The 65,638-nt window shown below is 54.2% G+C and overlaps 7 protein-coding genes across 9 annotated transcripts in view; 4 read left to right on the plus strand and 3 right to left on the minus strand.

Annotated features, from left to right (window-relative positions):
* Window positions 1-4,087: 4,087 nt before the first annotated feature.
* On the plus strand, window positions 4,088-11,677 carry ATP6AP1 (ATPase H+ transporting accessory protein 1). Its single transcript, XM_019719153.3, has 10 exons — window positions 4,088-4,313; window positions 4,561-4,687; window positions 7,029-7,103; window positions 7,367-7,560; window positions 8,056-8,096; window positions 8,916-9,001; window positions 9,411-9,646; window positions 10,235-10,282; window positions 10,364-10,595; window positions 10,820-11,677. Exons 1-10 carry the CDS (start codon window positions 4,159-4,161, stop codon window positions 11,027-11,029), a joined length of 1,404 nt encoding a protein of 467 aa, XP_019574712.3. The 5' UTR covers window positions 4,088-4,158; the 3' UTR covers window positions 11,030-11,677.
* Window positions 11,678-12,055: 378 nt separating this feature from the next.
* Window positions 12,056-18,204, plus strand: GDI1 (GDP dissociation inhibitor 1). The gene is made up of 11 exons (XM_019719155.3): window positions 12,056-12,416; window positions 13,575-13,682; window positions 13,830-13,929; window positions 14,078-14,212; window positions 14,686-14,884; window positions 15,153-15,284; window positions 15,782-15,881; window positions 16,332-16,503; window positions 16,799-16,943; window positions 17,058-17,112; window positions 17,202-18,204. The coding sequence occupies exons 1-11, from the start codon at window positions 12,372-12,374 to the stop codon at window positions 17,352-17,354; spliced, it is 1,344 nt and encodes a 447-aa protein (XP_019574714.1). The 5' UTR covers window positions 12,056-12,371; the 3' UTR covers window positions 17,355-18,204.
* Window positions 18,205-18,860: 656 nt separating this feature from the next.
* Window positions 18,861-24,809, plus strand: FAM50A (family with sequence similarity 50 member A). Its single transcript, XM_088794862.1, has 13 exons — window positions 18,861-19,115; window positions 20,322-20,406; window positions 20,508-20,607; window positions 20,874-21,019; window positions 22,488-22,564; window positions 22,687-22,753; window positions 22,890-22,951; window positions 23,221-23,297; window positions 23,708-23,762; window positions 23,998-24,046; window positions 24,146-24,216; window positions 24,339-24,449; window positions 24,621-24,809. The coding sequence occupies exons 1-13, from the start codon at window positions 19,005-19,007 to the stop codon at window positions 24,627-24,629; spliced, it is 1,020 nt and encodes a 339-aa protein (XP_088650988.1). The 5' UTR covers window positions 18,861-19,004; the 3' UTR covers window positions 24,630-24,809.
* An 8,993-nt stretch (window positions 24,810-33,802) lies between these two features.
* PLXNA3 (plexin A3) lies at window positions 33,803-49,451 on the plus strand. Its single transcript, XM_019719164.3, has 33 exons — window positions 33,803-34,144; window positions 36,023-36,646; window positions 37,008-37,547; window positions 38,019-38,201; window positions 39,292-39,420; window positions 39,491-39,591; window positions 39,937-40,060; window positions 40,145-40,301; window positions 40,380-40,479; window positions 40,651-40,765; window positions 40,932-41,132; window positions 41,221-41,317; window positions 41,459-41,649; window positions 41,728-41,873; window positions 41,941-42,061; window positions 42,168-42,304; window positions 42,419-42,589; window positions 42,856-42,949; window positions 43,033-43,272; window positions 43,347-43,490; window positions 43,569-43,803; window positions 43,895-44,037; window positions 44,119-44,375; window positions 44,472-44,538; window positions 44,636-44,782; window positions 44,868-45,027; window positions 45,157-45,260; window positions 45,459-45,555; window positions 45,842-46,032; window positions 46,186-46,355; window positions 46,818-47,030; window positions 47,238-47,388; window positions 48,409-49,451. Exons 1-33 carry the CDS (start codon window positions 33,896-33,898, stop codon window positions 48,502-48,504), a joined length of 5,895 nt encoding a protein of 1,964 aa, XP_019574723.3. The 5' UTR covers window positions 33,803-33,895; the 3' UTR covers window positions 48,505-49,451.
* Window positions 49,452-51,509: 2,058 nt separating this feature from the next.
* LAGE3 (L antigen family member 3) lies at window positions 51,510-55,048 on the minus strand. Its single transcript, XM_019719152.3, has 3 exons — window positions 54,717-55,048; window positions 54,267-54,395; window positions 51,510-54,033 (listed from the first exon to the last, which is right to left on the minus strand). The coding sequence occupies exons 1-3, from the start codon at window positions 54,905-54,907 to the stop codon at window positions 53,919-53,921; spliced, it is 435 nt and encodes a 144-aa protein (XP_019574711.1). The 5' UTR covers window positions 54,908-55,048; the 3' UTR covers window positions 51,510-53,918.
* Window positions 55,049-62,030: 6,982 nt separating this feature from the next.
* UBL4A (ubiquitin like 4A) lies at window positions 62,031-64,874 on the minus strand. 2 transcript variants are annotated; one of them, XR_016019978.1, is made up of 5 exons: window positions 64,717-64,872; window positions 64,429-64,534; window positions 64,006-64,223; window positions 63,267-63,892; window positions 62,031-62,221 (listed from the first exon to the last, which is right to left on the minus strand). XR_016019978.1 is itself a non-coding variant. In XM_019719171.3 (4 exons), exons 1-4 carry the CDS (start codon window positions 64,762-64,764, stop codon window positions 63,782-63,784), a joined length of 483 nt encoding a protein of 160 aa, XP_019574730.1. In that variant the 5' UTR covers window positions 64,765-64,874; the 3' UTR covers window positions 62,031-63,781. The 2 variants fall into 2 exon arrangements, 1 of the variants encoding a protein (XP_019574730.1); XM_019719171.3 differs by having other exon boundaries at window positions 62,031-63,892; window positions 64,717-64,874.
* Window positions 64,875-65,475: 601 nt separating this feature from the next.
* SLC10A3 (solute carrier family 10 member 3) overlaps window positions 65,476-65,638 on the minus strand; it is a 3,930-nt gene continuing 3,767 nt past the window's right edge. For both annotated transcript variants that reach the window (XM_019719173.3, XM_019719172.3), the window contains exon 2: window positions 65,476-65,638. This exon is cut by the window's right edge and continues 1,639 nt beyond it. The gene's annotated coding sequence lies outside the window, so the exon portion shown is untranslated.

The following is a 65,638-nucleotide window of genomic DNA, read 5'->3' on the forward strand; positions in this document are numbered from 1 at the left end:
CCACGAGCAACACGCTGTGGTGGGAGGTGGGAAGGGGAACACCTAGATTGAGCGTGGCACCAAAAACGAATCCAGGGTGGTGGCACTCCTGGCAGGAAAGCAAATCCCCTAGAGAAAAGCAAGCTCAGTTTAGGCCTCCAGTTTGTCCATAGATGAGGATCAAGCAAAAAGACCTCACAAATATCACCGAACATACAAGGAAATGAAGCACTGTGCTTAACGTCAGTAGAAACAAGGTTGAAACCCTTGGGGACTTATGAAATTGACAGTGTCAGGCAGAATATGGAAAATATTAATATAATCAAAATCTGCAAAGAAAAAAGGTGGAACCACAAAAATTAGCCAGCAAGAAGATTCAAAGATGATTAGGGCTGCAAATGGGTGCGAGTAATTATTTCAAAATAAAAGTTTTTAAAAATCACCAGGAGGGAAAAAAAAGATCACTTGGAGTTAAAAAAAGAAACACTTGTAAATAAATTTAGGTAAAAACAGACTGTTGGCAAGTTTGCATTTATTGGTCTAAATGTAACATCCCTTTTTCACGTATATATTTTATATCCATTTGAACAAAGCAACTAATTTCATGAAAAGTTCTGGTTTTATACCCTATGATAGAATGTTCCATTTTTTTCATGTTATGTTTTTACTACATACTCATCTCCATAAATATTATATAAACCTTTTGCAGGTTTTTAAACTACATAAATGATACTGTACTGTATAGATGCTTTTGCAATTTGATGTGTTTTACATAGACTATGTTTTTTAGGTTCACAGCAAAATTTGACTTGTCCTAGGATTGTGAAGTCTATAAATGCCATTCCTCATATTAACTGATTAAAGGAAAAAACCCATTATGATTATTTCAATGATGCAGAAGCACTTGATACAATATTCATAATTTAAAAAATTCTTAGCAAACTGCATAGAGGGGAACTTTCTTAATCTGATAGTCTATCTACAAAAAACATAGAGCAAATATTATTTTTGATGTTGAAGTTTTGGAAACATGGCCTTCAAAATCTGGAACAAAACTATTGTACTAGTGGTACCAGAGCAGTAAGACAAGGAAAGGAAATCAAAAGTATAATGAGTGTAAAGAAATAAAACTATCATTATTTGCTGATGATAGGATTGTCTACATATAAGAGCACAAGGCTCATAACACCAGCATGGGCCAGGGAGCTGTGTCCTACACAACTAGACTGAGAAACAACGGCTTGAACCGGAGTGTGTGTGGGGGGGAGGCAGAAGAAGGGGAAAAAATTTTAAGTAAAAAATCTCTCTATAAACAGTACTGGGACAACTGTAGATCTCTATGGGGAAAAAACTTGACCCCGACGTCACACCATACATAAAAGTCTGATAAACAAGACAACTTTAGAAGATAATGTAGGAGAAAATTTCCATAATTTTGGGTGCAGGGAAAATTTTCTTAAACAAGACATCAAAAATGTTAACCATAAAGAAAACAATGGTAAATTTGACTACATTAAAATTAGGAAGTTCTGTTCAACAGAAGACATCATTAAGAGAGTGAAAAGATTTGTAATACCTACCTACAACCAACTCAGGGCTCATACCCAGAATATTTAAAGAACTATAATAAGAAAATGATAGTCCAATATAAAAATGGGAAGATATGTGCAAGCAGGCATTTCACAGAAGAGGAAACGCAAATGGCAGAGCTAAAGATGTATATACTGCATGAGTTTCCTGTAGATGCAGTGACAAAGCACCATAAACTGGGGGGTCTGAAACAACAGAGATTTATCCTTTCCCAGTTCTGGAGGCCAGAAGTCCCAGGTGAAGGTGTGGGCAGGGTTGGTTCTTTCTGAGGGCTCCGAGAGAGAATTTGTTCTGTGTCCTTCTCCTAGCTTCCGGGGGTGGTCATCAAATCCTCTGTTCCTTGGCTTGTAGACATGTCACTCCAATCTCTGCCTCCATTTTCATATGGCATTCTCCCTTCTGTGTCTCTGTGTGGTAGCTCAGCTGCCACTGTCCTAATCCAAGCCACATTTGTGACAATGACGACTACAATCTCGTAAGCAGGTGATCTGACAAGTGGAGGGGATCAGTGGGCTGTCAGCTACATGGGGCTGAGAGGGAATCATTGTGTACCTGATATGGTGGCCCCCAGCATCTAGCTCCTCCTGGTGTGCCTTCCTGCACTGCATCAAGGGATATGCATGCAGACTGACTTCTGCCCGTGAGAGGCATGGCCCTGGGGGTGTTGGTTTTCTTCAGCAGCCTTCTGGTTAAAGTCACAAACATCCTGGTGTTTGAAGGGCAGCAGTGGAAGCAGTAGCAGCTGGGCAGTGTCCAGTCATGAGTGCCCAATTTTTTCAAGTACAAATGGTGCCGCAATGGATCTCTTTGTACGTGCGTCTTGCGCTCAGCTGAGTTATTTCTGTGTAATGGATCCCTAAGTGGGAAATTGGTTGGTTAAAGGTCATACACATTTTATGGTTTGTGAGATGCTGCCAAATTACCCTCCAGAAAGGGTTTACCAATTGATACTTTTTACCAATTAATACTTTTTACCAATTGATACACAGTCTCACTGTGTAGGTGAGACTATTTCCCAACATCCTTGCTGACAGTGGGCATTATTAAACTTTCTTCTTCATGTATTTTTATTATCAAAAATGTCAAACATATAGTATATTAATTTCCTAGGGCTGCCGTAACAGATTACCATAAACTAGGCAGCTTAAAACAACAGAAATTTATTCTCTCCCAGTTCTGAAGGCCAACAGTCCAAAATCAAGGTGTCAACAGGGCCGTGCCTCCCTCTGAAAGCTCTGGGGAAGAATCTTTCCTGCTTCTTCCAGCTTCTGGTAGCTTCAGGAGTTCCTTGGCTTGCAGCTGCATCACTCTAATCTGTCTCCGTAGTCAATCGGCCTTCTTCCCTGTGTGTCTGTGTCCAAATTTCCCTCTTCTTATAAGGACCCCACCCTAATTCAGCACCACCTTTTCTTGATTACATCTCCAAAGAGCCTATTTCCAAATTAGATCACATTTACAAGTTCTAGATGTACTGTTCAACCCAGTACATATATAGCAAGGTCAAAAAAAGCTTATGGTAAACACACCTATACCCACCCTCTAGCTTCTGCCATTAACATACTACTATCATTGCTTTATCACACACTTATCTCTGTACCAACACTTATCTCCATTTTATTTTTGGTGCATTTCAAACTAAGTTGCAGACATCAGTCCACTTCCTCCTAAATAAATCAGTGTACATATCCTTAACGAGAGTTCAATATTTGGCAATAGTCATGGGGTTTTTCTGTTTGTTTCTACTGGTCATCAATCTGAGACATCAAAAAATGGTACAGAAAAAGATGAGTCTCCCAATTCATTTGAGGCGGTGTTTCCTATCTTCTGACTCTAGCTGTCACTCTGTCTCTTTCCTCTTTTTAAGGCAAACTTCGAGAAAGGACAATCCTACACCGTGTCTCTATTTCCTCACACTGACATCGTTCTTGCCCAAGTCTTTACCTATTGCTAAGTCCAAGAAACAGTTTCCTCATCTTACCTGCTTCCTGGCAGCAGTTGACAGTGACAATAGTAATCACGATGTCCATGAAACCAAGTTCTCCCTGGGGTTTCCCCTCTGCTTTGATGCTCCTCGGGTCTCTCCTACGGACCCTCCTCCCTGCCCGTTGTACGTGCTGGTGTACCTCCGGACACTACCCTGGGCCCTTTTCTCTTCCCACAGAGGGTCCATCTGCAGGAAAAAGTAACCACTCTTGCAATCTTAAGCAGAAAGAAGATTAAAACAGGGGCGAAGCGATGCGAGTAGGGACCTGTGGAGCGGAATTCTCCTTGGCACCCCACTGGCCCCGCCCCCGCCTCGCCCCGCCTGTCCTGTCGGGTCAGAACCCGCGGGGCCAGCAGGCTGAGGGCGGGAGACAACTGAGCGTGGCCCCGCCCCCTTTCTACAAGGAACGTGCGTGCTTGGAGACACGTACAGCCAATCAGTGAAAAGCAGTGGCCATGAGTGGCATACTCCTTGTCCTGTCATCTACAGCCCTGGCCTGCGGGACTGCACTTTGGCCAATGGTGGCGCGGGGCAGAGCTTGGGCAAGGGCGACGATCACCCGATCTGCGGCGGCCGCGGTGGTCGAGACAGTGGAGGCTGAAGCTATGATGGCGGCGACCGCGGCGGCTCGGGTGCGGGCGAGGACGCGGCGGGTCCCGGCACTGTGGCAGATTCGGTGGCTGCCGCTGTTGCTGCTGGTGGTGGCGGCGGCAACGGCGGCGGAGCAGCAGGTGCCCCTGGTGCTGTGGTCGAGTGACCGGTGAGCAGGGTGGGCCGGGGCGGGCCTCGCTGCGCGCCGCGGCGGCTGAGGTGCCCTCGCCCAACTCCAGGGTTGTCCTCGGCGAGGAGCGGCGAGGCCCAGAGGGAACTGTCTCTTGCTCGGTGGCCCCTAGCTAGTGGGTAGGGTCAGAAAGCTCCGGGCCCCCCGCATCAAGCTGGGCTCCCATGGGCTTCGGATCTCAAGCTATGGGCTCTCGCTTCACAACACCTCTTCTGTCCCCTGACAGGGACTTGTGGGCTCCTGCGGTCGATACCCACGAGGGCCACATCACCAGCGACATGCAGCTCTCTACCTACTTAGACCCCGCCCTGGAAATGGGCCCCCGCAATGTGCTGTTGTTCCTGCAGGACAAGGTGCGCCTGCCCCAGCCCTCTCTCCCTCGGTCCCGGGACACTGAGGCCCATTCCACAAGGAAAGCTTCTGTGACCTTCTTTCAATTGCAAGGAGGTGTGGCTCCTCTCTTGGGAAGGCCTGTAGGAGAAGGTTCAGTGGGAATGGTGTAGGCCTGGAAATGGCACCAACTTGATTGGGGGAAGCAAGGGGTCAGAGGCCAAATGCCTACTGAGTACCAAGCACTTAATCTGATCTACTCTACATGGTGGGGACTATCCACCCTCTTTACAGATGAGAAGACTGATGCCCAAGGAAGGGAATTGACTTGCCTATGGTCACACAGCTAATGGGTAGCAGAGTTGTGATTCTGACTCAGTGATCGTAATAGAAATAATCAAAAAATGATCACTTATTGAATTGCTTCATTTGCACGTGCTAAACTGTTGTCATTATCTGGTTTTACTGCCAAGGAAACTACGGCTTGTAGAGGTGCAGTGATGGGCTGCTTTATGCACACCACAATTGGTTCCAGCCTGAGTCCGTCAGACACCCCCTGCCCCCAGTTTGTGCTTATAACCAGGCACTCTGTTTTCCCTCCCAACCAGGTCTCTCTGTCCTCCCCAAAGCAGGCATGTAGACCATGAGAAGAGTCTAGGGCAGTCTGGGATTGGTGTTGGGGAAGTTAGCGGGCTTCTGCTTGTCCCTTCCTCGTTGGTGGCCCTTAACGCTCATTCCCCTTGTCGTCTTGCTACGTCACTCTGTGGGCACGCTGTGGCAGTCATGCTGGCCTGTAGTCCTTCCAGGAGGTGGTAAATAATGTAGTCTGACTGGAACTCGATTCTAGTTCCTTCCACTGCTTAACCAGCCTTTGGACGTGTGAAATAATCTGCGAATGCCCGTTTCTGCATCTGTAAAATGAAGATAACACCTACATCAGAGGGCTGTGAGATGCAGTTCTTAAAATCCACGTAAAACATCTAGCTGTGGTCCTCTGCCTTAAGGCCTTCATCCATTTACCAAATATGAACTGCCTACTATGTACCAGCTATTAAATGTTGGGGACATAACATTGAGCAGAATAACCCAAGCCCCTACCCTGAGGAGGCTGACGTTCTCGTGAGGGCAACAAGTCAGTGCTAACTTCATCTGTGATATAATGTCAGTACTATAGTGTTTAGAGAAGAAAGAAGGCTAAGGGGCCAGAGTGGCTTGAAACCCTGTTTAAGATCAGCGTGATCAGGCAAGGGCTCAATGGGAGGTGATATCTGAGCAAAGACCTAAATGGAGGGAGGGATGGAGCCATGTGGCTATGGGGGGGAAGGGTGTTCCTGGCAGAGGGAACAGCAGGTGCAAAGGCCCTGGGCAAGGAATGCTCTTGGTGAGCCCAGGGAAGAGCTGGTGTTGCTGGAGTGTAGGGAGTGAGAGAAAGGGCTGAAGGTGGTCAGCCAGTAGCCAGGAGATGAGGAGGAAAAAGATTAATTGCAGTTCTAAATGTGGCAGGAAGCCTTGGGTTATTTCTAGCAGGGAGTGCTGTGAGGAGATGGTGGTGGTTCCTGGGCTTCAAGGAGGAGAGCCCAGGTGGCCAAACAGGGTCAGGATTCCTGCCCAGAGAGGAGAGGAGGGCTGGGCAAGTGTGTGTACTAAACAGAATGAGGTTAGGGAAGCTGATTAAGATCTCCTCTAGGCCTAACTAGGAAAAGCCAGAGGAAGCTGGGAGCTGTGGTGGAGGGCAGCAGTTGAAGGGCATGACTAGGTTGCAGAGGAAAAGGGATGGGCGTCGGGGTTACTGTGGTCCAGAGAGCTCAGAAGACTTCAGTGCTTCCTCCAGTGCGTTCCAAGATCTTCACATCTTTCTCCCACCAAAGCCAGACGGGGAGGGGAACTTCTCACCCTCCTTTAGAAAACGTCCCATCCAGACTGGACTTAGGTGGCTCAAGCTGTTGCAGCTGGCATGCAGGTTCTCCTTTTCTCTGATTTCGTTGCAGGGGCATTCAGTAAATATTACTAATTGCCCCCCAGCCCCTCCCCTAGCTTCCCTCTTCCCTATCCAGTTCCTCTTATCTGCAGGCAGGCAGCTGACTCTTACTCCTGCGGTTACCACAAGTCAGCTGCCCGTAGATTTCCCCCCAACCGCATGACTGCCTTCCGTGTTTTCTCACCCTCACCCCGCCAGGAGGGTGCTAAGGAAAAGAAAGAACCTTCCACCCCACCCCCACTCCCAACTCACCCTTGCTCGCTCTTTTGACCAGACCACTTCTGACTCTAAATGAGATTTTGCTGGCCCTGCATATGAACAGGGAAGGTGTCTGCCCCCTGCCCTGGCCCTACCTTCTGAGCCTGTCTTCCCTGCTTCCCCACTAGCTGAGCATTGAGGACTTCACAGCATATGGTGGTGTGTTCGGAAACAAGCAGGACAGTGCCTTTTCTAACCTCGAGGTAAGAGTCCTCTCCCAGCTGCGGGCTATGGGGGCTGTCCTGTACCCCCTCCCCCAGCACAATAAGAACTGTTCCCTTAGGAACCAGAGATGCTGGTTTTGGGGGTAGAAAGGCCTGAGTGTCGGGCCAGGGGTATGCAGCATTTTCTTTCTGACCCGGAATGAGATTCCTGTGTGGGTGTGACTTGCCAGAGAGGTTTGAGGGGCTGGTCCAGGTACACTGGTCCCTTGCTAACTCATCCCCCACCTCTTCTCTCTCCCCAGAATGCTCTGGACCTGGCCCCCTCCTCTCTGGTGCTTCCCGCTGTCGACTGGTATGCGGTCAGCACTCTGACCACTTACCTGCAGGAGAAGCTCGGGGCCAGCCCCTTGCACGTGGACCTGGCCACCCTGCGGGAGCTGAAGCTCAATGCCAGCCTCCCAGCCTTGCTGCTCATCCGCCTGCCCTACACAGCCAGGTATGGCCCAGCCTCCAGCTGCAAGGCTCTGCGCGCTGGTAGCACAACTCAAAGATGGCAGTCCTCCCGTTCAGAGCCTTAAAGCCCTTCTAGAAGGTGCACTGTGCGGCCAGAAGAAGCAGGAAGGGCCTCTGGCTGGGCTGTGACTCGGAAGTTGGTGCCCACACTGAACTCGGCCTGTTGGGCCTCCAGAGATAAGACAGACGTGGGCCTTGGTGATGGGAAGCCGACTTGCCTCGCCAGGATCCATTCACGCAGCAGGTGGCAGGGCCGTGAGCAGGACTGTGAAGCAGGGCCGGGTGGGGCCATGAGGTCAGCACAAGGTGTGGAGGGAGCAGTGACCGTGGCCCCCAAAGTCCCCAGCTGGTGTGTGCTAGGTGAAGGGGACTAGAGCAGAAGGATATTCCGTGGAGGGGGGCACACGCTAGAGGGGCAGAGGGGATGCCACCCGGGAGGGTGGATGGCAGGGGCTCTAATGCTCTGTCTCTTCCATAGCTCGGGCCTGATGGCACCCAGGGAAGTCCTCACTGGCAATGGTGAGTGGGGTCAGGGAGGGTGCACATTTCCCACCCTTATCCAGTTCTCAGCCACAGAGAGCTGGTCCACCACTCCTCAGCCCCTCCTCATTCTCAGGGCAGCCCCCCTGCTTCTTGGAGCAGCTGGTAGCTGAGCGGGGAAATGTTGGCCCCCCAGGCCTCACTCCTCTCTAGCTGGGCCCTGCCTGGCAAAGGTTTTGGGGCATCAGGGTGTCCTCTGTGCTGGCACCTGTGGAGCCAGTTATCACTCAGGCAGGGTGAATCCTGTAGTTTTGGGTTTAATAGACCAGCAACATTTCAAAAAACAGTTCTGAAGGCTTGTTTTCTTTTTGCTATAAAGGACAGTCGTTCCCCATGGAAGGCCATCAGAAACCTGTGGGTAGCTTCGGAGTTTCCTCCGCCTCTGTCTTTTCTCATTCCCCTTAGTTAGGGCTTGACATTAGGGAACCGATGACTTAGGCCACAGATGTCCCAGGGGTGGACGGGATGAGAAGCAGCTGCTATTAGGAATCGCAGTGGAAACGGAAAACACTGGTGAAGGTTGGTGGGAGCCGGCTCTTTGAGGGTCTCCGTTTCCCACCACAGAGGACATGTCAGTTGCCAAGGGTGGGGGGACTTCACAGTCCAGACATCTGGTGGTTCCCACCTCAACAAGGTGATCTCACTGAGTGCCATCATGAGAGGACAGTGATGGGGGACCTGGAAGGGCATGACCTGGCCTCTGCTGGTGAAGGTCAGATGCTTTCTAACACCTGCTGGGGAGCGTTGCTGTAGCGGCTGCCTGTGACCTGCTTCTCTGCTCTCCCTGTTGCCCCTTAGATGAGGTCATTGGGCAGGTGCTGAGCACGCTCAAGTCTGAAGATGTCCCATACACAGCGGCCCTCACGGCAGTCCGCCCGTCCAGGGTACGTGCCCTTCCATAGGGGCCCTGGGAGGTGTGGGGAGAGGCTGCGTAGTGAGTCGGCCTGGAGGGGTGGGTGGCTCCCAGTGGAATGTCTCGATGGGAGCTGGCTTCTCCCCTGGGTCGATGTCAGGGGGGCATGAATAGGAGCCGTAAAGTCCTGCTACTCCTTCCAGGTGCAGCTTTCCATGTTGCCCTGTCAGTCTTACAGGCGGGCGTGCTCGGGCAGTAAGTCCAAGTATTCCTAAATTGGAGGGACTAGGAATAACACAAAGGCTTAGGGGCCAGCCAGGCATAGCTTCCTGGAGGAAGAGCCTCTGAGTATGACCGGTGGGGGGACAGTGAGGGCAGGCCACTTGGTTTGGGGCTTGCTCCCAGGGCTGTTGAGAGAAGGCTTGTGGGCTGTTTTTCAGGTGGCCCGTGATGTACCCATGGTGGCTGGGGGACTAGGTCGCCAGCTGCTGCAAAAAGAGCCAGTGTCAGCTCTGACCCAACCTGTGAGTTACAATGACACCGCACCCCGGATCCTGTTCTGGGCCCAGAACTTCACAGTGGTATACAGGGACCAGTGGAAGGATCTGACCCCCATGACCTTTGGGGTCCAGGACCTCAACCTGACTGGCTCCTTCTGGAATGACTCCTTTGCCAGGTAAGGGCAAAGTACCTGCCACTGCCGGTGGGTGTATTTGTTGGGGGTGTTCACTACGGGGATGCATGGGGTGAGACTGGTGGAGGGCTCTTGAAGTGGGGGGTGCTCAGAGTTCTGCTTCCCCATGCTCTCTAGTCCTTGGCTGGGACCCTGGTTGTTCATACTTCCCAGTTGCTTGGGAATTTAACACCTCCCCTTGAGTAATCTGACGGTGACTACACAAGGGTGCATACCAAGCCCCAGCCAGTTCTGGGGTTCTCATACCCTCCCTGTGTGGTGAGAGAGATTGCCCTCACCCCCAAAGCCCAACCTGGACATCTCAGTGACCCCAAGGGGGAGCTGAAAGGAGGAGGGGGCAGTGGGCTCGGGGGAGCCAGAGGAAGGAGCCTTCAGCTGGAGGTGGGGGACCTGTGTGCTGTTTCCTGACCTAGAATGTGATAGGGTCTCAGCTTTCCCATCTATCAAGTGGGGGCACCGCCTCTTCAGGTCGCTGCGAGGACCTGGGCAGCTTAGGTAGAAGCAGACTTGAGGAATTTTTTCAGGGCCCTTCCAGAGCCTGACAACTCCCCTCTCACTCTGGCCTTGCAGGCTTTCGCTGACCTATGAACAACTCTTTGGTACCACGGTGACATTCAAGTGAGTCTGAGGGTTGAGGTGTGGGTGGACTGCCATGGCTCTGGCTTCCTCAGTTGCCTGACACCCTGTGGCCTCTGGCAGGTTCATTCTGGCAAACCGCTTCTACCCAGTGTCAGCCCGGCACTGGTTTTCCATGGAGCGCTTGGAAATCCACAGCAATGGCTCCGTGGTCTACTTCAATGTCTCCCAGGTCACGGGGCCCAGCATCTACTCCTTCCACTGCCAGTACGTCAGCAGTCTGAGCAAGAATGGCAATCTCCTTGTGCCTCGCACACAGCCCTCTCTCTGGCAGATGACTATACAGGACTTCCAGGTAGGGAGCCGGGAGGAGCCCAGGCTGGAGGTAGCAGGGCCCTGGCGGAGAGGGGAGGGAGCAGAGGCCTGAAATCTCAGCATCCTTTGGGCTCAGGAATGTGGTCCAGAATCCCTCCCCAACGGTGTCCCATCCCGTGAGATTTGGACTACCCACTAACTCGGGAACCCCAGCCCTTACTGGGTCTCCCTCTGTGGGGCCACGTGGTCCTTTCTGTCCCCCAGATCCAGGCCTTCAACGTGATGGGCGAGCAGTTCTCCTACGCCAGTGACTGTGCTGGCTTCTTCTCCCCCGGCATCTGGATGGGGCTGCTCACCTCCCTGTTCATGCTTTTCATCTTCACCTATGGCCTGCACATGATCCTCAGCCTCAAGACCATGGACCGCTTTGATGACCACAAGGGGCCTGCCATCACTTTGACCCAGATTGTGTAACTCGGTGCCCATGGGGATTGAGGGTGTGATGGTGTCCAGGTTGTCGCCTTCTCACCTCGAGGCATGCTGCACCGAAGGGCTTCCTGTCTTCCATAGCATGAACCCCCAGTCCCCTCAGCCTTGTCTTGCTCCCCGTTCTACCCATTGAGGGGCTGCCCTGGGGCTGCCCACCCCCCATCTCTACCAACAAGGTGTACATATTCTGCATAGATGGTAGACCCATCTCCCAGCCTTGGTGATTGTGAGGGGAGGGGACTTGAATGGTCTCTCCTCCTTCCCCTTTCTCCTTATTTATTCTCATCTCTCCACCTTCACCTCTTGCTGTTTATAGTGCTTTTGTGTCGTCGGTGTTCCTTCCCTAGGCTTTATGGGGCTCCCTGCAGCCCCATAAAGTTCCCTGAGTTGCGGGGTGGGGTACAAGTACTATTAACTGCCCAGCTTGACTGGTGTTAACTGTTTTTTGGTGATGTGCTAACATTAAGCAGTACATTGTGGTTTATTTCTGTGGCCTGAGAAGGAGGGGACCTCCACGGCAGGTGGCCGGGGTGTGCTCACTGGGTTTCTGCATGTTCCTGCCCGTCGTGCCTGGTAGGAGCCTGGGCTGCTCGGTGGCTTTCCTTCCTAATACAATAAAGAAGGGTTGCTATGCTTCGGCCTCTTGTCACTCATTTCTGCACTGTACACAAGGGATGCGCTTGGCTGAGGCCTGTGGGAGAGGCGCCCCGTAGTCAGGCCAAGGGGGAGGTGGGAAGGCCTGTCGGGGTCCAGCGGGCTGCCTCTCCGGGGGAGCCAGGGGAGAGCTGGAGGGTCTTTAGCAAGCTGAGCTCCTGAGCGGCTAGTGTAGGGAGGGGGCTGCAGGGAGTGGGCAGGAAGGGCGGGGGTGGTTAGCGCTCGGGGGAGACGGCCGTGACAATGGCTGCCCCCCTGTCCCGAGGGGGCACCCCCGGCTGCCGCAGCAGCGCGCGCCTGACCATCAGGGCCGCGCCGAGCCTCCCGAGGGGCGGGGCGGGCGCGCGCGGCTCCCGCGCACGGATCCCTCGGTCGCAGCACCGGCCACCAGCCCGCCCCGCCCCGCTGCACTCCCCTCTGGGCTCTCCGCGAGCGGCGCCGCCTGCGGAGCCGTGCTGGTGCTGGGACCCTTCCTTTGGCAGCCCTCCCGGGAGGCGAGCCTGGAAGGCGGTGGCCCGGGCCGGGCGCGGCGGGGCGCAGGGAGGGGCCGGGACTCTTTGACGCGGCGGAGGGGTCAGACGTCGGCCGACGCGCCGCCATCTTTGGTCCAGTGCGGCGGCGGCTGTGGTGAAGGAGGAGGAGGAGCCGACGGCGCTGGCACCGAGCTCTGACCATGGATGAGGAATACGATGTGATCGTGCTGGGTACCGGCCTCACCGTAAGTGCGGCCTCCGGCGCCCCGGGCACCGCATCACCCCATCCTCCCCGCGGCGTTGCCGCCCCGGGCCCCATCCTCCCATCAGTGCCATCCGCGGCGCTCGGATCCCCGAAAAAACAGCTCCATGCCCACCCCCCCTTGCGACGTCACCTCTACCCACCGCTGTGGCCCCATTTCCAAGAAGCGACCCCCTTCCTTTCCGCCTCCTCGATTTCCCGGGACTCTGACCACTGGACCCTTCCATCCTCCCCACCTCGGCCCGGGATAACGCACCTCCACTCGGCCCGGTAACCCCCAGTGTTCTCTGGCCCCCGCCCATCGCCTGCACCTCTCACTCGTCCAGCATCCCCACCCATCTTGCGCTAATTAATCCTGGTGGGGATGAAGTACAAGGACCTCAGGTCAGAGGGCTTCGCCAGATTGGGTCCTCATCCTTCCTGGCTTTTTATGTGGCCCGGGGACCCAGGGAATGTTCCAGAAGTAGCAGCAGTAGGGGCACTGACCAGATTCCCGTTACCCCACCCTGGTCTTCCCATGGGGACCTCAGGCTGAGTAGTGTCTGCAGCCTTTGTCCTTGAGCTGATGACAGTGACTGGTGAGGGTGTTTATCTTCCCCCTTCCCTCAAACCCCGTTAGACCGCTCCCCTGAAAAACTCATCTCCCTCAGTCCGGGCGCAGAAGCCTCTTCCCGGGCCTGGAAGGCTCCTCAGGGTCAGGGGCAACTTGGAGGACTGAGCAGCCCAGGGTGGGGCCAGCGATTCCAGGTCCGTGCTTCACTTCCCTTCTGGGGGGCCTTCCCTGTCCAGCTGGGTCTTGTCTGCGGCTCATTGTGCCTCACCTGTCTTTTCCCGCTACTCTATGGAGCTAGATGACTTTCTTGGTGTGGTAGTTGCTGGAAGACCATCCGTGTGTCTGCTGGACACTCTCTTTCCATGCTTCCACGGTTTCTTCTTTTTCACTCCTTTACCCAGCAAGGTTATAAAGGAGACTGGTCGGTTGGTTCTGTTGCCTCCAATTTTAGGGGAGGCAACTAGCCTGGGGTGGAAGGAGCTGTCCATTTGCTTTGCTTTTCTCTCCGATTTGGGGTGGGGAACAAATCAGGGCTGCTGGTGGGAATGTGGGCAGGTGGGAGTGCAGCCAATGTCGCCCCTTCCCCAGGAATGCATCCTGTCGGGCATCATGTCCGTGAACGGGAAGAAAGTGCTGCACATGGACCGGAACCCCTACTATGGGGGCGAGAGCTCCTCCATCACACCCCTGGAGGAGGTGAGGCCACCTGCACCTGGGCCCGTCCCTCGTTAACCTCTCACGTAGGGCACTGAAGCAGCTCCCCAGGTTCTCTGGGCAGGCGAGTGGGGGAGGCACCTCCGCAGATCTTTAAGGTACCTTTCTTTCTGTCCCTCCTGCTTGCAGCTGTATAAGCGTTTTCAGTTGCTGGAGGGGCCTCCTGAGTCGATGGGCAGGGGCCGCGACTGGAATGTTGACCTGATCCCCAAATTCCTCATGGCCAACGGTGAGGGAGATGAATGCGGTATTGTGTGTGGGGGGGTGATTGGGACAACCAGAGGAGTGTTGGGCTCCATAGAAGGGGCCGCCAGAGCAGCTAGAGCTTCTGGAAGGAGCCATGCTGATGTTGTTGCCTTCCCATCACCGCCCTGCAGGGCAGCTGGTAAAGATGCTACTGTACACAGAGGTGACGCGCTACCTGGACTTCAAGGTGGTAGAAGGCAGCTTTGTCTACAAGGGGGGCAAGATCTACAAAGTGCCGTCCACAGAGACTGAAGCCTTGGCTTCCAGTGAGTGCAGGGTCCCCTGAACCAGAGAATCCTGAGGGCGGGGGCAGCCATTCAGAGCAGGGCACCCCTTGCCCACCGTCACATTCTCCGTGCAGTACCAGAAGCCCCTTGCTCTGTCTTCCCTCTACCGCCCCGGGCTGTGCCTCCCTGGTCGCCGGGAGGGAAGTCCATGTGCAGAGGGGATGTGGAGGGGAGATTGCTTGAATGACTTCAACCTTTGACAGGGCCTCCACCTGACCAGTGAAGCATCCCCAGTGTCAGAGCCTGCAGGGCCCTCAGAGCCTGTCCAGCCCAACCCCCTCTTTGTACAGATGGGGAAACTGAGGCCGAGAAGGGCAGAAGGGTGTTGATCTAAGGTCACACGGTAGTTAGCAAGAGAACTTAACTGGGAGCTAGGATACCTGCCTTCTTGGCCTGCCTAGTAGGAAGGAGAGGGTCGCGCCTCGGTGCGAAGGCTCTCATCATCTCCGCAGATCTGATGGGTATGTTTGAGAAACGGCGCTTCCGCAAGTTCCTGGTGTTTGTGGCAAACTTTGATGAGAACGACCCCAAGACCTTTGAGGGTGTCGATCCCCAGAGCACCAGCATGCGTGAAGTCTACCGGAAGTTTGACCTGGGCCAGGACGTCATCGACTTCACTGGCCACGCCCTGGCGCTCTACCGCACTGATGAGTGAGCTGGGAAGCTGGCATGGCAAACCGTTCTTCGCCCAGCCTACACCCTGCCCTCCCCACTGCTGCCTGCTGCGCCCTCAGCCTATCCTGCACATCTTCTGTACTCAGTCACACACTCACCTGTCGCTTTTTCCATTCCTTCCCTGGGTTACACTCATAGTCTTCCCCAGGCCATTGAAGGTGGGGGGAACACGGCCTGGTGTCTGGGTGGGGGTGAGCCAGGGGTGTTGCTGTTGGAGCCTCTTCTCCTGACCCTGTCCCCCCAGCTACCTGGACCAGCCCTGTCTTGAGACCATCAACCGCATCAAGTTGTACAGCGAGTCCCTGGCCCGGTATGGCAAGAGCCCATATTTATACCCACTCTATGGCCTTGGTGAGCTGCCTCAGGGCTTTGCAAGGTGAGGGCATGGCTTCTTTCAGTTGGCAATACTGAGTAGGACTAATGCTAAGAATGGAAACGACCCCCTTGAGCATTTCCATAGCATTTTGTACTTTCCCATTTTGTTTTTCATTTACTTGGCACTTTCCTTGGGAGCCGGGCCTGCAGCAGTGCTTTGAAGTGCAGAATTGAAGAGCCAGACCCCCACAGATCGGGCTTGCTCAGCTCCTGGCCTGAGTCAGGGAGCAATATGACTGGGCTGGGGGTCTTGGAACCTTGAGTCGGGGCTTCCCCAGAGCCCTCTGTTTTGTTCCCCAGACCATTTCCTTGAGGAGCTGTGCCCTCATGCCACCCTTATGTTAGCCCTTTGCAGGATGTTCTTGGCGACAGAGCCGGGAAGAACCATTGGCTCTCCTGAGCTCTGCCCACCTGGGACAGCCCTCTCTGCACCCCAGTGCTGGTGGGGGGAGGGTGCAGTGCTACTGGTCCTTGTTTCACCATCACTCTCCCCACCAGATTGAGTGCCATCTATGGGGGGACATACATGCTAAACAAACCTGTGGACGACATCATCATGGAGAATGGCAAGGTGGTGGGTGTGCAGTCTGAGGGAGAGGTAAGCCTTCCCCAGAGTGCAGTCATGATGGTCTGAGCGGGGCTTGTTCCTCTCCTTAGCGGCTCTCTTCCCAGTGACGCTGGCTCTGCTGGGTTTGCTGCTACTCAGCTGTGAGGGCTTTGGGCTGGGTACTGGGGCTCCAGAAGAAGACTACATAGCCATTCCTGTTGGTGAGAGGTATCTATCAGCCTATGGGCCGTGTCACTGGTGCAGGGAGTGTTACCTGATCACAGCATCTCATCAGAGGGGTTGCCCAGCCCTGCATATCGGAGTATACCTCCCTGAGATGCAGGATGAAGCTGTATGCTACAGGAGGGGCAGTCAGTGGTGGCAGCTCCGAGCAGTGCCCTGCCTGCCGGAGCTGTCAGCCCTAGCTGTGGGCCCGTCCCCACAACCATGTCGCGTAGGGTGGTGATTGGATGGGGACAGGACTTTCTGGTGCTTTCACAGGTGGCCCGATGCAAGCAGCTGATCTGTGACCCCAGCTACGTTCCAGACCGTGTACGGAAGGCTGGCCAGGTTATCCGCATCATTTGTATCCTCAGCCACCCCATCAAGAACACCAATGATGCCAACTCTTGCCAAATCATCATCCCTCAGAACCAGGTCAACAGGAAGTCAGGTAGGCCAAGCCCCACTGACTTCCTCCAGTGTGTTATCTTTGGGGTGACTCTGCCGCTTCCCATCAGCCTTGGGGCTCTCTGCCTGATGCCTCTACGGAGGAATGGGGACCTGCATCATAGTCCCCATGTCTTGGGGCCCTAGGGATTGGGTGGTTGGACTCTTCCCTTTCATGAGAGCAGCATCTTGGCTGCTGCCTGCTGTACGAGGCTGGAGAGGGGCAGGTAGGCCCAAATTCAGCCCAGCCCCCGGGAGCCCTTTGTGTGCCCGAGTTAATGAGCCCTTTCTGTGGGTAGACATCTACGTGTGCATGATCTCCTATGCACACAACGTGGCTGCTCAGGGCAAGTACATCGCCATCGCCAGCACCACAGTGGAGACTGCCGAGCCCGAAAAGGAGGTTGAACCGGCCCTGGAGCTCCTGGAGCCCATTGACCAAAAGTGAGTGGCTGGGGGGAAGAAGGGAGTCCAGGAGTTTGGGGAGTGGGGGCACCGGGACCAGGGAGGGCAAGGCTGGTTTGGAGGCCTGACCCTTCCCCTCCATCTGCCCCTTAGGTTTGTGGCTATCAGTGACTTGTACGAGCCCATCGATGATGGTTCTGAGAGCCAGGTAAGCAGCCTCTCCCGGCCCCGGCTCCTGGCTTCCTGCCCAGGGCCCCAGCCCAACTCACTCTGGGCCCCGGCTCTGGCTGTTTCCAGGTGTTCTGTTCCTGCTCCTATGATGCCACCACACACTTTGAGACAACCTGCAATGACATCAAAGACATCTACAAGCGCATGGCAGGCTCCGCCTTTGACTTTGAGAACATGAAGCGCAAACAGAACGATGTCTTTGGAGAAGCTGACCAGTGATTGCTGACCCTACCCCAGCCCCGGGTGCCCTCTCCCCCCTCTGTGTCTGTTCTCCAGGACTGGGGAGATAGGTGTGGCTGGGCACCCTGTTTCCAGCGTTCTCTGCTTCCCCCACCACATTCCTGTCACCCACCTTGTTGATACACTGACCAAATCCTTAATCTTAGTGACGGTTTGGGAGACGGGGGTTTCGATAGCATCCTCTTTCTTGGCCCTTCCTTATCCTGGGAAAAGAGGGTTCCTCTCCTTGTGTGTATCTCTTCCCCCCACCCCTAATTCTTCTGCTCTGTTTGGGAAAAACGGAAAGGAAAGCTTACTTCTGACCCCACCGCTTGCCCCCTACTGTAGTGGCCTTTGGAGGTGCCCCCGCCTCCCCCCCCAACTCGCTTGCGTGTTGGAGAGAAGGGGCCCTCCCAGCACAAAGTTGCATTCCCCCCCAACCCCATTAATTTATTCTAAGTTATTAACTTTTGCCCACCCCGTCCGAGAAGGGAATGCTGTGCTCCTCCCTTGCAGTCTGCTGGTGAGGCCTGGGGCTGTGGAGCAGCTCCCCTGGCCGGCTGGGCAGCCTGGGAGGGGAGAGGGCTTGGGTGTGGCCCCGTCGGAGGTGGAGCTTGTTGTGTTTGTTTCTTGTTTTTTCGTTTGTGTCCTCTGGTACTTGCTGAGAGAGAAGAAATGTGAGCAAAGCAGGAGGTGGGAAAATGGCTCCAGACCCCAGTGTGCCCCGCCCCACACCTTCCCCTTAGTGGTGGGAAACCCTTATCTTGCAAAGTGAATGTGTGCCCTTCCCCAACCTCTAGTGTATTTCACAGGAAACAAAACCTCCCAATAAAACTGTGTTGAAACCGAAGCACAGATCTCGAGTTTTATTTCCCAAAAGCTGGGCACTGGGCAGGGCCTTGGCTTCCTGGGCTGTCGTGAGTTCCAGACTCTAGCTTAGCTTGCCTCCTGATGGCTATAAAAATGTCATTTTCTTCGTCAGGAAAACCCTTGGGGTTCAATGTGAAGGAAACAGGGAAGGGTCTGGCCTGGGGTGGGGGTTGAAGTGGAAGGAGCAGGATCCCTGCCTCCAGGTTAAGGAGGAGGCAGAGGGGACACAGGCCCAGCCCCGTGGTCTGGGGAAACGGGGTACTGGGGTCCAGTCTTGGGTGAAGGTCAAACTGGTGGAAGCGGGGAACTAGGGCGGCCTCAGGCAGGGAGGCAGCAGGGTGTGGGATCTGGCCTTAGGCTGGGTCAACATCAAGGAAGTGGAGGGTCCGTGGGTCCAGCCTTGGGGTCAACAGGAGGAAGTAGGACTGGGAACCCAGTATTGGGCCTGGGGTTAATGCTGAGGAATTGACGGGTAACCGAGGGTCCGAGCGCGGGAGGTTGGGGATGGAGAGCAGCAAGCAGAGAGGACCCGAGCCCAGCCTCGGGCGGTCTGCGGGGATGGGGCGGGGCGGCAGGCGGTCACGTGACGGGGCGGGGCGCCGCGCCTTCCCTGGTGGCAGACGTCACGGCGCGGGCCTCTGCTGACTGCACCGACTGCGTCGGCGCGGCAGCCGAGACTGCCGCCGCCGCTGTTACCGGCTTAGTGTTGCCGTTGCTGACTTTGCCGCCGCCGCGGCCGCTGCCGCTGTTGCCGCCGCTGTTGCCGCCGCCGCCGCCGCCATGGCTCAATACAAGGGCGCCGCGAGTGAGGCGGGCCGCGCCATGCACCTGATGAAGAAACGGGAGAAGCAGCGCGAGCAGATGGAGCAGATGAAGCAGCGGATCGCCGAGGTGCGGGCCGGGCCAGGCCGGGGTGCCTCCGAGCATGCGCACCAACCACTGCCCCGGCCCACTGGGTCCCCGTGCGACCCCGGGCGGCGGGGGTAGACGGCTGGGTCCGGCTCCAGTCTTTCTTGCTGACTTCCAGCAAGAGGCAGAAGCGAGCCAGTGACAGTCTGCTCATCTGTAAAATGGTCCCAGAAGGCTGTGCTGAGTTAGCTTGTGACAAGCCTCCAACTGGAGGGAGCCACAGTCAGTGGTTCCATTGGTCACATTGGGGCGCCCCTCGCGGGCACAGAGCAACTTGGCTCTGTCCCCTCAGCCCCGAGAGCGAGGTTTCTGCCCTGAGCCAATGGATACAGGGAAGGGCAGGTCCCGCAGGCTCCTGCCAATCCACTGGCCAGTGAGGCTCATTCCAGAGTCCTTTGCGCCGTGGCAAAGGCAGGCACGAGCATTAGGGGTGCTAGTGGTTCACAAAGGGCTTACGCGAGTGGGTGGTGGGTGGTCAGGAAGGAAGGATCCCTCCTCCTAGGCATTTACTTGAGACTTCCTTTGGAAGAGCATGGACTCATGACAGGAGGGGAGAGCAGAATCCTACCTTATGTACTGTGGAAGCCAGGCACAAGGAAGTGGCCTCAGCTCATGCTGTGCCCAGATCCTCCGTCTCAGTGCTGACCCTCTGGCCAGCCAGAGGTGCCTATCTCTGTTGGCACCATCCTCTGGAGGCCACTGGCCAGAGAGGGACCTATGTGGGATGGGGCTGGGCTGGGAGTGAGGATGCCTCATGGGAAGCTGTTGTTGGCAACATATGGAGCAGAGAGGGAGCACCATTGTTCATTGGGGGACTAGGCACCTTGGCCACTCCACTCTCTGCTGTCACCCCTTGGCTTGAGTCTCCAGACCTGCAGCTTAAAGGCTGGTTATGAAAAACATCAAATGCAGGTAGTAGAGTCCATGGCTGAGGGAGCCCTGGTCACCAGCCCAAAGCGTGGAGGGGCCACAGCAGTTCAGAGGTCACAGGGAAACGACCCCATTTGACTCCCTCCGCACTGAAGCTCCTTGCAGAGCTACTTTCCATCAACCGAGGAGAGGGCATGTGTCTTTCCCAAGGTCACATAGTGAGGCCAGGGGCATATCTGGGACTGGAACGCAGGCCGGGGTCTCCACTTCCATGGTGGGTGGGTGGGTGGCCCTCACCGCTACTCTCCCTCCTGGCAGGAGAACATCATGAAATCCAACATTGACAAGAAGTTTTCTGCACATTACGATGCCGTGGAGGCGGAGCTCAAGTCCAGCACCGTGGGTGAGCCAAGCACACATGCCCCCCGCTCCTGCACCCAGAGGCCTGTTGCTTTGCTGGCTCTGGGTGACCGACCCGTACCCTCTTGTCTCCTCGCCTCATAGGACTTGTGACCCTGAATGACATGAAGGCCAAGCAAGAGGCACTGGTGAAGGAGCGGGAGAAGCAGCTGGCCAAGAAGGAGCAGTCGAAGGAGCTGCAGCTGTGGGTCCTCTCTTCCTCACAGCAGCCCCACCCCCTTGAGATGTAGCTAGTGTTTGGGGTCCGGTCAGGCTCTTCCTGCCCCTTGAAGGGGAGACCCTTGTGTCATAATCAGAGCCCTGCTCATGAGCTTGAAATGATCCAGGGCAGTAGGACTCCTCAGGGTCTGCACCATGTGTGCCCCACACTGAGCACACAGGTGGCTCTGGGTCAGGGAAGGGGCCTCAGGGTGGGGATGTGGTGCATGATGGTTACCCGTGCCTGGGCAGGAAGCTGGAGAAACTGCGGGAGAAGGAGCGCAAGAAGGAAGCCAAGCGGAAGATCTCCAGCCTGTCCTTCACCCTGGAGGAAGAAGAGGAGGCAGGCGAGGAGGAGGAGGAGGTGGCCATGTATGAGGAGGAGCTGGAAAGGGAAGGTGAGGGCAGGTTTGGAGCACCAGAGAGGGGCACTGCCTGCAGCGCTGTCCTGGGTTTCTGGCTCTAGAGTGAACAGGCACATCCAACACCCAGCCTTGATTGCCCACTATGTTCATGGTCCCGAATGTCGCATGTTGGGACAGGAGAGTAAGAGCCAAGTCTGCACTGTGTGCCAAGCTGAGTTGGGGCAGGTGCTCGCCTTTAGTGACAGAGTGAGTCAGAGCCAGGTGTATGGCCTCTGGTAAGGGGCCAAGTCTTCAGTGAGAGGCTGCAGAGGGGGCCCTCCCCCAGGCACCCACCCATTTGTGGGCACCCTACCTTTCCAGAGCAAAGGCGCCTTTGCTCCCTCAGACACTGGCACTGATGCCTCAAATCCTCCGAGGTTCTCCAGATCACGGCTGATGGGTTTCCTGTCCAGCTGCTGGCAGTGGAGACCAAGGTGAAGGTCCCTTAGCAAGGGCACCTTTTACTGTGTTTCCCTGAGAATAAGCCCTAGCCAGACCATCAGCTCTAATGCGTCTTTTGGAGCAAAAATTAATATAAGACCTGGTCTTACTTTAATATAAGACCTGGTATAATATAATATAATATAATATAATATAACATAGTATAATATAATACCGGGTCTTATTTTAATTTTTGCTCCAAAAGACTCATTAGAGCTGATGGTCCGGCTAGGTCTTATTTTCGGGGAAACACAGTAGCTCTCCACAGGTACAACATCAGACAATTAAGTTCACAAACTCATCCCAGAAAAAGTGCTACATACCTCATTGCTGAATATCACTACAGTTACCTTCGAAGTACTCCCCTTGGGAAGCTACGCACTGACGCCAGCACCTAGTCCACCCTTCAAAGCAATTTTGGAACTCTTTCTGGAATGGCCCTCAGAGCTGTCGTCGTATTACCCTTGATGTCCTGAATGCCATCCAAATGTCTTCCTTTTAATATTTCCTTTATTTTGGGGTAAAGAAAGAAGTCATTGGGGGCCAGAGCAGGTGATCAGGGAGGGTGTTCCAATACAGTTATTTGTTTACTGGCTAAAAACTCCCTCAGAGACAGTGCCGTGTGAGCTGGTGCATTGTCGTGATGCAAGAGCCATGAATTGTTGGTGAAACGTTCAGGTCGTCTAACTTTTTCACGCAGCCTTTTCAGCGCTTCCAAATAGTAAACTTGGTTCACTGTTTGTCCAGCTGGTACAAAGTCATAATGAATAATCTCTGTAATACCAAAAAAGGTTAGCAACATTGTTGCAACAAGTTCACGAACTTCATTGTCAGACCTCCTATTGGGAGGAGAGTGCAGGCTGCTGTGGCTGGGAGCAGAGAGCAGTGTGTCCCAGCCAGGTTGGCCCAGGAAGCCTCCAAGGAGGTGGCGTTTAAGCTGAGATCTGAGCATCAAAGGTCCAGGGTGCCCTGGAACCAGGGCCCATCATGCAGCTGATTCCTGTGTGTTCTTTGGCTCCAGAGATCACCATGAAGAAGAGGAAATTGGGGAAAAACCCAGATGTGGACACAAGCTTTTTGCCTGATCGAGACCGCGAGGTAAAGGCAGCCTGACCCCAGTCCTGGCACTGACCTTGGCAGAGGCTTTTGCTCGGGGAACAAAGCCCTGCATGCCCTCTGAGCAACCCTGGGCGGTCTCTTGTACCCATTTCCTCTCCCAGGAGGAAGAGAATCGGCTCCGGGAAGAACTGCGGCAAGAATGGGAAGCCAAGCAGGAGAAGATCAAGAGTGAGTGCTCACCAATGGGACCCGTGTGACCCGGCCTGCTGCAGTGAGAGGCTGGGGCTGGGGGCTGAGCCCCAGGGGTCTTGTGGGGGTTGGAGACACTTGGTTCTGGAGGCTAAGTGGCAATTCTGCTTTGTAGGTGAGGAGATTGAAATCACCTTCAGTTACTGGGATGGCTCTGGGCACCGGCGGACAGTCAAGGTGGGCAGTGTGGGGCCTGCACCCTGTTCCCAGTGCCCCCGGGATTCAGTGAGAAGGAGCTTTAATCCTAACTTTGGAAGCCGGCCCCTTCATGTGGGTGGCCCCTCGGGATCCTGGGGGGAGCAGGGAAGAGGGTCTTTTAGGGGTAGTGAGGGCTCCAGGGTCCCTGGCAGGGGCCTGCAAGGTGCTGCCTTCTTGAGAGCCCTTCTCCATCTTCCCCTTCCAATGCCTTGGTGTCCTGGATGCTGGCTCTCGGGCCTGCTCTGCAGATGAAAAAAGGCAACACCATGCAGCAGTTCCTGCAGAAGGCGCTTGAGATCCTGCGCAAAGACTTCAGTGAGCTCAGGTAGGGTGTGTGCGCGCGTGCATGTACGTGCACGTGCATGAGCGTGTACACCCGCACGCATGTTCGTGTGGAGCCTGCAGCCCCAGCCCTGGTACCAGCACCCCTGAGTGGTTGCTGCTGCTTGCGGCGCACCAGATGACTGCTCCTGGGTGGGAAGGTGGCATGCCGGCACTGTGCTCCTGAAAGGAGGGTCAGGATCCTTTTGCCATCCCTCTCAGCATACACAGCTTAGGTGGGAGCATCAGCCTTAGGTCTTCAGCCCCGAGGTGGAGGACAGCTAGCGCTCTCGCAGGGCTCCCCAAACCAGCAGCCTGCCTCAAAATATTCGTGGCTGCCTCCCAGCTCTGGCGCCCGTCTCCTTGCCCAGCCGCTTCTTTATCCATCTATGTCCTCCTGCCTTTCTCTCTCAGGTCAGCAGGGGTGGAACAGCTCATGTACATCAAGGAGGACCTAATCATACCCCACGTGAGTCCCTTCTCTCTCCCCGCAGCCCGGGCCAGGGTGGTAGTGGGAGGGGTGGTGGACTTTGCCATGCCCCGGGGCTTTGTGGGACAATTTTCGCTCTGCTCTGGGTCTTTGGCTTGGGTTGGGGGGGCGCACTGTGTGTAGCTGTACCTACGCCCAGCCTGCGGGAAGGCAGGCAGGTGGCAGAGACTGAGATGGGTCATCAGCCATGATTTTTCCTGCTCTGGACTCCTAGCACCACAGCTTCTATGATTTCATCGTTACCAAGGCGCGAGGGAAAAGTGGTGAGTGTGCCCGACCCAGCCCCTCCCCTCCCCCAGCAACTTGCCCCCAACCTGTGAGGGCAGCAGCCCGAGGGTTGGCTCGCTTCTTTTCCCCTGCAGGACCACTCTTTAATTTCGACGTTCATGATGATGTGCGGCTGCTCAGTGACGCCACTGTGGAGAAGGATGAGGTACAGGGGTGCAGGGGCACTGGGCCGGGGGGAGGGCAGAGCAGTGGAGGGAAAGAGAACTGGAGAAATCAGGCCCCCAGCTGGCCCTGAGCCACCAGGCCTGCCCCTTCTTCCTCCTTCAGTCACATGCGGGCAAGGTGGTGCTAAGGAGCTGGTATGAGAAGAACAAGCACATCTTCCCCGCCAGCCGCTGGGAGCCCTATGACCCCGAGAAGAAGTGGGACAAGTACACGGTGAGGAGGCCCCTCTGAGGTGGCCCTGGTGCTGGGCTGCTTAGCTCGAGCTGGGAGCTGGGAGGATGGAGCCAGCCTGGCTGGGGGTGGCTGCGACAGGACCATAACTGATGGGCCAGCCCGCCCCTGCTCAGCTCAGCTTCCCTTCTCTGTCCCTTGTCCTCTCACCAGATCCGGTGAATGCAGAGGCAGAGCTTGGCTCCCCCCGGTTTCCTCCAGTCTCCCCACAAGCCCAGGTCTCCAGGACTCCAGGAGCCCTGCTCCCCACACCCATGACGTGACCGATCATCCCCTGCCCTGGACGCTGTCATTCGCTGTTCTTTTCTTTTCCAGTAAAGAAATGTACATGTCAGAATCAGAGCACCTGTACTGTGTTTTGTTTTAAAAAACATTTGTTGAGATAAAATTCACAGAACATGAAATTCATCATTGTGGCCATTTGAAAGTGTACAATTCAGGGGTATTTAGTACATTCACAATATTGTATAAATATCACCTCACCACAAAAGGGGTTGAATATTTCCAACACCTCAAAACGGGACCCTGTACTCATTAGCAGTCTCTCCCTGCCCCTGGCACCCCCTAGTCTGCTTTCTGTGTGTATGCATTTGCCTTTTCTGGAAGTTTCACATAAATGGAATCATACAATATTTGTGGTCTTTGTGTCTGGCAAGAAAGTGTGTGTTTGGTGGGGTGGGATGGTGGAAGGGGATTGGGCAGGAATGTGAGTCTTTGGAGGAAGAAGGGGGGCATTTGCAACCCACAGGGACCTGGCAGACCCAGCTGTCTCTACAGCTAGCCTGCCCTCCCCAGGGCACTTACGTGGCATTGTGGTTCTTTACTGTGAGTGGGAGGGGCGTTCCATTCCAGGCCCTTGGGGCTACTCTTGTGTCTCCTAGCTGCCTGTTCCATAGAGGACAGGGCTGTCCTGTGGCTCCCAGCCACCCTACATGGCTATCGCAGCTATGCAAACCCACCCTTGCCCTCCTTGCTCTGGGCCCTTCTCAGCATCTCTTCCCAGTCCCAACACGGGAAGGCTGCTGTGGGTGACCTGCTCAGACTGCCCTGACGCTAGTCACTGTCACAACCCCAAGGGGCGAATGTGGCTTGGGGGTGGGTGCTCCCCAGTTCTCCTTGCATAAGCTGAGGCAGGCAGGCCTGTCTCCAGAAGGCAAGCTGATCCCACTAGGGCCAGATCCCCGGCTGGTGGGGAGCTTCCCAGCTTGATCTGGCCCTAGTTACCTGGCAAATTGTGGGCTTTGCTGGGTACACAGGCTCTTGTGCTCTTCCATGGGCAGGGCCCTGTGTCCCATTCAGCCACAGTCTGGGGAGGCCTGGCTAGCAGCTAGGAGCTCTCAGGCTTTCTGGCCCTGGGATGCGGCCATGTGGGGTCACTTGGAGGAGGGTAGAGTAGGCCAGAGCGCCTTGGGGCACAGCAGGGAGGGGGTGGCCAGGCCTGACCCTAGGTCATGCGTAAGTCTGGGGACCTCAATGGGACCTTTTGTTTGACTCTGGGAACCCTGGAGAGGGGATTGTTTGGCCTTCTGCACCAACCCCCTCCTGCCTTCTTTGAGAAGCCACCAGAAGAGCAGGCTTCCCAGGGAAAAGGAGCCCCTCTCAGCCAGTCAGCTCACCCAGTGGTAGATGGTTTCCTTTGGCCTCACAGCTCTGCAAAACAAGCTCTTCGAGGCTCAATCTTGGGTCCTGACAGGAAATGACCTGGTTTCTGGGAGCAGCCCTCAGTCCGGGGGAGGTCGGGCGTGGGCAAGAGGGAGACCTTTGGGGTCAAGGTCAAGGAGGCGGGGGGGGGACTGTCATGGAAGGAGACCCATTTCCTTGTGGCCAGCAAAGAGGTGGGAAAGGCTGCACCATGGGGTGGGCACCCAAGGGAGCCCCTTGTCCTAAGTAAAGACTGTGGTGGCCAAGCTGGAAGAGCACTGGCGGGCAAGCTTCTTACAAATGTACCGCTAGGGACACCCAGCCTCACTCCTGAAGGCTGGCATGGGCAGAGTGGGCACTGTCTAGCCCCAGGGCTCCTTCCTTGGGACCTTCGATTCATGAGAATGTGGAGCTCAGCTGCTCTTGGATGCTCTGGAACTACATGAGGCCACTGAGGTCAGTGAGTGGTCACCAATATTTCTGGGGACCAGTGTGCCAGAGGTGGGCACTCCCCTATTTCAGACGTTTGGCCTCCAGAACGGGGAGAGAAGAAATGTCTCTTGATTTAGCCACTCAGTTTGTGGAACTTTGTTATAGCAGCCACAGGAAACTCACACATCTTATTTAGACCTTACAGAAAAATGATTTTGACATGGGTTGTAGACCTAACAGTAAAAGCTGAAACAAAAAAAAAACCCATCTGAATAAAACATGGGAGAAAATCTTTGTCGCCTTGGGCTAGGCAAAGGTTTCTTGGACAGGATACAAAAAATATTAATCATAAAAGGAAAAATTGATAAATTGGACTTCATAAAAAATCCAAACTTTTGTTGTTTAAAAGATACTATCATGAAAATGCAAAGACAAGCCACTGGCTTGGAGAAAATAAAGTTAATACTTGTATGACCAAGGGCTTATATCCAGAATACGTAATACATATATAAACTCCTACAAGTCAATAAAAATGAGGCAAACATCCTAATTAACAAAATAAATAAATAACAGGCCAAAGATTTGAATACACATGTCAAAAAACTGTAGGACTGGCAATGGTGCTTGGAAAGATGCTCGCTGTCCTCATGGTGATGGCGAGCAGACTGGCAGCCACCTGGAACTGGGTGAAGGGTCACTGGCTGTGAGGGAACTGCAGAGAGGCCTTGCGGCTGATGGATATGGTCCGTGTCTTCTCCAGAGGGTGGTACAAAGAGGTACACGTTTGCCAAAACTCAACATCTGCCAAAACTCAATGACATGTCCTTTTCATGAAGATGGCGTCAAAAGCGAAGAAGATAGCCCCAGCCCCTCCCAAAGCCGATGCCAAAGCAAAGGCTCTAAAAGCAAAGAAAGCAGTGCTGAAGGGCATCCACAGCCACACACACACAAAAAAAATTAGATCCACACACCACCCACCTTCCGAGGGCCCAAGACACTGCGGCTCTGCATGCAGCCCAAATATCCTGGGAAGGGAGTGCCCAAGAGAAACAAGCCTGACCAGTATGCCATCAGCAAGGTCCCCCAGCTACCGAGTCAGCCATGAAGAAGACAGAAGACAACATACAGTTGTGTTCACTGTGGACGGCAAGGCTGGGAATAAGCTCTATGACATTGACGTGGCGGAGGTCAGCACCCGGATCAGGCCTGATGGAGACAGAAGGCATATGTCCGACTGGCTCCTGACTACGACACTTTGGATGTTGCCAGCAAAATTGGGATCATCTACACTGAGTCCAGCTGGCTAATTCTAAATACAAATATTTTTTTGCTGTAAAAAACCAACTCATTGAACTGTACACTTAAAATGGGTCATTTTTTCCCTTCAAAGTGTACATAAATAAAGCTCATTATAAAAGGAAAAAAGAAAAAGAAGGAAATTAATGAACTTGATTACCTACAGGGGGTGGAAGGGACCTGAGTGGCAGGAACATGGGAGGGAATGATGTTCCCCTGGGTATATCTTCTTGTGTAATTTGACTTCTAGACACATGTTTTTATTTTACTACTAAAAAAAAATCAACAGGACGGGAGGGGAGGAAAAATTGAATACAAACAGAAATTACCCCAAGTGTATTTCAAATGAATAACATAACTATATTAAAGGGGAATTAAAAAAAACACAAGCAAACTATCCAAGCAAAGTTTAAACACAACACTTTTACTTTATACCCTCGGTCTGATAGCAAAAGAGACCAGACAACAAAAATCCTGCAGACAAATCCCAAACTCCATTTAGTAGATTTGTTTGTCTTGGGCACATGGGTGCAGCTATTCTGAACGTGCTCTGTATGCATTGGATGATGGAGCAAATGAGTCCATAGATTGCTGATGGGGGGGAGCCAGGTCCCCTGCTGCTGGAGAAGGGAGATACAAATACCATAGATCAGGCAAAGGCTAAGAACTTTGTTGTGGAGTTGGAATGGGAGATACCAGTAGATAGATAGATAGATAGATAGATAGATAGATAGATAGATAGATAGATACATACATACATACATACATACATACATACATACATACATACATGATAGATAGATAGATGATAGATTGATAGATAGATGATAGGTAGATAGATGATAGATAGATGATGGATATCTCCACACACACACGCATCCCACCTCTGCCCACTGAAAGTGCCAAAGAGCATGACATCCCAGTAGCAGTGAGCACAGCTTGCCCCTAGATCTTGGTTTCTAAATATTATTCTCCCTAAAAGGAACCAGGGCTCCTTAGAAGAATGGCTGATTCCAGGGCTGGGGTGAGGAAAGTGCAAGAGGCATCCCGAAGATCTTGTGCCAAAAGGAATAAAGTGCTTAAAGAATGATGGGGACATGTCAGAAGGATACAGGAGCCAGCTCGAAGGGGCCAAATCTGGGACAAATTGAGCATCAAAATAAATAGTTTACAATAATGGAGTCTAATCCATTGAATAAAATCAGTATCCACAATTCCATACTGATAATGAATACATAGAAAAACAGAGGAACGCTTCCTGACAGTAGGATGCCAGCAAATAAATGTAGGAGGGACCGTGGAGGGAGGAAATCACTATTTTGCAAGCATCAGAGTAATCATTGATTCAGGCAAAAATTACCAATGATTGGGGACACTTTGATGAGTAACAGAATATTCACTTACTTTCAAAGTATTTTCCTACAAACTACTTCTTAGTTACAAAGGGAAAAATAGTAACTGGCTATTTGAGAAACTGGCAATCATGACCCTAGCCAGTGTTCCAAGCGCACGTCACAGTGAAGGGGCAGAGACAACTCGTGTCTCCTGATAAGCACTGAAAGGGCCCAACCTTACAGCCAAGGGACAGTGCTGGTAGCACAGCCTGAATTTCATCATGAGAGAAAAATCAGGCAAACCAAAACTGAGGGACATTCTTCTAAATACCTGGCCTGCATGCTTCAAAAATGTCCATGTCATGAAAGGCCAAGAAAAGCAGAGGAATGTTCCAGGCTCAAGGGGACTAAAGAGGCATGAGAACTGAATGCAACATGGACTCCTAGACTGGATCCTGGATCAGAAAAAGCAAAGCTATGAAAGACATCATGGGGACAATTGGTGAAATTTGAATGAGATCTTAGAATGAATAATGTTATTGTATTAACATTTGTATGTTAATAGTTATACTATGGTTATGTAAGAGGCTATAGTAATTATATTGTGGTTATGAACTATGGAGTAAAGTATTGAGGGGTAAAGAGGCAAGATGTATGCAACTTGAAGTAGTTCAGAAAAACATTATTTTTATATGTAATAAATATGTTATATATGTATACATGCCATGGGGGGGGGGGGGAGAGAGAGAGAGAGAGAGAGAGAGAGAGAGAGAGAGAGAGAGAGAGAGAGAGAGAGAGAATGGGGCAAAATATGAATGGGGCAAAATATGAACTACAGGAAAATCTCAGAGATATTGTGGGTTTGCTTCCAGACCACTGCAATAAAGCAAGTATCACAATAAAGCAAGTCATAATCTTTTTGAAGGTGAAGGGTCTTGCCTACAATTTATAAAAAACACTATACCTGAGAAGTGCAATAAAATGGGGTATGCTTGTATTGGTGAATCTGGGTTAAGGGTACACGGGAGGTCTCTTTACTATTTTTACAGCTTTTCAGAGTCTGCAGTCCTCCAACTTTGTTCTTTTTCAAGAATGGTTTGGCTATTCAGGGTCCTTAGCAGTTCCATGTGAATTTTAGGATGAGTTTGTCAGTTACTAAAAAAAAAAAATAGCCAGTGGGAATTTGCTAGGGATTGATTAATTTCAAATCATAAAATTAAAAAGAAAGCAACCAAATCTATCCAACATTTGACTGGAGGTTCTAGCCAGGGTAATTAGGCAACAAAATGAAATAAAAGTCATCCAGATCGGAAAGGAAGAAGTAAAACTATCTCTATTCTCACATAACATACTCTTGTATATGCAAAATCCTAGGAAATCCACTAAAAAACTATTAGAGCTAATAAACAAGTTCAGCAAGGTTGCAGGATAAAAAAAACAATTGCATTTCTATACCTTAGCAATGAAGAGTCCAAAATGAAATAAAGAAAGCAATCCCATTGACAAATAGCATCAAAAAGAATAATAAAATAGGAATAAATTTAACAAAAAAACTGCAAGACTTGTACACTGAAAACTACAAATATCATTGAAAGAAATGAAAGAAGACCTAAATAAATAGAAGGACATCTGTTTAGTCAGGATTCTCCAGAGAAACAGACGAGCGTGCACACACACACACACACACACACACACACACACACAATTTATTTTTGAGGAAATAGCTCATGTGATTGTGGGGGCTGGCAAGTTGGCAAGTCCAAAATTTGTAGAGCAGGCCAGCAGGCTGGAGACTTCAGGCAGGATTTCTACATTTAGTCTTGAGGCAGAATTTCTACTTCTCCAGGAAACTAATTTTTGCTGATAAGGCCTTCAATTGAGTGGATGACATCCACCCACATTACGGAGGGTAATCTTTTCTCAAACTTAACCGATTGTTGAGGTTGACCACATCTACAAAATACCCTTAAGCAACACCTCAATGAGTGCTTGATGAAATCACTGGGAACTATAGATGAGCCAAATTGAAATTAATAAACACATAACATTAATCATCACAACATCCCATGTTCATGGCTGAAAAGGCTTAATCTTGTGAAGATGGCAACATTCCCCAAAGTGATGTACAGATTCCATTCAATCCCTAGCAAATTCCCACTGGCTATTTTTTTTTTAGTAACTGACAAGCTCATCCTAAAATTCACATGGAACTGCTAAGGACCCTGAATAGCCAAACCATTCTTGAAAAAGAACAAAGTTGGAGGACTGCAGACTCTGAGATATGGGATGAAAGGTGGGGACAAGAATGTGTAGACAAGCCCTGTGAGACCCTGGGCAGGGCGCAGCCCATAGAGCAAAGGGAACTTCCCAGCCTGGGCTCCAGGAGCCTGGCCTGGCCTGGCCAGGCCTCGCATTTCCTGATTTTAAAACTTACTACAAAGGGGTGGCTGGTTAGCTCAGTTGGTTAGAGCGTGGTGCTGGTAGCACCAAGGTTGCGGTTTGATCCCCGCATGGGCCACTGTGAGTTGTGCCCTCCTTACAAAACAAACAAACAAAAAACTTACTACAAAACTACAGTGTTCAACACAGTGTGGTACTGGCATAAGGATAGACATAAAGATCAATGGAACAGAATTGAGAGTCCAGAAACAAACCCACATATCTACTGTCAATTGATTTTTTTTTTTTAAATTTTATTTTATTAAATTTATTGGGGTGACAATTGTTAGTAAAATTACATAGATTTCAGGTGTACAATTCTGTATTACATCATCTATAAATCCCATTGTGTGTTCATCACCCAGAGTCAGTTCTCCTTCCATCACCATATATTCGATCTCCCTTACCCTCATCTCCCAAGGGGGGTGATTTTTTTTTTTTTGGTGAAGTTGGCAAGACCATTCAATGGGAAAAGAATAGAATAATAGTCTCTTCAAGAAATGGTGCTAGGACAACTGGATAGTAACCACCTGCAAAAGAATGAAGTTGGACCACAACCTCACATCAGATACTAAAACTAAACCCAAATGGATCAGAGACCTAAATTTAACAGTAAAAATTATAAAACACTTAGAATAAAACATGGGGTAAATCTTTGTGACCTTGGATAAAACAATGGGTTCTGAGCTATGACAAGTAAAGCACAAGGAACAAAAGAAAGATAAATTAGACATCATCAAAATTTAAAACTTTTGTGCATCCAAGTACACTATCAACAAAGTGAAAAGAGAACCCACAGAATAAGAGAAAATATTTGCAAGTCATATATATATTTATAAAATTAATATCGAGAATATATAAAGAACTTCTACAACTCAAAAGCAACAACAAACCAAAACCTGATTAAAAGATAGGCAAAGAACTTGAATGGACATTTCAGATTTCTTTGTACTCATATATCAAAAAAGACATACAAATGGCCACCAAGGTCATGAAAAGATGCTCAACATCATTAGTCATCAGGGAAATGCAAATCAAAACCACAAGATACTATTTCACACCCACTAGGATGGCTAGAAACAAAAGTCAGATAATAACAAGTGCTGGCGAGGATGTGGAGAAATGGGAACCTTCATACATTGCTGGTGGGAATGTAAAATGGTGTAGCTACTTTTGAAAGCAGTTTGGTTGGTTTTTCTCAAAAACATTAAAAATGGAGTTATCATGTGACCCAGCAATTCCACTCCTAGGTGGAAGGGAAACGAAAATGTGTTCACACAAAACCTCATGCACTGATGTTCCTAGCACCATTATTCACAATAGCCAAAAGATGGAAACAACCCAAATGTCCACCAATTGATGAATAGATAAATAAAATATTGCATATCTATGTAATGCAATATTATTTGGTCGTAAAAAGAAGTGAAATACTGATACATGCTAGAACATGGATGAACCTCGAAAACATTGCATTAAGTGAAAGAACCCAGACACGAAAGACACATGCATATTGTCTGAATTCATCTATATGAGCTGTCTAGAACAGGCAAATCCTGCTCAGAAAGTACATCAGTGGTTGCCAGGAGCTAAAGGGAAGGGGACAGGGGAGTGACTGCTAATGGGTATGGGGATTTCCTTAGGGCGTGATGAAAATGTTCTGGAATTAGATAGTGGGGATGGTTGCACAACTTTGTGATTATACTGTTATTGAATGTTACACTTATATGAGCGACTGATATGATAGGTGAATTATATCTCAAAACTGTTTAAAAAGAAAGCAAGGGAATGAAACCCCCAGATTAGGGTCTGCTGGCCCGCTGGGGAAGGGGCCAGGTGTACATCACTGACAGGCTGGAATCCTTGCGCTGGGTATTTGCATATTATTAGCCATGGGCCCTACAGGTTATGGAACGTCACGGGAAGAGTGTCCTAAGCTAGGGCCGCGAGTCCTTGGCTGGTGTGTACCGGAGGGGCCAGGACAGGAGAGGCCGCGCCCCGGCAGCAGGTGGTCTCCGCGCGTCTCCGAGCGCTGGGGCGGGGCGGGGCCGGCGCGCGCCCGAGCCAGCCGGGCGCGCGCCCCGGACCCGAGGGGGTGTGGCACGGGCGCGCGCGGGTCCCACGGTTGCCCGAGGCAGCGGGTGGGGAGGAGGGGGAGAGGTGCGCGCTGCGGACGCGGCTTTTGCGCGAGGGGGTGGTCGGTTCGCTGGGCGGGGACCCCGGCAGCTCGCGGAGCTCGGGCTGCGGGCTGGGCCTCACCCCAACCCTGGAGAGGAGCGGCCCCGGCCCATGCGCCCGGCCCTCCCTGGGCTCCCCCGCCCGGCGCGGTGGTACGGTCCGGGTTTAAAAGGCCCCAGCGGCCGCGGGCTGGCCCAGTGTGTGGGCGGTGGCGGCGGCGGCAGCGGTGGTGGTGGCTCGCTGGGCGCAGGGCACGGGGTGCGGCAGTGGGGTCGCTCGAGCGGGGCGGGTGTGGGGCTCGGGGGCGCGTCCACGTGGCTGGCAGGCGGCCACCGGGAGCCAGCGGCGGTGGAGGGACAGGTAGGTGGTCGCCATCCCCCGCGGTCGGTGCGTGGCCAGCCTGCTCGATGGCCCGGGGCTTAGGCAGCCCGAGGATTCTGTCGGCCTCGAGAGGGTCGGGCCCTGCCTCTCCGTGCCCCTTGGGCGCTGGCCTGACTGGTCCTTAGTGTCCCGCGCCGGTATGGACGATCAGTACGAGCCCAGCCCCCTGCCCGATAGGGACCCTTTGTGGCGGAGGAGCGGCCTCTCCAAGGACTGCTGTGGCGTCTTCATCCACTAGGGTCCCCGTGGGTCGGCTGAGGGGTGCCCCTGGTGGGGGCAGGGAGAGCCGGGCCAGCAGCACGGTGGGGGGCATCGGGGAGCATTGCCCGGAGCTGCATCTCTGCCAGGGTCTGTCCCCATCCTTTGGCTTTTTGCTGGCAGTGCTGTAAGCAGAGGGGCTGGGTGTGCCTGTGATGCCCCAGGCTCCCATTTACAGGTGGAGGTTGGGATCCGGGCTTGGGATGCAAATCCTGCCTCCCGTCCTGTCCGGTCCCCATTCCGAGGCTTGTGTTCTTGTCTGGTGTGGAGGAGGTGAGGGTGGGATGAGACTTCTCTTTCGCCTTCCTTTCTTCTCTGGCTGTTGCGTTCCGGGTCCAGGATTCGGACCTGACAAAAGAGCCCTGGAGAGGTGATCAGTCTGAACTGAAACTTTGCAGTTTCAAGCTGGGCCTGCTCCTTGTTCTAGCAAATGCATTTTTTCCTTTCTCTCTTCTGCACCTCCTTAGTTTGGTCCCCTGTTCCCCTCCCCCAAGCTGGGTACCTCGAGTCTCCCTTGAGGCTTGGGCACTGAGACGGTAGCACTAAGACCTGTCCCGTTGTCTGCTATGACACTGATCTGCTATCTTTGCCACCTAGGGCTGGCAGGAGAGCTGGGTGTGGCCTGGGGGTGAAGACCCGGCCAAGCTGGCACTGTCAGTACAGCCCCAGGCCCATCTTCCCAAGGTCTCTCTGTATTAGGGACCATGTTCCCCTTTCATAGGGCTCCTTGGGCCCCCTGGCACCTCCCCTTCTCCAGCTACCCTCTGGATCTGGAGGGAGAGTCGTGCAGGACTGCCTGGGCCATCTGTCTGGCTGGGCTTGAGCAGAGCCTGACTTATATCTGTCTCGGTGGTGGTGTGTGTGTAGCTGTGGGGGTAGGCGCGACTCGGCTTTGTGTTGCAGCCGGTAGGCCAGACAGCAGGCTCCTGGACAGCCAGCCGAAGGAGGCCCTGGGGGTGAGGATGCAGCTGGGGCCAGGAGTGGGAATGTGGCAGTGCTGAGTCCAGTCTCAGGCCTTGCTGCCTCTTCAGACCTCTGTCCCAAGGATCCTGCTGGAAATGCCACTCTGGGGTGGTGTTCCCCCCAACCTCTGGCCTGTGATTGTTCTCTCCCTGCCTTTCCCCTTCCCCCAACTTGGGCGTAGGGTGTCTCTGTGGCCTGGGGTTTGTCTGTGGTGGCTCTTATGTGCGGCTAGCTGCCCTCAGCTCTTGGATCTGGTGTTCAGGGTCTCATTCCAGGAGGGCCTCCTGCCCTGCCTTTCCCAGCATCTGGCTCTGCTGCCCCCTTGGGTGTGGCCCAGCTGAGGCGAGGCCTCCTGGCTCCTTTCCAGGGGTGGGGGGTGGGGGAATGATTGATGGCCCCCAAGCCTGCCCGCGCTTACTGCTCACTCATTCGCCCTGGTGGAGGCCCCTCCTTTCCCAGCCGTGGTCACCATCTGGGGCTCTGACTGTGGCATGGTGGTGGGTGAGTGAGTGGCTCCCACCCACCGTGGCATGGAGCTTGGCCTGCTGGGGGTCCTAGGCCAGGTGTTGCAGGAGGAGGGCTGGCAGCATGGGCCGGGGTGGGGGTGTCTGACTTGCATTCGCCATCTCTCCTCAGGCCCACCCCGGGGCACAGCCGCCGGCCATGCCCACTGTCTGCCTCCTCCTGCTGCTCCTCCTCACCATGGAAGGGGCCCTGTGTGGCAGCAGGCCCTTCCCCGCCTTCTCGGTGACAGACACCACACTCACCCACCTGGCTGTGCACCGGGTGACTGGGGAGGTATTCGTGGGTGCAGTAAACCGTGTCTTCAAGCTGGCCCCCAACCTTACTGAGCTACGGGCCCACGTCACAGGACCCGTTGAGGACAATGCCCGCTGCTACCCACCCCCTAGTATGCGTGTGTGCACCCACCGCCTGGCACCTGTGGACAACGTGAACAAGCTGCTGCTCATAGACTATGCAGCCCGCCGCTTGGTGGCCTGTGGCAGCATCTGGCAAGGCATTTGTCAGTTTCTGCGCCTGGACGACCTCTTCAAGCTGGGCGAGCCCCACCATCGCAAAGAGCACTACCTGTCAGGGGCCCAGGAGCCCGACTCCATGGCTGGTGTCATCGTGGAGCAGGGCCAGGGGCCCAGCAAGCTCTTTGTGGGCACTGCTGTGGATGGCAAGTCTGAGTACTTCCCCACTCTGAGCTCCCGCAAACTCATCAGCGATGAGGACAGTGCTGAGATGTTTAGTCTGGTGGGTGAACCCACCTGTCTGTTCACCCTCCTCCCCTTGCCTCTCGTGCTGCCCCTCCCTCAAGAGCCAGCACCTGTCTCCCTCCTGCCTTCGCTCTGTCCTGGCTCCACCTCTAGAAGAGCCCTGGTCCAAGATGGACAAGCTTCTGAAGACAGGAGGATAGGCTGACGCACGGGACAGGGCTGTTTACCCTGCCCTCTGTGGCCCTTCTGCCTTGGGCTCCTGTGACCATGTGGGGCGGGGGACATCTTGTGAGGGAAGCCCTGGGGGGCTGTGTTGTGGGGGATGAGGAGCCAGGGTTTGGGAGGGTGACAGTGGACCCAGGCCTTGTCCCATGCTCTCTCCTCAACCTGCTCCCCAGGTGTACCAAGATGAGTTCGTGTCCTCGCAGATCAAGATCCCTTCAGACACCCTGTCCTTGTACCCCGCCTTTGACATCTACTACATCTATGGCTTTGTGAGTGCCTCCTTCGTGTACTTCCTGACACTGCAGCTGGATACCCAGCAGACGCTGCTAGACACAGCAGGGGAGAAATTCTTCACATCCAAGATCGTGCGCATGTGTGCGGGGGACTCCGAGTTCTACTCGTACGTGGAGTTTCCCATCGGCTGCTCCTGGCGTGGTGTGGAGTACCGTTTGGTGCAGAGCGCTCACCTGGCCAAGCCCGGCCTGCTGCTGGCCCAGGCCCTGGGTGTACCAGCCGACGAGGACGTCCTCTTCACCATCTTCTCTCAGGGCCAGAAGAACCGAGCCAGCCCGCCCCGGCAGACTGTCCTCTGCCTCTTTACGCTCAGCACCATCAATGCCCACATCCGCCGCCGCATCCAGTCGTGCTATCGCGGGGAGGGCACGCTGGCCCTGCCCTGGCTGCTTAACAAGGAGCTGCCCTGCATCAACACTGTGAGTGCGGCGGGTCTTAGCCCTGGAACACTCACTTCCCTCTCTCAGGGACCCCTGCCCTCTCTCATCGTCTTCTTGCATCTGCTGCTTCTCCTTCTCCCCTGGCCTGCCTTCTCACCGTATCTCCTGGTGGGCACTGTTTGTGGACCACCCCTTCCTTTGCCTGCCCCTCCTCCCAGCCCCAGTTTGCTGCTTCTCGCTCTATCTCATGGATGGCCCTCTCTGTCTTGAGTCAGTGACAGTCTCCTGGCCTTTCCCCACCTTACAGGCCCAGGCCTCGCTCTCCTTTCCCAAACTCTTGCTCCCTCTCCTTCCTCAGCCCCCAATTTCCTGTGGGGCAAACAGTCGGTCTTGGCTGGTGGGGAACAAGTCCCAGATCCTGCTCCCTTCTAGAACACAGGGTCTTATGGCTTCTGTCCAGCTGCTGCCCCCAAGCTTTGATTCTTACATGTATCCCTCCTGTTTCTCCAGCCCATGCAGATAAATGGAAACTTCTGCGGGCTGGTGTTGAACCAGCCACTGGGTGGCCTGCACGTGATTGAGGGGCTGCCCCTACTTTATGACGGCACTGATGGCATGGCCAGTGTGGCGGCCTACACATACCACCAGCACTCTGTGGTTTTCATCGGCACTCGCAGCGGTAGTCTGAAGAAGGTAGGCCCTGGTCCCCTTGGCATGTGGAGATTGGGGCAGACTCTGAGATGTGGGATGACAGGTGGGGACAAGAATGTGTAGACAAGCCCTGTGAGACCCTGGACAGGGCACAGCCAACAGGACAAGGGGAACTTCCCAGCTTGGGCCCTCGGAGCCTGGCCATGCTCCACGGGCCACCCCGGAGCCATCTGCCTGTGCCAGCACCACTAGTTGCTGCAGCCTGACTTGCTGACTTCCTGTGGCCATGGGGACAGAGACCAGACCTATCTCAGGGCCTCCTGGCCAAAAGAGGAGGTGGCTGTGGTTCAGGAACTGTCGTTGCTGGGTCCTCAGTTGAATGAATGCAGACATACGCCCTTTGCCGTCTTGTCCCCTCATGGGCAGCAGGGCTGCAGCTGCTTCCGTCCCAGGTCTGGGGGTGGCGTGAAACGGGGAGATGAGCTTCTGGGGGCTCTGATGTGTTCTAAAGGGACAGGAGTCAGGATAGCTGCCACGTTCTCATCCTGCTGGCCTGGCAGTTGTGGAGCGATCCCCAGGGAGGTCAGAGGTAGCCGGGGGAAGGTTTGTAAAGGGAGCTGCTGAGCTCTCAGCCGGGCCTGCTCCCCTCCTGGGCCCTTTTTGTCATTTATAACCACTTTATTGAGATATAATTCCCATCCCATATACTTCCCCTGCTTAAAGCATACATTCCAGTGGTTTTAGTATGTTTGCAGAGTTGTGCAACCCTCACCACTATCTCATTCCAGGACATTGTCGTCACCCTAAAAACCCCTTCCCGTTTGGATATCACCCTGCTCCCCCATCCACCATCCCTAGGCATCACCAATCTCTCTGTCTCTATCTCCTGGGAACCTTTCCTGGGTGGCTGTCACCGCCGAGGGCCTCCAGGGGGTGGCCTTTGAGCACTTGTTTTCCTGCTCTTGGTGCTTGTGGGGGCCAGCAGGTCAAGTGCTGAGCCCCAGCAGCCCTGGCTTCAGCTTGGCCACAACCTGGAAAGCCCCTGGCTTGAGGAGAGGATGCCTGGGGATGTGTGGTGCTGCTGTGGTGTCACATTGGCTTGTCATCCCTCTTCCCTGGCCTTGTGGCCCAGGTGCGAGTCGATGGCTCCCAGGATGCCCACCTGTACGAGACGGTGCCTGTGGTGGATGGCAGCCCCATACTCCGAGACCTGCTCTTCAGCCCCGACCACCGGCACATCTACCTCCTGAGTGAGAAGCAGGTGGGCCCGTGGCGGGCAGCGGCGGGTGGCAGTGTGGAAGCCGGATGGGTGCTGATGAGGCTGTCCCCAGGTGAGCCAGCTCCCAGTGGAGACTTGTGAGCAGTACCTGAGCTGTGAGGCCTGCCTAGGCTCCGGGGACCCACACTGTGGTTGGTGTGTGCTACAGCACAGGTGAGGGCAGTGGGAAGGGGGTGGGTGGTGACGATGGGCTCAGTGGAGCCGGCCAGGCCTGCTGTTGGCTGGGGAGGTCAGGACCTGCCGTCACCTGTGTACTCACTTCTCCCAGCTGTGGCCTTGTGGCCTTCCCCTCCCTCCCCTTCCACTTTCGCCAGCTAATGAGTAGAACCTCCACCCTGAATGACGTCCTTTGGACCCCAGGGGACAAGGCTGAGGCATGCTGTTGCCTGGCACTGTGGGCTGGGCCTGCTGTCCCCTTCCCCTCCAGGCCCCCACGGAGCTCTGGACAGGGCCCTCCCAGGGCAGCTGCGGGATGGGCTCTGGCCTGACCCCATGCAGATGCTGCCGCGAGGGGGCCTGTCCCGGTGCCTCAGCCCCGCATGGCTTTGCTGAGGAGCTGAACAAGTGTGTCCAGGTGCGGGTGTGGCCCAACAACGTGTCAGTCACGTCACCTGGGGTGCAGGTGAGTGGTGCGGTGGTGGTGGGGGTGTGCCAGTGCATGCACATGTGGGGGGACGCACCCTGCTGAGTCCTCTGCCTCCCCCAGCTGACTGTGGCCATGCGCAATGTACCAGACCTCAGCGCAGGCGTGAGCTGTGCCTTTGAGGAGGTGACGGAGAACAAGGCCATCCTGCTGCCCTCTGGGGAGTTGCGCTGCCCCTCGCCCTCCCTTCAGGAGCTCCAGGCTCTCACCAGGGGGCACGGTCAGTGGCTGGGGCAGCTCGGGATGGGGGCACTCTGTGTCCCCAGTGGGCTCACAGCCACCCTTGGGCTCATTACAGGGGCCACCCGCACTGTGCGTCTGCAGCTGCTCTCCAAGGAGACCGGGGTGAGGTTCGCTGGAGCCGACTTTGTCTTCTATAACTGCAGCATCCTCCAGTCGTGAGTACTGGCCTTCCTCACTGTCCCCACATGTCTCTGTCACTTGCTATGCTGTGCAGATGTCACTTGGGCCCTGGCACCTTCTTCCTTCACTTCCCCATGTGTCCGACAAGAGGGGTGGTGAGGGGTTAGACTTGCCCTTCTCTTATTTCTCAAGCCTCTTTCCCCCAGGTGCATGTCCTGCGTTGGCAGCCCTTACCCCTGCCACTGGTGTAAGTACCGCCATGTGTGTACCAGCCACCCCCACGAGTGCTCCTTCCAGGAGGGCAGGGTCCACAGCCCCGAGGTGAGGCGGGCGCCACGCGAGGGGGCTGGGCTCCGTGTGGGCTGGCCTCTGGTTTTTCTGTCTTTTGGTCTCGGTGGTTTTTTGGAGCCTCCTCAATGCGGGGCTGGCCCAGCTAGGCCTGGATGTCAGCAGTCAGTGTGTGGCTGATGGCCGTTCTCCCTCCCAGGGTTGCCCTGAGATCCTGCCCACTGGGGACCTCCTGATCCCGGTTGGTGTCATGCAGCCTCTTACCCTGCGGGCCAAGAACCTGCCGCAGCCCCAGTCGGGCCAGAAGAACTACGAGTGTGTAGTCCGGGTGCAGGGGCGGCAGCAGCGCGTGCCCGCTGTACGCTTCAATAGCAGCAGTGTGCAGTGCCAGAATGCCTCAGTGAGTCCCCCCCCCTTCCGCTGGTCTGCAAGCCTCAGGTGGCTGTGGCAGGGACCTTCTGACGGGTCACGTGCTCCATCTCTCCCAGTACTCCTATGAAGGTGATGAGTACGGTGATACCGAGCTGGACTTCTCCGTGGTCTGGGATGGAGACTTCCCCATTGACAAGCCTGCCACCTTCCGAGGTGAGGGGTGGGATGGGGCTGGGGAGATCGCCTCCTGCAGCAGAGTTGGTATACAGTGGGGCCAGGTGCAATGGGGACCTTCTGTCAGAGCTGCCAAGGCTCCCTGTAGCTGCTCCCCAGCAGTGTCCTCTGTGCCCACAGCTCTCCTGTATAAGTGCTGGGCACAGCGACCCAGCTGCGGCCTCTGCCTCAAGGCTGACCCCCGCTTCAACTGTGGCTGGTGCGTCTCGGAGCACAGGTGCCAGCTGCGGGCCCACTGTCCCGCCCCCAAGACCAACTGGATGCACCCGAGCCAGAAGGGTACCCGCTGCAGCCACCCCCGCATTGCCCAGGTTAGCTTTCCCCATCTTCCACCTGCCAGGCCCCTGCGTCACCAGGCTCACACTCTAACCTCTCATCCTGTTCTGCAGATCTACCCACTCATGGGGCCCAAGGAGGGTGGCACCCGGGTCACCATCGTGGGCGAGAACCTGGGCCTCACCTACCGAGAGGTGGGCCTGCGGGTGGCTGGCGTGCGTTGCAACTCCATCGCCACCGAGTATGTCAGCGCCGAGAGGTAAGTGTGGTGTGCAGGTGCCCAGGCTGGTGCTCTGAGGCTGGGCTTGACATTCTCTGACCCCTAGGATCGTGTGTGAGATGGAGGAGTCGCTGGTGCCCAGCCCGCCACCAGGACCCGTGGAGCTCTGTGTAGGTGACTGTTCCGCTGACTTCCGCACACAGTCTGAGCAGCTCTACAGCTTCGTGGTACGTGAGCCTCCTACCCCTTCCCACGTTCACCCCTTCTGGGGGGCTGTAGCCCTGCCTGCACTGGGCTGCTTCCTCGATCCCCTCAGGGCTGCTTCTCCCACAGACCCCAATGTTCGACCGTGTGAGTCCTAGTCGGGGCCCGGCTTCTGGGGGCACACGGCTCACCATCTCTGGGAGTTCTCTGGATGCCGGCAGCACGGTCACGGTGACTGTGAGAGATGGCGAGTGCCAGTTTGTGAGGTGCGCAGGGCCCTGCCATTCTTGGGCTGGGCATTGAGTAGGGGCTGCAGGGGTGGAGTAGGGCCTGGGAGGGCCCTGGGCCACCTGCTCCAAGCGTGCTGCTTCCTGTTATAGGAGAGATGCCGAAGCAATCGTGTGTATCTCGCCCATCTCCACCCTGGGCCCCAGTCAGGCCCCCATCAGCCTGGCCATTGATCGTGCCAACATCTCCAGTCCTGGAGTCCTCTACACCTACACCCAGGACCCCACTGTCACTCGTCTTGAGCCCACCTGGAGCATCATCAAGTAAGTTCTGGGGAGAATGGGGCCCTGAGCTCCTGTCTCAGGGTCTTGCCTGGCGAGTGGGTCCTTGGGCATCAATTCTACCTCCTCGGAACCTGAGCCCTTATTGGCAGAGGGGGCAGGGTCCTCCTGACCGCATAGCACCTGGCACCCACCCAGCGACCCCGGGTGTGGGAGGCTCCAGGCTCCCATGGCAGCCTTGATAGCTCTTCAGGGCCTGGCTGGGGGCAGTGGGTGATGGAGCCTGAGCCCCCTCCCCCTGTCCCCAGTGGAAGCACCGCCATCACTGTGAGTGGGACCCACCTGCTGACAGTCCAAGAGCCCCGGGTCCGGGCCAAGTACCGAGGCATCGAGACCACCAATGTGAGTGCCAACTGCCCTCGCCCCGCCCCTGACCCTGCCACCCATGGCCTCATGTACTGGGCTGCCTGCTCTTGTCCACACAGACGTGCCAGGTGATCAATGACACTGCCATGCTGTGTAAAGCCCCTGGCATCTTCCTGGGGCGGCCCCAGCCGCAAGCCCAGGGCGAGCACCCTGACGAGTTTGGCTTCCTGCTGGACCACGTGCAGACAGCCCGCTCCCTCAACCGGTCCTCCTTCACCTACTACCCTGACCCCAGCTTCGAGCCACTTGGGCCCTCCGGTGTCCTGGACGTCAAACCTGGCTCCCACGTAGTGTTGAAGGTACTGGTAGGGTGCAGGGGCTGGGAGGGGCAGGGAGGTGGGGAACCCTGGTTGACCGTGCCCTCTATACACAGGGCAAGAATCTGATTCCTGCAGCAGCTGGCAGCTCCCGCCTCAACTACACTGTGCTGATCGGGGGCCAGCCGTGTGCACTCACCGTCTCGGACACCCAACTCCTGTGTGACTCACCCAGCCAGACCGGCCGGCAGCCTGTCATGGTGGGTGGGGGTGGGAAAGCCACCAGGGGAGTGTGGGCTGGGGGTGGGGCTCAGCTCACAATGGGCCTATCCCCGCAGGTGCTGGTGGGAGGCCTGGAATTCTGGCTGGGCACCCTGCATATCACGGCCGAGCGGGCACTGACCCTGCCAGCTATGGTGGGGCTGGCAGTGGGGGGCGGGCTCTTGCTGCTAGCCATCACTGCTGTGCTGGTTGCCTACAAGCGCAAGACTCAGGATGCAGACCGCACGCTCAAGCGGCTCCAGCTCCAGATGGACAACTTGGAGTCCCGCGTGGCCCTGGAATGCAAGGAAGGTGCCTGGGGTGGGGGTGCACTGCAGGGCGGGCGGACTGGGGGGGCCTCCCTCCTCCTGCTCTGTTCACGCTTCCTCCCTGTCCTTCCTAGCCTTTGCTGAGCTGCAGACAGACATCAACGAGCTGACAAACCATATGGATGTGGTGCAGATCCCATTCCTGGACTACCGGACCTACGCTGTGCGCGTGCTCTTCCCTGGCATCGAGGCCCACCCGGTGCTCAAGGAGCTGGACGTGAGTCCCCCCTTACCTGCCCACTCCCTGTCACCCCCAGGGCCACTGCTGCACCCTCTGAAACTCTGCTGTCCCCTACAGACACCCCCCAATGTCGAGAAGGCACTTCGCCTCTTTGGGCAGCTGCTTCACAGCCGTGCCTTCGTGCTCACCTTCATTCACACACTGGAGGCCCAGAGCAGCTTCTCCATGCGTGACCGAGGCACCGTGGCTTCGCTCACCATGGTGGCTCTGCAGAGCCGCCTTGATTATGCCACAGGGCTGCTCAAGCAGCTGCTGGCGGACCTCATCGAGAAAAACCTTGAGAGCAAGAACCACCCAAAGCTGCTACTGCGCAGGTACTGTCCCAACCCCAGCCCTGCCCTCCGTGGGCCCAGCCCCTGAACGGTCCCACCACCTGCCAGGCCAGGGCCCCAGCAGTCTTTTCACCCTAGGACGGAGTCGGTGGCTGAGAAGATGCTTACCAACTGGTTCACATTCCTGCTGCATAAGTTTCTGAAGGTGTGCTTGGCAGGTGGGCTGCAGGGGAGGTGATGTGGGGAAGTACCTGGCAGGTAGGCAGGCAGGCAGCAAGCTGTGTGCCCCACCCTGGCTGTAGGAGTGCGCTGGAGAGCCACTTTTCCTGCTCTACTGCGCCATCAAGCAGCAGATGGAGAAGGGGCCCATCGACGCCATTACAGGCGAGGCGCGCTACTCCCTGAGCGAGGATAAGCTCATTCGGCAGCAAATAGACTACAAGACCCTGGTGAGTGGGATGCCAGGTGGGCAGGGCTTTGGGCATCGGGGGAAGCCTCGCCCAGAACCCACCCTGTGGTTCCCCTTGCCCTCAGACCCTGTACTGTGTGTGCCCGGAGAGTGAGGGCAGCACTCAGGTCCCGGTGAAGGTTCTCAACTGCGACAGCATCACCCAGGCCAAAGACAAGCTGCTGGATGCTGTGTACAAGGGCATCCCATACTCCCAGCGTCCCAGAGCTGAGGACATGGACCTAGGTGAGGCCCCCCAACTTGTGGCCACATTACCTCAGCTGGTGCTCGCGCCCCCCACCTGGGCTCTGTCCTCTGAGTGGAATGGGCCCCAGGTCTCAGGAGACGCTGAGCCGGACTGTCTGTGGCCCGCAGAGTGGCGTCAGGGACGCATGGCTCGCATCATCCTTCAGGATGAGGATGTCACCACCAAGATCGAGTGTGACTGGAAGAGAGTCAACTCACTGGTCCACTACCAGGTGAGGGGCTGGGGGCTGTGGCCCTGCCCTGAGGACATGGGAGCAGAGGCCCTGGCTCCTTGCCTTTCTGGCCCTTGAGCTCAAGGAACCTCGGGAGCTGTTCCACATGCACACTGCAGGGTCTGGATGGGTGGTGGCTTGGGCCGCTTGGCTTCTCAGCCTCCTGCGCTGCCCCTTCTCTGTCTTTGGGGTCTCCAGGTGACAGATGGTTCCTTGGTGGCACTGGTGCCCAAACAAGTGTCCGCCTATAACATGGCCAACTCCTTCACCTTCACCCGTTCCCTCAGCCGCTACGGTAGGTGTCCTCAGTGTAGTGGCCTCTGCTGGCCCTGTGCCCTTTGAGGCTGTGTTAGCCATCACGGGGAGCCCCTGTCTGAGCAGCCAGCTTGGCTCTGGTGGCCTCCCCGGGCCCTGCCCTTGGGAGGTCTCCAGTTCCTTAGAGCCTAGAAGTGGGGTGGCCCTGAAAGAGCAGACAGGCTTCCCTCAGCCTGCTGGGCTCCTGGGACAGAGTGGGGCAATAGCTCCAGCGATGGCTGGTGTGGTCCCACGGGCCTAAGGGGCAAACTGGTCCTCTGCCCCAGAGAGCTTGCTGCGCACAGCCAGCAGCCCCGACAGCCTCCGCTCTCGGGCACCCATGATCACGCCCGACCAGGAGACGGGCACCAAGCTGTGGCACCTGGTGAAGAACCATGACCATGCCGACCACCGTGAGGGGGACCGTGGGAGCAAGATGGTCTCAGAGATCTACCTGACCCGGCTGCTGGCCACCAAGGTGTGGGCCTGCCCCGTGCCACCCTGGCCTCAGGGCTGCTGACCCTGCAGGGAAGCCCTGCTCATTGTCAAGCCTCTGTCCCCCGTCTGTCCTTCTGTGGGGACATCCTGACCTGGCTCCCTCACAGCCTGTGTTTTGGCTGCACCCCCACAGGGCACCCTGCAGAAGTTTGTGGACGACCTCTTTGAAACTGTGTTCAGCACGGCGCACCGTGGCTCGGCCCTGCCCCTGGCCATCAAGTACATGTTCGACTTCCTGGACGAGCAGGCCGACCAGCGCCAGATCAGTGACCCTGATGTGCGCCACACCTGGAAGAGCAACTGGTACTGCTCTGTGCCTGGCTACTGCTGGCCCCTCTGGGGGCGAGTGGTCAGAAGAGGCTCGAGGCTGTGCCGAGACTCATGGACCACAAGGGCAGGGCTCCTGATAGGGGCTGGCTTGGTTGTGCAGGCAGGAGAGGACTGACATTCATGGTACCGCCAAGCAAAGGGGCTGAGAGTGCAGTTTGGAGGTGGGCTCTGTGGGGCATGTGGCCAGTTGGTAGTGGGACCAGCACCCAGGGATGGCCCTTAGCTGCCAGGGCCTTGTCCAGGGCAGAGAGGCTGGTGGCTGTTTACTTTTATGTTCACTGTCGGAAGTCTGGCAAAAACTTCACACAAAGACTCTTAACCCTAAATGTGTCAATCTTGCTGCTCTGGGCAAGGTATGGGCTGGCCAGACAGGAACAGGGTGGGAGGTGCTCACGGGGAGACTAGAGAGCTGCAGATGTGTGTCCTTCCGTCCAGCCTGCCCCTGCGCTTTTGGGTGAATGTGATCAAGAACCCACAGTTCGTGTTCGACATCCACAAGAGCAGCATCACGGATGCCTGCCTGTCGGTGGTGGCCCAGACCTTCATGGACTCCTGCTCCACGTCTGAGCACCGCCTGGGCAAGGACTCACCCTCCAACAAGCTGCTCTATGCCAAGGACATCCCAAACTACAAGAGCTGGGTGGAGAGGTGTGCCCCGTGCTGGGGGGAGGCAGGGCCAGGCAGTCCAGGGGAGACTGCTGTGGGCTGAGGGAGGCATCAGCTGCCCCTCTCTGGGCTGGCTTGTCTGAAGTGGGCCGACCACAGGAGAAAGGCCCAGAGTCCGGCCTGGCAGCCAGGGCAGGGCCTTTGGCTTTTGTGCCACCTGTCCACTTGACTTACTCAGGGTCCCAACAGGTACTACCGGGACATTGCAAAGATGGCATCCATCAGTGACCAGGACATGGACGCCTACCTGGTGGAGCAGTCCCGCCTCCACGCCAGCGACTTCAGTGTCCTAAGCGCACTCAGTGAGCTGTACTTTTATGTCACCAAGTACCGCCAGGAGGTATGTGCCATCCCTGGTGTGGCAAAGGCCCGGGCTTGGTGGTGGTCAAGGAGTGCCACAAGGAAGTGTAGGGGACAGGGAGCCCATCTTTTAGATTGTTCATGATCCCTCTCCCGAGCAGGCCCCTGGACCGGTACAGGTGACACTCTCCTAGATGCTGGGATTTGAGGAACCCACAAGAGAAGCCACTGGCTAGGGCAAAAGTGGAGGGTGGGGAGCACGGGGAAGGCCAGGATGAGGGCATGGGCATGGTTAGCCCTTTGTAGGGCCTGTGGAATTTGTGACTGGGCGTTTGAGTAGGCAAGGGATGTAGAGGTGGACCTCAGGATGTGTTTTTGGCTGGAGGTAAGAATTTTGTAAGCCAGGATATGGCCCTGGGATCCCTGCACCTGGACGAGCTTGGCAGGGGGGGCCGAGTGGATGGAGAGGGAGTAGCGACCCAAGCACTGAACCCTGGGGCCCTGAGACACTCAGAGGTGACAGAGAAGAGGGGGAGCGGACGGTGGAGACAGAAGGGGTGGCCAGCAGCGTGGGAGGGACCTCGAGTGCTGAGCTGATCCTGGACCATGTGTGAGGACACCCCCCTGGGGGGGGTCAGGGAGGAGGTGGTGATGGGCTGTCAGATGCTGCTGCTGGTCAAGGGAGGGGCCGAGAACACGGGCTGGGTTTGGCGACCAGATCATGGAGACCTGGACAAGAGAGGTTTGGGTGGGGGAGCTTAGGAGGGGACAGGAAAGAGGAAATCAGGAACAGTGATTGCCATGCCGCTACTGGGAGGGGCTGCACTCTGGCTGTGCAGAGGAGAAGAAAGTTGTGCAGCTGGAGGAGGATTTGGGGTCAAGAAGCTGGAGGATGTGTTCAGAGGTGAGAGGCTGCAGCCTTTCCCATGTGCACAGGGCCCACGGGGAGGACGGATGTGCTGAGGTGAGAGGGATGGAAGAACTCAAGCTGGGGAGGGGCGTTGCCCAGGAGGAGCTGGCCCTTCCCCTCGAGCCCAGTTTTGGGGCCCTCCTCCCCCAGGTTCTCACCGCTTTGGACCGAGATGCCTCTTGTCGGAAGCATAAATTGCGCCAGAAGCTGGAACAGATCATGAGCCTCATGACGAGCAACAGCTAAGGGTGACAGGACCGGTGAGGAGGGGGCTTCTCAGTCCTGGGCCCTCTTCCCCTTGATGGGGGCGGGCTCTTGCCTGGGGCTCAGGGCTGAGCCCGGGATTGGGTGGCACGGGTGTGGTCATAGGGCCAATATGCCCCTGGCACACCTGGGCCCCCTTTATTAGTGCCTTGCTTTGGGCCCTGCAGGCGGGGAGAGGTGACAGGACCAAGCCCCCCACCCCAACAGCAGCAATACCCCCAGCCTCCTGCCCTTGTGCCCAGGTGTTGTGACAGCCCCTGCCCTCCTTGCTATTTATACCCCCAACCACCTATTTATTTAATTTATCTCCACCTCACCATCTCCATGTGTAAATATGTGTCCCCCCTGGGATCTTGCCAACCTCACTCACCTTCCCTCCTTGAGTCGTCCTGGCTCCCTCGTGACACTGTCAACTTTGGCCTAGCTACTGGCACCTCACCCTTGCCACAGCTGGCCCCACCCATTCCGAGAAGGGGGCCTCGGAACCAGCAGCACTTGGGGTGGGGTGATGCCCCCAAAGCTTCCCTTGGTCTGTGGCTGTGCCAAGGGGTTCCCTCCAAACTTCTTGGGAGATGGACTGTACATTCTGACAGGGCCCTGTTCTCTCTGGGCACCTGGAGAACTGTAACCAGACATGTGCCAGGGCCTGACCTGGGCCCAGGGGCTCCAGAACTCTCCGTCTCCCAGCCCTACTGCCAAACTTCCTCAGTGTTGTCCGCACTTGCCCTGGACCCCCTCATCCTCAGCTGCCCTGTCCTGCACCTGCCCCAAGGGGCCGAGGTGGCAGTGCCTTACTCCTTTGTTCTGCCTCTTCTGAGGAATCTGGCCCCGTCTCATGGTCCCAGAAACCCCATTCTCTCCTCTTTTGTTGCATGAGTTTTCCTTTGTTCATGTAATTTTTTTTCCTAATTAAATCGTGGGAAAATGGAGTCAGTGTGTGGCTTTGCCCTTGGGGCAGGTGGGTGGTCAGTGAACATGGGAAGCAGGTGGGGAGACTGTTAAAACTCCAGATGAGCTGGACTCCCTTTGTGGGAGGAAGGGTACCTCACTGCAGGGTTCCTGAGGATTTAAGGAGGCCCAGGGTCATGTCCAATCCATCAGCAAGTGCTGGTGGCTCTACCTTCAAGGTCCATTGAGGACCTGGTCCCTTCTCCCCCTCGTCACTTGCCTGGATGCCAGTCTCCTCGTTTCTGCCCTGCCCGCCCTCAGCCTCTTCTCAACGTGGGAGGCACTGGGATCCTGGAAAGATAGAAGGTAGATCTTGTCCTGCTCTATTCAGAACCCTCCAGTGGCTTCATTGCGTCCCAAACTCTGTATCTGACAACTCCTTACTGTCCCAGTTGTATCTCCTTCATGATGTGCCTACCTACCTCTTACTCCCCCACACCTGTTAAGGTCATGCAGGTGGGGAGAAAGTGGGATGCAATTTTAAATAGTAGCCAGGAATGATATTTGAGTGTGCCAGGTGGATCTCTGTGGGAAGAGCGTTCAAGAGAGGAAACAGCCAGTGCAAAGGCCCTGAGGCAGGAGTGGGCCTGATGTGTCTCAGAAAGGGGACGAGGCCAAAGTGGCTGGCCCAGTGAGCAAGGAAGAAAAAGGAGGGGAGGACGCTGTAGAGGACGCGGCCCTGATTGTGTAGTGCTCTGTAGGCCACTGTGAAGGCTTTGGCTGTGTCTCTGAGTGAGAGCGGAGCTCAGGGCAGGTTTGGAACAGAGAAGTTCCGTGACCTGACTGAGGTGTGAAAGCCACCAGCAGCTTCAGCAGTCCTTCCATGGGGCCAAGACAGTCGACTCTGGTGATAAGGATAGTTACACAACCGTACGTGCTTGGCAAAAGTCCTAGACCTGTATACCTTAAAAGGGGGAAGTTTACAGTATGGGAATTAGACCTCACTAAACCGGAGTTCAAACACAAACAAGTAAACAAAAAGAAGAGATAAAAGAGTAAAGAGAAAGCTGCATGATCTAGAATAAGGATTCATGCTCAAAGGGAAGTTCCAGTGTGACAGTTGTGTGGGCAGGCAGCCTGAAAAGAACCAGGCAGGAACAGGAGAGAGCATGCCAAGGAAGATGGTTTTCAAAATGACCATTGTGAGATTACAGAAACTAAGCCAATGACAAGATAGGCAGTTTTTAACCTCAGGGGAAAAAGAAACCCTAAGAAGTGAATAGAACCATTTGGGGAAGAGGTGGAGTGGAAGGATCGTGGTGTAAAAGCTAAATTCTCATCTATCCATCATCAGTAATTAAGGTCTTAAGTCTGATTTCTTAAAAAAGGTAAAAAGAGACACCCCACTGTAGCCACTACAGCTGCTGCATGCTGTCAGGCGAGATTCTTCATCGCCATCATCATGACCCCATCAACAGCTTCTTTCTCCCTCCAGCTCACAATACCAGAGGTCTCCATGTTCTACAGTGGTAGACTGTTCACGCACATGCAGTAACAGGGACCAGATTTACCCTGCCACTTACTTGAAAGACACCCCCAACCACACAAAGTATACAAAATAGGCTGTAAAGAAATCGGGTATCAGGTAATGAAGGCCGGTGATCTCTGGCAAATGAGAGTTCAGCCATGCATTTGCCCCAGCTGACTGTCGGGAGAGGGAGAGGAGTTTCCTGGCAGAGCCCAATGGATACCCCAAGTTTAGGAGATGGAACTGAAATTCTCAGCACCTGGAACTGGCAGGATGGAGGACCAGAGAGAAGAGAGCGGCAGAGGGAGAGGACCCTGCACACACGCGGACAGTCCCGCTGGAGAATTCTGCAGACCACTGGTCAGCACAGGCATGTGAGGAAAGCACGCGAGGCTGGGGGAAGGACCACCCGAAAGGATGAAAGGAAGGGGACGATGCCCAGGGCTCAAGCAGGACAGGTACTAGTGGCTGTCCCCACCAGCCAGAATTGTTGTGACCTGCACAACACAAGCCGTGGGAAGGCGAGGGAGGCGGCGAGGGTTAAACTATAATAAAGAGACAGAGACTCACATACAGTTAAATCACAGAGGACCAAGGGACTCACAGCCTCAAGAGACTGGAGCCCCGAATCGGGTCACTGACAGGATTTATTGGTTACAAACAATGAACATCACATGATTAGAGGCAGGGTCTGTGAAACTCTTACACCATTTCAAAAAAATGATTTCAATACCCAATTATTTATCCCAAAGCAGCCGAAGCATATTGTCCCTAGATGACTAAGGTGCGGTATGCACCTCCCTAGGGGAGAGAGGCTCTCACGGTGAAACTGTCCCATGAGCTGAGCAGAAAGAGCTTGATCTTATCCTCTAATGGGCCTCTCTCACAATAAGGTGAGAGGGAGTAGCAGGGGCCAGCAGCAGCTTCCCACAAGAACAAAGGAAGGAGGGGCAAGGCTCCTTCCTATTATTTCTTTTTTTTTTTTTTTTTAATTAAATTTATTGGGGTGACAATTGTTAGTAAAGCTACATAGATCTCAGGTATACAATTCTGTATTACATCATCTATAAATCCCATTGTGTGTTCATCACCCAGAGTCAGTTCTCCTTCCATCACCATATATTCGATCCTATTATTACTTATAACAGCTCATTGGGGTCTCAGCGGGGGGTCCTGTCTGGCTTGAGTTGTCCCTCCTGCAAGGAATCTTACTTGTCGTTGACCGCAGACCCTTCTCTTGAAGACCAGAGGGAGAGACTCAGGATATTATAAACTCCATCGCAGAGAGGCGCAGTCCCACAACTTCTTCTTTCCTTAGGGAAAGGTTGGGGGGGACAAACGGCTAGGCTGCTGTGTGACCACACAGAATGGTAAACCTCACAATTTGGGAGGCATCGGGCAGGGCGCTCAGGAGGAAGGGTCTTGCCTCAGTCGTGTGGGGAAAAAAATGACTCCCACACTGAAAGAGCCCACGCAGCAAATTTTCAGAGTCAGACTCTAAAGGATCCGACTGTTTCCAGCATCCAGAACAAAGCTCAAAACATATGTCTAGGCCTACAAAGATATCCAGCCCCCAAGGGAAAATCATGTCTGGCATCCAATCTAAAATTACCAGGCATGCAAAGAAGCAGGGGAATCCAACTCCATAACGAGAAAATATACTAACCAATAAAAAGCATCCAAATTGAAAAGGAAGTAAAATTGCCTTTATTCTGAGAAAACATGATCATCTTAGAGAAAATCTGACAGCACTTAAAGAGGAGCTGCTAGAATAAGTGAGTTTAGCAAGCAATGCAATGTATTTTATAGGGAGCTCATTCCTGCCAACGAAAGGCTTAACCAATTGTCCCAGCACTTTTCTTCACTGACCTGACACACTGCCAGTCAGCCCACAAAGCTCTGACTCTAGTATATCTGGGTTGTTTGCTCTTCTCATGCAAACTACGTTTTTAAAAATGTTTGCCAAGGAGACCCAGCAGTGGCAAGGAAGTGGGAAACCAGCATTCTGGTGGGAGGGTATATTTTCTGGAGAGCAATTCTGCACTGTAGATTGACAGCTTTAAAAAATAAATCATAAATATTTAACACAGTAAGTCTACCTCTTGGAATCTATCTTATGGAAACAATCATTCATGCAAAGATTTATACACAAGAATTCCATTGACTCATCCATTACCTATAATAGGACAAAAAAAATTGAAAATACAGTTTCCCTGAAAATAAGACCTAGCTGGACAATCAGCTCTACTGCGTCTTTTGGAGCAAAAATTAATATAAGTCCCTGTCTTACAGTAAAATAAGACCAGGTCTTTAATATAATAATATGATATAATATAATGTAATATAATATAAAGACAGGGTCTTACTAATTTTTGCTCCAAAAGACACATTAGAGCTGATTGTCTGGCTAGGTCTTGTTTTCGGGGAAACACGGTAATTTAAATGGCCAATAATTACATTATAATGTATCTTTTATACCTCCATTCAATAATGCTTTTGAAGAATTTTTAGTGGAAACGTTCATGTTAGATTAAAAATATCAGTAAAAATGCAAAATATTATACATTATATATTATTGTTATACATTTACTATATAAAATACAGGTTTAAAACTAAGGAAAGATTCCAAAATGTTGACAGTAGTTAATACTGAATGACAGGCCCCATCTTCCATTTCCTAAATTGTCTTCAGTTACCTGGTAGTGCTTGAATATCTGAATCCCAGACCTCTCCTCCAACCCTGGGACAAAGGCAAGACTATTAGGTGCTGTAGTTTAAAAGAAAATCAGACATGGAATAGTAGTAGCTCAGTTGTTGTCTGCAGTAAGGACCAAACAAATGAAGTGAACCCCCAGTGTCCAAGGGCCGGTACAGGCAAAAGATTTAGGGCTCCATAATAAAGTGGCAACTACTGCAATAATCACTGTCGTAGGAAGGATCCAGTGCCTAGGATGGGACACAAGGTTTTCCTAGCTCAGGCTTAGCGGGAAAGAGGGGGCCCAAAGCGCTGCATGGTCCGCATCACCAGGGAAAGCTGGTCAAGAAAGTTGATGATGGACATTCGGAGGAGGCGAGAATCATCAGCTCTCCAGCGGCTAAATGTGAGGAAAAAAGAAAATCAAGTTAGAGGTGGTGACGCCTCCCCATCCTTGCTCTGCCCCTCAGGCATCTGAAACCTTTGCCGTCTCCATTACGATATCTCCCCCTTAGACTGCACCAAGTCCCTCCCCTAGACCTAACCCTTGAGTGTCTCCACCTCTCCAATAAAGCGCCTCTCGGTAGAGACTGGCCCTGCCACCCTCCACCTCCTGTCCCTCCTAGAGCTTACACCGCTAGGACGCTGCCGCTCACTGTGAACTCCTTCCGAACCGCCCCTGGGTGGGGTTCCGCATCTGGGGCCAGAGACCCACAGGCGATGTCAGCCTCCAAGGGGGACGGGAAAGGCACACTGAGGGCGCTGGAAATTGTGTCAAGGCACCATCCACACAGACTTTGTGCCTCGGGTACCTTCTCTGGCCACCTTGACTAGTCTCACTCCTTACAGGACTCACTCCCAGACCACCCCTGGCCCTAATCCCCGCCCCCAGCCACCCCGTTCCCCACCTGCTCTCATTTCTTCTCCTCCTCCAGACTCCTCCTGGCCTGTACACCCCCAAGCTGCCCCTGGTTCCTTCTGTTCCCCTTTCCACACCCGACGCGTCCGTCCCTCTGCACCCAACGCCCCCCTCCCCGCAGACAGCCCCCAGCGTATTCCCCGTTGTCCCTTCGGGTAGGATACAATATATGTAGTGGGTTTCCCGGTCTTCTGGCCGTGGACGCTGCATCTCCGCCCGGCTCTGGGCCATGCTGTGCTCGCAGGACACGAGGAGCTCCGCCAGACGCTGGGGCCGCCGTGCTCGCACTGCCCGGGCCTCCCGGGCCTCCCGGGCCTTCCGCTCCGGTGCAGCCTGCGTCTGCTGCCCGCTGCATGGCCACGGCGCTCCGCCTTCGACCCCGCCCTCGCCCTCGGAGAGCTGGTCTAACCGACAGACTGCGCTCTCCGCGGGAGGCTGAGGAACTGCAGCTCCTTTCCGAAGCTCTGCCCCTTCGCACTGACTCCGACCAGAGGCCGGCCGCCACCGGGCCCTAGTAAGGACTCCGGGTGTGTGGTGAGTTCCCGCCAAACCTGCCCGGCAGCCCGTGGGCCCCGGGAGACCCTGTGGTGGCCTAGACAATGAGCCCTCCCTCATGAAGCTCTGCCCCTAAGAGCAACATGTGGCCCCCAGTGTGCCCGCCTAACCCGTCCTGCCTTAGCCCCCTCCACCTACCTCGTGTGAAGCACCAGACAGGTGGTTGCTTTCCCGCCCTGTCACTTCCTTGGGCCCAATGTCCCCAAGAGATGTGGCTCAACGTACTTGCAGTGATTTGTGGAGGGAGGTGAAGTCGGGTAACCCACAAGGGATGGTGTTCTGCATCCCACCCCCATTGCCAATGTAGATGGGGAAACCAAAGGGGGCTTTAAAGGGGACGACGGCCCAATCATATCTGCATTTTTAGAAACGAAGTGGGCGGTGTGAAGGTCAAGCCTGACAGCAGGGAGACCCAAACAGAGGCAAGGAAGGAAACAATAGGGACCTGAGATAAAGTAGTGGCAGTGCTAACAGGGCTAATGTCATCTGTGAAAAATCAGGATGCAAAACCAAAATCACTAAAATCCCAATTTAGTAAATTACCATATACATGCACTGAAACTTAGAACAATACACCAAAATGTAAATACTCATTACCACTGTGTGATGGCACACTGGATTATAACTGCCTTTTTGTGTTTGTCCGCAAATTTTTGACGATGACCTTATATGACATTTTAAATCAAAAACAAGTTCTTAAAGTGACATGAAATTTCTGACAGTGATTGTCATGGTAGTTTTCTATTTTCCTCTTTTGTAATCATAAGGAAGGACATAAAGCTGAGCTATATCACCAAATCCTGTTGGAGCTCCCCCTCAAAACAGCCCCTCATCAGTCCACTTTCTCTACTGCTCCATTGCTAGTCTCCAGTGGGAGCCACCATCTCTCCCTGAACAGCTTCCTGTCTGGTTTCCTTCTACACTTGCTGCTCTAGAGCCTGTTCTCCACACAGAAGAATCAGGTCTTAATTTTTAGTATAAATCACATCATATCACATCCCTGCTTAAAATCCTAAAACGATTTCCCATTGCCCTTGGAATCAAATCTAAACTCTTTACTGTAGCTTATGTCAACTGATGGTTGTTGGTGCCAATTCAATATTACCTGGAATCCCCAGTTTGGGATGCAGTGAAGGACAATTTATTCAGCACAAAAAGCTTAATTGTGCCACAGCCCAGCTGTGAGAATGTTCAATAGTGTTACAGCTCAATTATGAGAGAACACAACTGTGGAACAGCATGCCTGTGAGGTGGCTCTGGGGCAAATCAGCACCAGGGTGAGGGCCCTCTAAGGCTAGACAGCTCTGCTCTGCTCCACTCCATTCTGCTCCACTCTGCCCTGTTCTGCTCCACTTGCTCTTCTCCGCTCTGGTCCACTGAGACTTCTTGTGTATTTGGTCTTCAGTGTTTCAGCTCCAGCCTGGGAAACACACTCCAGTCTTCGGTGTAAAGGGAAAGTGTACTCTCCAAGACAGAAGTTAAGTCTTGCCCCTGGTCCCTGATTGGTCCATCCTCATGCAAATGACACTCCAAGTTCTTACAGTTTGATTGGTCCAAAAAGCACTGTCCTGATTGGTTAGAATGGAGCTTCTCTGATTGGTGGGTGAAGATGCTGATGAGGGTGTAATTACACAGCTCTGGTTGGATGGGGAAAGTTTCAGTCTTATTCGTTGAAATAGGATTCCAGGAACTACTTTATAAGGGTTGGCCCAGACGGCAGGAACACACTACAGGCAGGCAGTTCAGTGTAGGCTTCTCCTGAAGCAGGGCTTGCATGAAAGGCCCCTGTTTAGAAACAGCTGCTAGGCTCTGTTTGATTTTTTGTTTGTTTTTGTTTTTGTTGTTGTTGTTTTTTGAACCCAGTAATCCACTAAGATCCCTTCTTAGTAGGTATCTTGTTAGGATCCACACTTGTAAAAGCCCTGGGTGACCTGGCTGCCACCTCCTCCACACTCTACCCTCACCTGCCTGCTTCCTCATTCTCTGCAACCTCTGGGGGTTTTCTGTACTCCTGACCAGAGGTGACCCACCCCCAGTCCTTTGCACTTACTCTTCTGTTTGGAAGACTATCCCCAAACTTTCCCATGGCTGGCTCTTTCTTGTCATTAGGATCTTGGCTCCAATGTCACCTCTGAGAGGACCTCTGGGTCACCAGTCTAACATACTACCCCCAGGCATGCTTCATCACATTTGCCCACTTTAATTTGCTGCATAGCATTTCTAATAATCTGAAATTATAACCTTGTTTTGTTCACTTCTATATTGTTGATATACCATCTCTAGTACCTTTATTTTTTTTGTTCAGTGCAGTTTATGCAATAGGTGGTTTGTTGCCTGTTGAATAAAAGAGTATTACTAAGTACAAAACTCGATCACTGTCATGGACCCAGCAATCTGCAGGTAGAAAGTTACTTCACAAATAGGAAACAACATATGTACAATGTTGCTCCTTATAACCTAATCAGTAACAGAAAGTTATTGGATACAATGTACATGTCCACCAGCAGGGAATTGGTGAAATAAACTACAGCACCTTCATGCAACAGTCCTAAGCAGCAATAAAAAAAAAAGAATGAAAAAGTGAAATGATTTGCAGGATACATTGTTATGTGAAAAAAGCAGAGTGCAAAGGATACACACACTCATGGACACCACGCACTCTCAGACACACATACTCATTGGGAAAAAGACACAAGAAGGAGATACCCCAAACTAATGAAAATGGTCACCTGGAGGAGGTTGACATGGGTATAGCATTTCTTGGAATATACCTTTTTGTGTAGTTTTGACTTTGAACCATGTAATATTTTACATGTCCAAAAATACATTTGAAAGAGTGGAAAAGATCAAATGCTAAAATTTAATAAAATCAAAAACAAATGAGGCTAAGTGAATATCCAATTTATAACAAAACCATACAGAGAAAATAATTCAGGTGCCTTTTAAACTCAGCAGTCTGACTGTACTCCCTTCACAGGATGTATTCTAAGGACAAAAGTCACTGGCCTTACTCTTAAGATGTTTGTTGTTGGCAACGGTAGTGATGATGTGACTCTGAAACTATTTTGGGTGTACTTTAAGACAGACTCTATCTGGTAGAGCAAATGAGTAAATATATCTACGTTGTCGGGAATGAGAATTCTCACTGTGGAATAAGGGAAGGTGACAAAGAACTGTGACACTGGATTGAAATTGGGGATTGCAGTATGAACTCTTAAAAATATATTTCCTAGTTTTGTCCACTGAAAGAGTCTAGAAGCAATGACACCCTGAGAGCAATGAGCACACCCTGCACCCAGACCTTGTGTCCACGACGACATTCTCCACTAAAAGGAACCAGACCTCCTCGGAGAAATGGCTGATTCCAGGGCTGGGACAGGAAAAAAACACAAGATGAGCCTGAAGTACATTACTCTTAGGAGTTGCTCATGTGGTTAAGGCAACCTGCACCTTGACCACGTGATCAAATTGAGCCTTCTCAACAGTGGGATGGCCTGACCAGAAAGTAAGGAAGTGCTTTAAAAACAAAAGGTCATGAGGCGTGTCAAAGGGACATAGTTGTCAACCAGGAAGAACCAAAGCTAGAACAATTTGAGCATCCAAAAGGATATTAAACCTATTGGAGAGGAGTATGACTGGAAGGGGGCACCAGGGAAGGTGCTGCAGTGCTGGCAATATTCTGTATTTCAATCTGGAGAGGATAGATACGTAGGAGTATTCACTTTAAAAATCCATCAATCTGTAAAGTGATGATTTATGCACATTACTGTACGCATGCTATAGTCCAATAAAAACTGCCCCCTAAAATGACACTCTTGGATTCTAAGTTGTTGAATAATAATAATAATAAAATGCATCCACGGTGATAACTTTGATAACTGGGCAAAGAGAGCAGGGAAAAAGGAGAAATGCCAACTAATAATTGTAGAAAAAAAGAATCAGAAAACCATCATTTGCAGCCACCAATGCAATTTATTCAGGGAAGAATCATCCTTGGATGGTGAAACCATTAGATAAAGGCTGTTGGGGAAGAGAATATTCACAGGGCCTCAAGGTATCACCCTAGATATTACTTGTGCATTAGGAAGGGAAAAATGCAACTTTGCCACCGAGAGACCCGGCAGCCTCCTCCTTGACCATGTGATCAAACTAACAAAGCCCCCCTAAGAGTGGGACAGCCTGACCCCGTGCCTCCTGATGGTGGGTGGGGGGGAGGGAAAGACACAGCACACCCTTGGCAGTGCTCTAGTCAAAACGCTTAAGCGGAATCTAATGAGGAAGGAATCAGGCAAATCCAGACTCTGGAACATTCTACAAGGCAACAGCTCTGGACTGTTCCAAAAATATTGTTCCCTGATTGCCTATGGAGAAGGGAGAGTTGGGAGAGGCAAAGGTAGCTTCCTGCTTCCTGTCATTAAAAGCCTGGCTGAGTGACGTTGCCATTCATCCAGGCAGGCTAATGTGGGTGCCAAGATGAAGGGAACTGTGTCTTCCAGTCCCGGTGTTGCTAGCATTTGGGACATGACAGGCACTCAGTGGACGTGTGCTAAAAGCATGAATGAGATGTCTGCAGGAGAGCCAGGAGCTGTCTCAGAATCACACCACAGACGCGGGAGTGAAGGTGGACAAGCTCCCCTGAGAGAAGAGAAGGACTCCAGGGACAGATAACTGTGCAGACAGAGTCCCAGAGAGCAGTTTCCAGGCTCTCGGCCTCACTGGGAAGGTGCTGGCTCAGGTAGTAGATGGCCGTCAGCTGTGGCCAGTTAGCCATTAACCACTGATATAGCTGCCGGGGCTACATTGGTTGGTTGGCTGGCTGGCTGGCAGGCAGGCAGAGAAGTAGACAGTAGGTTGCAGATCATGTGGATCCTACTTCATGTGCTTTGCTCAGCCGCCAGTGAGACTGGGGTGCAGGAAGACCCCTTGTTGGGGTACTGGCGGATGTTTGCTCCCTGTGTCTCCAACCCAGCTGCCAGCGAGACTATAGTGGTATGACTCCCCTATCTATGGCTCCGTGGGTGTTCCATTTTGGCCTCACCATATCCTGCGTTCTGGTGCGGGGAGTGGGACCAGAGTCCCTGCATGACAGCCCTGGAGCCCCCCAACATTAAGAGGTGATGTATGTGTGTATATGGGGTTGGACAGGGGAAGAACCAGCAAAGGAGCCAGAGAAGGAAGGAGCAATGAAGTGGAAGAAAAAGCAGGAGAGTGAGTACAGAAGACAGCGAGGGATGAGGAATGCCAGAGTCATTTGTTTACCCCAAGAGGGTGGGAAGGGGGTCAATTTCCCAGGAGCTCAGGGAGGCCGCTCTAGCTGGGCCCTGGAGGTGGACAGTTCCATTGTCTCTCCTGTAAGCTTTTCAGAGCTCGTAGTCTGAGCCTGGCCACAGCTGTTGCATCTTCTTCAGGAGTGCCTGGCCTGGCTAAGCAGTGCCCCTGCTGAACCTATAGGAGCTGGCAAGGCCTGGTTTTGGCCAGGGGTGCATGGGAGGCCTGAAAGGTGCCAGCAAATTGTGGGCACAGCTAACCTGTCACCTGGGCACTTCCAACTGAACAAGCCCACCCCAAAGCAAATGCTGCTGTCCTCTGCATCTGCCCCTCCTCCCTGAGCCTTTGGGAAATGGCACCACAAGCATCTCAGTCCAGGTGCCAGACCATTTCTGTCTGAGAGGCCACCACTTCTCCTGTCTTCTAGTGTCATCATGATCACAACAGAGCCTGCAAGCTGCACCATGTCCCTGGGGGGCAAGGACTGCTCAAGGCCCCTCCTCGAGGCAATGGGTGTCAGGGCCCCACAGTGGGCAGAGGACAGGGAGGCACCCCCTCCTGGGTGGCCACTTGGTACAAGGGGCCTGCAGAAAAACATTCTGCTGCCTGTTGCAGGATGTCAGCATTTGGAGCCTGCAGGTATACATGGGGCCATCTCCAGACTCCAGAGGCTAAGGCGGAGTGCAGCCTGTGGTTGCTGCATCCTCACGGGGAGTCCCTTGTCTCCTGTCATGATGGCACAGGGCCTGGACCAGAGCCTCCTGGCCCCGAACCCCTGGGGCCTCCTCCCATCTCTCACTCCTGCAGCTTTTCCTCCCTCTCCTGCCTTCCCTTCCCCACCTGCCTGTCCCTGCTGTGCCATACACAAGCTTCTGAATTGACAGTTCCCCCGTCACCATCACCGCCTCCTCCCCTCCCCTTGCAACTGCTTCTGGCCCACAACATCACCAGCCAACTTGTTACTAACGCAGAGGAGGCTCCGTTCTGCTCTCACTTTGCCTCTTGGCAGCACTGGACAGCTTCCCGTGTGGAGGGCATTCTTGGCTTCTGACTCTGAGCTCTCCCCATGGCCTTTCATCTGAGGGGTTCCTGGCCTCTACTGCATCTTCAGTTGATCCCCAAGGCCTGGTCCTCCCCTCTCTTTTCATGCCCCATGCTCTGGGAAGCCACCTCATCTGTCGTCACAGCTTCTAGGATGTCCTGTCTACAGATAACTCCCCACCATCGTTGTAGAAGGCTGTAGAGGGCTCTGGCATCAGACTGGGCCTGGGTCCCAGGCAGCGCTTCCTTCAGCAGGGCTCCCATCATACATCCTAAAGACTCCACTCGTGTCTCCCCACTCAGTTCCTGACCCCATGCCCAACTGCCCAGCAGATGGCTCCTAACTACCAGATGATTCTGCCACCCCCAAGCCGGGAGCCACTCGCCCAAGGGACTCAACAGCGACCATCTCTAGGGTCTGTCTGAAATGTTCATCTGCATGTGTCACTCCCCTGCAGCGGACAGTTGCTGTTTGGGGCCACTGTACAGCTCTCCCCAAGAACCTGGCTTTTGTTGCGAATGACCCTCTCCCTCCCACAACCCATTTATGTCCAGGGCGCTGGCATCCCACCACCCAGCTCACGACGGCCAAAATGATTGGAGGCACGACCCAGTTCTGACCAATGAGAGGACAGCATTTATTTGCTGGAGGTGGGAAAGAAGTGTGAGAAAGAAGCTACACTACAGGGTGCGAAGGTGCTCCTTGTTGGAAGGTGCTCCTTGCTGGCTGTGAATGAGGGATTCGGTGGAAGCGGCAGGCAGCCATCTTTTGATCCTGAGGCGGCGGCCTGGGATGAAGCAGACACTGCAGAGTGCAGAGGGGAGGTAGGAAGAAACTGGGTATTTGGTAAAATTGTTCATCTGCTGCCAATACCCCTGGACTTCTCAGTTTTGTAAACCGGTAAGTTTCCTTTATTGTTTAAACCAATTTCCTTTATGGTTAAACCAGTTATTGGAAACCAAAAGCAGCCTAGCCAACAGTTCTTTTTGGATCAAAGTCTCACATTCACCTTTAGTGCTATTTAAAATTTCAACATAAACTTCCTGACTCAATATAAATCAGAGCATTGGCAAGTCTGTCACATGAGCTGCCAGACGACACAGGCTCCTAAGCTGGCCCTGCTGTTTGTTCCCAGCTCTCAGGTGGGGCCAGGGGCTTCTGTCTGCTCTTCAAAGCCTTCATCCATTGGGCCTCTGTCTGTCTTCCCAGCCCAGGGACCCAGCGTTTGCCCCACGAGGCCCAGGTAGGAGGGCCTCACGCAGGGAGGGTGGCGAGGCTGGAGCGTCCTCCTGTGCACGTGGCTTCCTTCCAGCCTTGGCTGCCCTGGGTGCCCCCTTCCAAGGAGCAGGTGCTTGGATGATGTCTAGTGCCCACACCAGGCAGGGTGGGATGACCAGTGTCACTAGCCTCTGCTTCTGCCCCCTCCCTGGTATCCCAAGGTTTCTTCTCAGGCAGTGAGGGGCGTGCAAGGTGAAAAGTTCCTGTGCACTTGTGGCCGGGGAGGGTCCGCTTCCACACTGGGGGTGAGTGCATGGTGTTGGGGCCTGGCTCTGGCACTTCACCCACCATCCCTAAGAAGCAAGAACTACCCGCGTCCAGAGGGAGAGAAACAGAGGGGGTACCCAGGGAAGAGCTGTGACAGGAAGGGCCAGGACACCCCTCTCTGGGCCACAGTGGCCACTGATTGGCTTTTGGCCTCAGTTTGTTTAGAGAACACAAAGGGGAGAACTGCTGCAGACCCCCGCCCCCCAGGGCTGGGGTAAGGATGAAGGAAATTGAATGAGGTTTAAGGAGTGGCCCTCACTGGGCAGAGTCAATGATTGGGGATGCACGTGGCACAGGGACTTGCCTGAGGTCACACCACAGAGCTGGGCGACGTTCATCCCCGACTCCCCAACCTGCTTTTCCCACGTCGAGTGCACACGGGCTGCAGCAGCTGAGGTGCCCAGGGCTGGCTGTCACTTGGCTTCCTGCCAATGCTGGACCTGCCAGAGGTCTGGAAAGGAGTCACTTGAGGGTTTATTTTCAGTGGGCTTAACACGAAATGTCAAAGCCCATCCCTCGGAACCTTCCGAACAGCCCCTCTCTCCTCATCCTGAGGCACTTCTAGAAGCTGGATGGACTTGGATTCTGGCTCCCCCACTTCACTGCCAGGAACCTCGGCTGTCTCACCTTCTGTGCGAGGTGCGGGAGCAAACCCAGGTCGAGTGCTTTGAGTGGTGCCTGGCACCTAAAAAGAGCTGGGTACAGGTACCTGGTTACCTGCCAGCTATTATTATTATGAGCCAAATTGCAACATGAGAACACATTTAATGCTACATGCAGCTTGCAGCCTGGCTGGGCTCATCCCATACTCCATGAATCCTATTTGGAGAACCCCTTCTCCACAGCTTCAGTGACTTCGGGGTGCAGGAAGCGGCTAGCTAAACGTTCGATGTCATCCAGGGTCAGGCGGCTGAGGGACCTCTCATAATCCTGAGGAGAGAAGGCCCGAGGATTCAGGGATTGCCAGTGGGGGCACACAAGGGCAGAGGCCGGGGCTGGGAGCAGCTGGGGCAGGAGGGACCCGCTCAGGCTAGCCTTCTCACCCTCTGTAGTTGATCCAGGACTCTGCTGGCATCTGCAGCACTGAAGTGGCGGGCCAAAACTTTGGCAATCAGCTGCCAGGCCGGTGGACGCGGGGGTGGGGCCTCGGTCAGTCTGCGGGCGGCGGCACTTTCTTCCAGTAACACCTTCTCCAGAGGTTTGACCACTAGGTTGAGCTTGGAATTGGGCCCAATGCTGTAATCGGAGAGTCTTTTCCCATCTGCCAAAAAGAGATGGATGAAGTCGTTACCCACAGCGGTGGGGGTGGACTCAGAGAGCTGCGGCATCTGGCTCAGGAGGTTCTGCCACCGACCGGACGGTCAAGGCGCCGCCACCCCATCCATCACACTGCACCCTGGCTCGGCCTGGACACCCGGTCCGCCGACCTCCTGCGGGGCTCCCTGGGCATTTCCTCTCCCCGTTACCTGCCAGGGCCTTGCCCTTGAACAGCAGCCGCTGCTGGCGCACCGGGATGTTCAGCTTCTCTGAGACCACATGTTTCAGCGTGGACACCAGCTCGTCTTCCGACACCTGGCCAGGCCGAGGGTGGGAGCGGCGGTTGAGCCCGCGGCCCCCGCTAAGGACAGCTCTCTCGGCCTCCCCGGCGCGGCTGGCCCGCCCGCCCCATCCCCGCCCTCGGCCCGGCCCAGCGCCCGGTGGGGGGAGGGGGGAGTGCGCTGGCCGGACCAGCGGCGGAGACCCGGCGACGCTACCTGCAGGCTGCACTCGCGGCCCTGGAGTGCCTTCACCGTTAGCTGCATGGCGGCCGCGGCGTCCACTCCCGCGGGCGTGCACCCCAACAGTCCCCGCCGCCGCCCCGGGCGCGCGCCGGAACAGCCCGCCGCCGCCGGAAGCAGCGAGAGGGGCGCGCCCAGCGCTCTGGCTCCGCCTCCGCCCCGCCCCTTCCCTGTCACCCTCGCTGTCCCGCCTCGCACCCGCACCGGGACACCCCAGGCTGACAGGTCCCCGCTGGCGACCGTGCAGGAGGGCTCGCCAGGACGGGTAGGAGGACTGAGCTGGGCCAAGTGGGCTTAGTCTGGGAGCCGCTCGCCCGCCTGGGGCCTGGCCCGCCCTGAGTTCCCAGCCTGTTAGTGGAGCAGATCTGTGCAGTTGCCAAGTCACCGTCTCCCTGGAGTCAACAAAGGGCCCCGCCCTGCCACGCTTGCCCCACTCACTGCCCAGGGGCCTTCTGCCCCCTCCTTTCTAGTCTGGGGGCGGAAAGCCAACTGAGCTTGGGAACAGGCAGGGGAGGAAGGCCTCTGCCCTCATTCTCCCACCGCTCATTCTAGAACAGAGAGGCCCACCTCTCACAGAGAGGGGATGGAGGGGAAGGAGGACTGAGAGAGAAAGTCTGTGCATAAGTCACCGTGGCACCCAAGCCAGTCCTCCACCCTGGCCCACACCTACCCAGTCACACCCTTCGGACCCCCACCACCAGGCCCCAAAGGGCAAAGATCAGAAAGGACCCAAGCTTGCTTCTCTCTTTTATTGAAATATATTTTCTGGGCAGTGCCCACCTACCTAAATCAGCAAGGCCTCTTTGGCACTGAAAGCTGGAGAATAAAAAACCAGTAAAAAAAATAAGCCTGGATTTTTCTGAGTGCATAGTGCATGAAAACTAAAGGCCTTTGGTAC

This window comes from Rhinolophus sinicus, chromosome 18 (genome assembly GCF_057876585.1).
Source record: "Rhinolophus sinicus isolate RSI-liver-muscle chromosome 18, RSI-T2T, whole genome shotgun sequence".
NCBI classification, from domain to species: Eukaryota; Metazoa; Chordata; class Mammalia; order Chiroptera; family Rhinolophidae; genus Rhinolophus; species Rhinolophus sinicus.

What these genes read in the sequence shown, in the direction of transcription:
- ATP6AP1 (XM_019719153.3), top strand. Translation starts at nt 4,159, where the DNA reads ATGATGGCGGCGACCGCGGCGGCTCGGGTGCGGGCGAGGACGCGGCGG. An exon ending in GTGCTGTGGTCGAGTGACCG is followed by an intron (nt 4,314 to 4,560) that starts GTGAGCAGGGTG and finishes GTCCCCTGACAG; the next exon opens with GGACTTGTGGGCTCCTGCGG. An exon ending in GGTACCACGGTGACATTCAA is followed by an intron (nt 10,283 to 10,363) that starts GTGAGTCTGAGG and finishes GGCCTCTGGCAG; the next exon opens with GTTCATTCTGGCAAACCGCT.
- GDI1 (XM_019719155.3), top strand. Translation starts at nt 12,372, where the DNA reads ATGGATGAGGAATACGATGTGATCGTGCTGGGTACCGGCCTCACC. An exon ending in CCATCACACCCCTGGAGGAG is followed by an intron (nt 13,683 to 13,829) that starts GTGAGGCCACCT and finishes TCCTGCTTGCAG; the next exon opens with CTGTATAAGCGTTTTCAGTT. An exon ending in ATGATGGTTCTGAGAGCCAG is followed by an intron (nt 17,113 to 17,201) that starts GTAAGCAGCCTC and finishes GGCTGTTTCCAG; the next exon opens with GTGTTCTGTTCCTGCTCCTA.
- FAM50A (XM_088794862.1), top strand. Translation starts at nt 19,005, where the DNA reads ATGGCTCAATACAAGGGCGCCGCGAGTGAGGCGGGCCGCGCCATGCAC. An exon ending in GGCACCGGCGGACAGTCAAG is followed by an intron (nt 22,952 to 23,220) that starts GTGGGCAGTGTG and finishes CCTGCTCTGCAG; the next exon opens with ATGAAAAAAGGCAACACCAT. An exon ending in CCACTGTGGAGAAGGATGAG is followed by an intron (nt 24,217 to 24,338) that starts GTACAGGGGTGC and finishes TTCCTCCTTCAG; the next exon opens with TCACATGCGGGCAAGGTGGT.
- PLXNA3 (XM_019719164.3), top strand. Translation starts at nt 33,896, where the DNA reads ATGCGCCCGGCCCTCCCTGGGCTCCCCCGCCCGGCGCGGTGGTACGGT. An exon ending in ACCTCCTGAGTGAGAAGCAG is followed by an intron (nt 39,421 to 39,490) that starts GTGGGCCCGTGG and finishes GGCTGTCCCCAG; the next exon opens with GTGAGCCAGCTCCCAGTGGA. An exon ending in CGGTGCTCAAGGAGCTGGAC is followed by an intron (nt 44,038 to 44,118) that starts GTGAGTCCCCCC and finishes TGTCCCCTACAG; the next exon opens with ACACCCCCCAATGTCGAGAA.
- LAGE3 (XM_019719152.3), bottom strand. Translation starts at nt 54,907, where the DNA reads ATGCAGCGGGCAGCAGACGCAGGCTGCACCGGAGCGGAAGGCCCGGGA. An exon ending in GGAAACCCACTACATATATT is followed by an intron (nt 54,396 to 54,716) that starts GTATCCTACCCG and finishes CACAATTTCCAG; the next exon opens with CGCCCTCAGTGTGCCTTTCC. An exon ending in AGCGGCAGCGTCCTAGCGGT is followed by an intron (nt 54,034 to 54,266) that starts GTAAGCTCTAGG and finishes CCTCACATTTAG; the next exon opens with CCGCTGGAGAGCTGATGATT.
- UBL4A (XM_019719171.3), bottom strand. Translation starts at nt 64,764, where the DNA reads ATGCAGCTAACGGTGAAGGCACTCCAGGGCCGCGAGTGCAGCCTGCAG. An exon ending in GCCGCGAGTGCAGCCTGCAG is followed by an intron (nt 64,535 to 64,716) that starts GTAGCGTCGCCG and finishes CGGCCTGGCCAG; the next exon opens with GTGTCGGAAGACGAGCTGGT. An exon ending in CAAGGGCAAGGCCCTGGCAG is followed by an intron (nt 64,224 to 64,428) that starts GTAACGGGGAGA and finishes TCTTTTTGGCAG; the next exon opens with ATGGGAAAAGACTCTCCGAT.